Source organism: Leptinotarsa decemlineata, unplaced genomic scaffold (assembly GCF_025532065.1).
Source record: "Leptinotarsa decemlineata unplaced genomic scaffold, Ldec_3_MD MMD2_tig00000251_RagTag_RagTag, whole genome shotgun sequence".
NCBI lineage: Eukaryota > Metazoa > Arthropoda > Insecta > Coleoptera > Chrysomelidae > Leptinotarsa > Leptinotarsa decemlineata.
In genome coordinates, this window is record NW_027412547.1 from 8,176,703 (window position 1) to 8,248,791 (window position 72,089).

General features: G+C 35.6%; 1 protein-coding gene, 1 long non-coding RNA gene and 1 pseudogene across 2 annotated transcripts; 1 reads left to right on the top strand and 2 right to left on the bottom strand.

The window, feature by feature from the left end:
• Positions 1-22,839: 22,839 nt before the first annotated feature.
• LOC141481671 (uncharacterized) lies at positions 22,840-24,238 on the bottom strand. The gene is made up of 2 exons (XR_012465095.1): positions 24,041-24,238; positions 22,840-23,749 (listed from the first exon to the last, which is right to left on the bottom strand). It is a non-coding gene; the product is annotated as an uncharacterized lncRNA (long non-coding RNA).
• An 8,191-nt stretch (positions 24,239-32,429) lies between these two features.
• On the bottom strand, positions 32,430-34,130 carry LOC141481672 (ubiquitin carboxyl-terminal hydrolase 2 pseudogene; annotated as a pseudogene).
• Positions 34,131-69,539: 35,409 nt separating this feature from the next.
• On the top strand, positions 69,540-70,563 carry LOC141481673 (uncharacterized). Its single transcript, XM_074173645.1, has 2 exons — positions 69,540-69,638; positions 69,702-70,563. Exon 2 carries the CDS (start codon positions 69,703-69,705, stop codon positions 70,411-70,413), a length of 711 nt encoding a protein of 236 aa, XP_074029746.1. The 5' UTR covers positions 69,540-69,638; position 69,702; the 3' UTR covers positions 70,414-70,563.
• The last annotated feature ends 1,526 nt before the right edge of the window (positions 70,564-72,089 follow it).

Consider the following 72,089-nt stretch of genomic DNA (forward strand, 5'->3'; position numbering starts at 1 on the left):
CGAGAGAATGAAAATGAGAACAGAATTTCATTTAATAACCGTGGTGGATATACAGTGCATTCTATTTTAAACGAGCCACCCTGAATAACTTTTGGTACAATGATTTGCTGAAAAAGTAAAAAAACAGGTCAACAATTATAAAGGAAGCCACATTTTGAAATATTCGCCCTAGAAAAAAATATAAATCAGAAAAAGAGATTTTTTATCAATTCTTGAATCAACATCTGATGACTGGCAATGAGAAGAAAACAATTTTCAGTAGTGAATGTTCAAAAACGTTTCCACCAACTTCCATACAATGGTACAAACGAGCTTCCATTGCCGCCCTCACATGTTGAGAATCTCGGGAGTTATTTCTCTGCAATGCCCCATGATTTCTCTCCTAAATCTTCTTATGTTGTTGATTCTATTCCATACACTTTAGACTTCCAATGACCCCATAGAAAAAAATCTACAGAAGTAAGATCCGGAGACCTGGGTGGACATTCTATAGGACCTCTTCTGCCAATCCAGCGACCAGGAAAATTCGAACTCAACTAGGCGAAATAATACATTTTTGAAGTATACTCCACAAAACATCTATGAAACCTAGGTAAGTACCAATACATTACTAACTGCGTATTACTCACTATTTCACTCCCATTTAATGTATGGAACTCTCTTATGGGGACAATCTTCTCATGCTCAAAAGATTTTCCGTATGCAAAAAAAGCACTTAGAATAATAGCTGGAGCTTCATTCAACGAACCATGTCAACCTATCTTCATCTTTTACAAAATTCTGCCTTTGCCTTGTATATTTATTTTAAACACTTTGTTAGAGATCCATAAAAAGAAAAGTATATTCTCCACCCAATCAGACTATCATAATTATCCCACTAGAAATGCAGATAAACTGAGACAACCGCTGAATAAACTAGAAATGTCTACACGAAATTCACTGGACCTCAAGTTGTACAAACATTTACCAGCTCAGTACTCCATCATTCAAGAGGAGAGTTAAAACATTCCTTTTAAAAAACTGTTTTTACTCAACACAGGATTATATGAATAGTACTCACAGTTAAAGATTAACTCACTTAATATTACTTTTCTATATATATGTTGCTATGTGATGTTCTGTAGCACCAAGCACCAATATTTTATTCTACCTAGCAGTTAGGTTTTATTTCAAATGATCAACAATAATTGTATATTTTTTTTTTGGGAAAGAAAGTTTTTGGTTTTCTACTACTCCATTGTATATTATCTTTTAATTTTTGTACCCAGTACAGCGTGCATCTGCACTCTTTTTGACCTGTCATAAATGTATTTATTGTGTGCATAACATGATTAAATAAATTCTGCCTGTCTGTCATACATGGTTATTTTCACTATACAGTCATTCATTAATTATTATAAAAAGTAAATATAACAACTCGAACGTATTAATATATTTTACAATTTTTAATTGATAATGAACGTTAATACTCATGGCAGAAGTAGAACCTCTGGCGTGAAAACTATATATTGAATAAGTTTTTCTCTCACCAGAACAAAAATGCTGTCTCTCGACGCGCGTTTCGCTAACCAAGTTAGCATCATCAGGAGAGAACTATTTTAGTCATTTCCTAATGATGCTACAAAAACACATTCACCGATACTGAGTTTAATTTTTAACCCCTTCGATATTGTCATATCTTCTAGGAAGCTGTGTATTTTTCGAAACATAGTTATCACACTGGCTCATTGAACTATATATTTTTGAAGAGGTGTAAAAATGAATGTTACAGTAAATAAAAAAAATATTCAAATGGTCGTGGCTAGGATTTCTTCTAAAAACAATCATTACTCGTTGTAATCCTGAATAAACACCAACACTCACTTATATTGTTTTCTTTGTACAGACAAATGAAAAAAAATGGATCACAACTGCAATGTGAATTGGTTGAATTATTTTGTTCTCCTTGTAGACATGTTCTATACATGATTAGAGTTTATTACTCTCTGTCGAAATCAAACAGAATATAAGAGCCTTCACTGTATATTCACGGTTACCAATCGAAATCTGCAAGTTTCTGTACCACTACCCGCATTATGTTGCTTCCTTTTTGTCATGAAAAACGTGACTTGTTTTGTCGGTTATCTCCAGGAGAGATTTCGAAATAGTATCGTGATTCATGCTGGCTTGTCCTTTGCTTCTTGTTATCTATCCGTAACAGTGCTGTCTATAAAAATAATCTGATTGAAATCACTTTTAGTCAAAAAGAAATCTATGTTTTTGAATCAGTCTCTATCTTGTAATTGATTATTTTGAAGAAATTTAGGAATATTGTACCTAAAGAATTTTATTTGTGAAATTATGAAACAACAATAAAAATGAATTGGCGCTCCGGAGCGACTTCATTGATTCCAGTGGTGCATTTGCTTTTTCAACTGCAGGAAAACCCGGAAAAACCTGATGCAGCACCACATCATCTGAAGATCTTGATCTGCCAATGTTCTCTCCCTCATAAAACAAAATGTAGGGTGTCTCCAGAGGCTCCAATAAATTCAATACATCGCCAGAAGACTTCGTGACACGACTATCGTCAAACTTAAACCAGTCCGTTTCGTCTTTGACCAATGCGTAATAATGGCCAAACTCAACGCTAGAACCACAGTGAACAATGATTGCATAAATTTTATAATATTGGTCTGCTAGATAGTGTTCATCTATTTCGAATCTTCGAAAGAGTTTGGTGCTTACGTCAGAGGTTGAGTCTTGTTTAAAGATCATCAGTGTTATTATTAGATTGACTGGTGCCTCAACTAAACTTGTTTCCTTATAGCAGTCAGTTAGTTTGGCGCATGTTTGGAAATACAGTCGATCATCACTTGTTAAAAATTCCATTTTCAGATGCAATTTCTACTAAAATATTTCAATTCATCAATACGGTTTTGGTGGTGAACCTAATTAATATAGTTTCATAATTTTTCCAACACCCAACAGTGATATTGTGTGTTTTCGATTGAAACGAGTACGACGTATGTTCACAGAGCTCTGAAAATATTAAAAATTATATGGTCTACACGGCGATTCCGACAATAAAACGTATATTAATCTGTACCTAAGTCTATTTCCATAGTGATAAGAAGTTAGTTCTAGTGATTTTCAATCTGTAAGTACAGTAATTTATGATTGAACCATATTTCCAAGCTGATAGATTAACGAAAACATCGATACATCTTTATAATCAGCGGATGCCAAAATGTCAAATTGTGAAATTTGTGGGGAACGCCCGTCGGCAAAACTCAAAATAAACTGCAAGTGTTGCGCTAAGGTTGTTCATGCAAAATGTATTGAAATCCCGGAAAACCAAATAGCTTCTTATAGTTCTGGCGAAAAGATTTGGTTATGTGTTACATGCAATGATAAGGTTATTAGCAATAAACGTCCTAAAATTGCAGAGGCTGATACGGTAACAATGGCTGAAATTCGGGACACGTTGAAAATTATCCTGGATAAACAAAATATGTTTCTAGAAACCATCGATAATCACAATAAAGAAATCGAAAACTTGAAAAGTATAACTACGGAGCATAAGGCGGAGATAATAGGAAATACGGGAAAAATAGAAATACTAGAAAGGCAGATGAATGATGTGCTGCAAGAAAATAGTTATTTGAGGCAAAAATGTAATAGAATAGAACAGAATTCCAGAAACAATTGTTTGGTGGTCACTGGTGTTCCACAACCAAAAAATGAAAATGTTTTTTTAACAACCCAATTTATCAGTACAGCGCTAGGCATTCGACTGACTGAATCGGAGATAGTAAACATTTACCGTGTGCATAAAAATGGTGGAAATAGTCCCAATCTGATTATTTGTTTCGCAAAACAGAAGTACAAAGATGAATTTTTGAAGTGCCGTAAAATAAGGCGAGACTTTATAACGAATGATTTAGATATCTCTCTGAAATCTCTTGTTAATGAACCAAATACTGTATATGTGAATGAATATTTGACATCTTCAAATAAAAATTTATTCATGAAGGCAAAACAATATAAAATAGATAATAACATTAAATACCTGTGGATTAAGGGTGGTAACATTTATATGCGGAGGGTTGAAGGCACAAAGGCAGTTTTAATTAATTCTGAAAGTGATTTTCAGAAAACTTGATAGCTTGATTGGTTATTGTTCGTGCGCCTTACACTTTCTTATTTTTGCTATAATGTACATTTGTTTCTCCTCAAATACGATGATATCCTTTATTCCCAATGGCCCAATTAAATATTGGTGTTTTTAATATTAGATCACTTTCACATAAATTCTTGATTTTTGGCGAGTTTTTGAATGCTCAGAATTATGACATCATATTAATAACTGAAACCTGGCTTAATGCTGGTATTGATGATGCAATGGTGACGCTGGAGGGTTACAAAATGTATCGTCGCGATAGAGTCTTGGGGAGGGGAGGTGGCACCCTTATATATATTAAGTCATCTATTAAAAGTTCACAATTACATTTTCCAGAATTATTGAATGAATCAGAGCAAATATGGATATCTTTCTCAAACAACAATTCTACAAATTGTATTGGATGTGTGTACAGGGCACCACATGTGCCAATAACTAATTTTATCACTACCTTCGAAGAAATCTTGAGTATTGTTTCCCCAAAATTTGATAACGTTTTTTGTGGAGGAGATTTCAATATAGATTTTCTTAACACAGCCTCGAATAATTTCAATAGTCTAAACTCTTTATTTGACAGTTTTGGTTTATGTCAGGTTGTGAATGAACCTACCAGAATAGGTACAAATAGTGCTACTTTATTGGATTTATTTTTGAGTTCTGAACATGTGGAAATTCTGGAATGTAAGACCTTTGACCTTTTCAATATGTCTGACCATAGCTTTGTAAGTTGTATCATAAAATTGGACATCGGGAAAGCAGAACCACTATTATGCTCTTATAGAGATTTCAATAACATTAACAGGGAAGCATTCGAATCAGATTTAGAGATTATTGATTTCGATCAAATTCTTTACGAAAATGATGTCAACAAAAAAATCTCAATTTTTAATCATTTACTTCTGGAACTTTTTGATAAACATGCCCCCATAATAATTTCTAGAATAACAAAAAAATATGCACCTTGGCTTACTCCTAATTTGAAACAAATTATTAAGCAAAAGGAGAAGGTTTTATCTAAATTTAAAAAAACAAAAAATCCTCGAGATTGGCAGTATTATAAAGAAATGAGAAATTTTTGTAATTTATCGGTACAACAGCAAAAGAAATCATTTTTTTCCAATATTGTTAGGAATGATCACAGTAGCAAATCTGTCTGGAAAACTTTGAAAAATCTAAATATTAGGCCCCAAAAAAGTTATTTTGAATTGCCCAGAGAATTAAATGATGTCGATATTATCAACAGACATTTCGTACAATCTGCCCACGAAAATGATAAACCAAATGAAGATGCTTTGAAATTTTACAACAATAATATCAAGGCAGCTTCCGATACATTTTATTTCAGCACAGTCGATATTGATACAGTAAAAAAATATCTTTTCGAAATTAAATCTAATGCTACAGGAGCAGATTATATAAATTTGAAAATGATTCTACTTTGTTGTCCCCGCTTAATCTTATACATCACCCATCTTGTGGACTACTGTATTGAAAATTCTATATTTCCAGATTGTTGGAAAATCGCACACGTACTTCCCCTTCCGAAAATAAATAAGCCAAAACATTTGAAGGACTTGAGACCTATCAGTATATTGCCTACACTTTCAAAAATATTGGAAAAAAGTTTAAACGTACAAATAAGAGAATATCTAGAATACCATAATCTTCTACCAGATAATCAATCCGGATTTCGACCCAATCACAGTTGCACTTCAGCACTTCTTAAAGTTACAGATGACTTATTTACTGCTCTTGACAATAACAACTCGGCTACTCTTGTCTTACTGGATTATTCGAAGGCGTTTGATCGCATCAACCATCAACTACTATTAGCAATCTTACACTTTAATGGCTTCACCAATAGTGCAACAATGTTGATCAGAAGTTACTTAACAGATCGTATTCAGCTAGTTAAATCTGGGGATAAATGTTCTATACCACTAAGTCTCTCGAGCGGTGTCCCTCAAGGTTCCATTTTGGGACCTTTATTATTCATGATGTATACTGCAAATCTGTCAGCATGTCTATCTCATTGTCAATCTCATTACTATGCAGATGACACGCAAATTTATTACACATTTCATCCAGAAAACGTAAATGAGGCATGCTCTATTCTCAATGAAGACCTTAATAGGTTGAATAACATATCAAAGGATCACTGTCTGCTAATCAATCCTGTCAAGTCCAAGTTATTAATTTTTGGTAACAGGCATAACAAGAATAAACTTGATCAAATTAACATCAAAATTGGTACAGAAGACATTGAAGCCGTGAGCTCAACAAGAAACTTAGGTGTAGTTCTGGACACAGAGTTGAGGTTCAGTGAACATGTAACGAAATGCATCAAAAATGCATATTGTAACCTCAAACTGGTATCAAATTTTTCAAAAATTTTAGATGTTAAAACAAAAAAGATATTGTGTGAAACCTTAGTGTTGAGCCACTTTAACTTTGCAAATATGGTGTATTACTCTAGTTTAACCAATCACGATCAAAATCGTATTCAGATTGTTCAAAATGCATGTGCCCGGTTCATTTATGGAATAAGGAAACGTAATTCAATTTCTCATAAAATTAAAGAATCGAATTGGTTAACTATGAAACAAAGATGGTTACTACAGACAAGTTGTTTTATACATAAAGTAATTCAAACGAAAGTACCTATTTACTTATACAACAAACTTTTATTCAGACACGACGTTCACGCATTTCATACCAGATATCGATACCGCCTTACCCCTCCAATACACCATACTTCACTATACCAAAGATCGTTTCTTTATAATGTTACAAAGATCTATAATGCCATTCCTGACTCGTTAAAAACCATGAATAAATCTGTTTTCAAGTACTCACTGAGAAACATGTTATTTGAGGATAGACTTCAAATATAAGTGTTGTGCCACGAAAGCAAGAGTTAAAAGTCTGATCAATAATAATTGATGTGCTTTCTGCCTTCAAGCCTCTCTCTTTGTTTTCTTGTTTTGTTTTTATCACTCCCTTTGGAACCTTCATGATCTAATTACTGTTAGCACCCTAACATTAATCTGATTCTCATTCACGCAGTTAAAAACATTTATATTACTATTATTTTTGATTTGTAAATAATATATATTTTTTCGTGACTTCAAGTTACACTTGTAAAGCCTGTGAACCTCTAGATTTAGATTTGTTTTCTCTTCTCTTATTTTTTTTTCTCTCTTTTCTCGTTCTCTTTAGTTTTGTTTTAAGGGTTGAATGGAAGAGCAGTCACCAGTATCCTTGGATAGGGGCGACTGAATTCCGCCCTTACACACTATTATGGGATATAGTATTGTAGTATCGTATTATAATTAAGTGTGAATAAAGACATATTATTATTATTATTATTATTATTATATAACTATGGTTCTTACCTCGACGGAAATTGAATTACATTCTGCAGACAATATTACTGCTGTTTCTTTCCCAACCCCAAACCGTTATTTTAACACGTCGACACGTGTTTCGATCACCAAGTGATCATCTTCAAGAGAAAGATCAAACTAGTTTGATTCTCCTCTTGAGTAATATTCATTACTACACCAAAAGTTCCAAACAGGACATCACAAATCCCGCAAACAATTTTATAGATGTATCACTCCCCACTAGGGTGAGTTTAGACCAAGCAAGTAGTTGTCTTGAGTCCTTCGAATATTTATCGACACGCAACCTTTGTCTGAGCATAAAATCGAGCAACTACCATGAAGCTTCATCTCGTGAACAAAGCTCAAAACAGAATATAACCATCCCATATATACTTCTTTCTGAGGCATAGTTCTTGAAATTATATTAATAGAAGAAGAATCGAGCTGTCTGCTGATATTTCATAGGAAGATACTCATACTATCTAGTAACTGACGCAGTCTAGTTGTAACATGTAAATAACAGGTTGACTAACAGGTTTTTATACTGAATAAGCAGGCGTTGAACTTCTCTGAAATCTCCAATTTACTATTGTCATAACGTTTGTTCAATGAGCAGTAAATAGTACTAGTCAGATTTTGAATGTTGAAAGTTCGGACGTCTATGAAGTGTTTTAGTAGATTGAAATCGGTGAGAAAAAATAATCACTCACATCAGTCATTACCCGAAGACAATCGTGACGTTTATCCTTGTGCAGCAGCTTTCGGTTAAGAATATTCTTCTTACTCTTTCTCTGAATTGATTTCTATTATTTATATTCAATTCAAATTTTTATATTTTGTAGTTTGTGAAAGACCTCTTTAATCCGCAACTCAAAAGTGTTTCAACTTTTGAGGGTTGGCGTTCGTAAAGGAACGATAACTGATTTAGCAAAACGACATTATCGACAATTTACCCGTTATCTGCAGGTTTTTATGCCTGCAGTTTCGTCTACTACTGCTCGAGATGTTGTTCCCGTTATCCCGAACGCTGAATATATATATATATATATATATATATATATATATATATATATATATATATATATATATAAACAGAAGTTAATATCGGACATAGCACTCATAAAAGTGGCAAACCATAGACACGTGTTTCGGGCTTTTGGCCCATCATCAGTATGGTGCAGCCAAGTGTAAGGATGGGCAACACTTGGTTACCAAAAGATAGAAATACAAATGCACGGAGCCACCAACAGGAGCCAACCGCACACTTGTGGTTTCAGTTGATAGATCTCGTGTTCACAAGAAAACTATCAAAATCACCACGGAGGCAGCTATAGCTACCTGCGTGACATCCGGGTCCAGGAATTTATACAAATATGAAAGTTATTGAGTGTCTTGATATATAAACAGAAGTTAATATCGGACATAGCACTCATAAAAGTGGCAAACCATAGACACGTGTTTCGGGCTTTTGGCCCATCATCAGTATGGTGTTCTTGTGAACACGAGATCTATCAACTGAAACCACAAGTGTGCGGTTGGCTCCTGTTGGTGGCTCCGTGCATTTGTATTTCTATCTTTTGGTAACCAAGTGTTGCCCATCCTTACACTTGGCTGCACCATACTGATGATGGGCCAAAAGCCCGAAACACGTGTCTATGGTTTGCCACTTTTATGAGTGCTATGTCCGATATTAACTTCTGTTTATATATCAAGACACTCAATAACTTTCATATTTGTATATATATATATATATATATATATATATATATATATTCATATTACTTTTTTAATCTTTTTCTACAAGTCTTCTTCGGTAATATTATATACCTCTTTAATTAGCTTCTATTACCTTCTTATCAAATTTTGGAAAATTATTTTCAATTGTTTCAATTTTTCCCAAATCAAATCGATGGGATTGAAAACACAAAAATAGGGGGAAGTCTGAGTATGGTGTGTCCATAATTGTCAGCAATACTCTCAAGGTCATACACTTTCTCAAGTGTTTTTATCTGTAAAACCTCAAGTAGTTGGTTTTTGGTATAGCAATCGTCGAAATACAACTTGTTATCCATTAAAATACTTTGTATTTCATCTTTCCTCGAAACTTCATTCGGTACTTTGATGAGCTGTCGCGAATGATAGGAAGCTTTGTCAAGAACTATTACATTATTCGCATCCAAATTTGAGATCAATGTGTTTTCAAACCATTCCCCGAAAATATTAGCTTCCATGTTCTTATGATAATTAACATTGCAGTCCTCAAGTTTTTTCCACATAATTTCAAAGAATTCGGAACCCATCCTTAACTTCCTTCGCTATGCAAAATAATTAGTCGCGATCCCTTGTTTGCAGGAATGTTGGGCGTACATATTCTCGAACCATCAGTCCACCCTTTCGTAACTGTGTCGTGAGTGTCATTCCAAGTTTCGTCCAAATAGAAAATTTGCCGTTGTTATTGTCTATATTTACTCATTTGTTCCAAGTATTAGTTATGCAATTCCACTATTCTTCTGCTTCCCATAACTGCTTGACGTTTGTTTATTATCAAATCCTAGTTTCTTTATCCAAGTCTGAAGAGTTTTGTCACAGCAGCTCACGTTATGGCCGAAAGTATTCAAATTTCTTACTTGTGATTTCAGTTGTAGGAATCACATTACTTCTATAACAGTCGTCAGATCTGATGTTGATTGTAATAGTTTGTTTCCCTTGAAACCAAACTTGAGATGTAGATTCTTATATACATTGAAAAACACTCTCTGTGTTTCAATATTCAACTGCATCCGAATCTTATTCACTGGTATTTTTTTTCGCATTGTTCACCATCGCTATTTGAATCACTACACTGGAAAAAGTCTGCATTGTTATCACACTCGTTATTACTATTAGTACTTGTCCAAGGACGCCACATTTTAAACAAATAACAAAAATTTTAAGTAATTTTAACTTCACCAATATCGAATTTCAACACTCAAATCGCGATCAGTTCCTGAACTGAACATTGACAACACGACGATGATAACCATCCCCGCATTCTATTGGTCACCGTAACATGACTTCAAATTTAATTTCATGACTCTTGACTAATCATAAAACTCTGTTAGTGAAAATTATCCAATACGAACCGCCAATTCTTCAGTTCACGTGGACTAGTTTGCAGCCGGCTCATTTCTATGTATCGGTTTTTTTTGGCCTTTGAGATTGTCGCCAACTTCAAATGTACACAATATCGTTAACTTCGGCTATACCTATATTTTTCTTCGTGGTTCCAATGTAGACCGACCTGCAGCTTCAATGAATACGGTATACGGTTGCTTAAGGTTCTCTGGGATTCTTAGTTGACCTTAAATTTTATCTGATAGTGTTTAATGACCTAAATATTGGTTCCACATCGTGAAACCATCTGAAATCAATTTTATCTCATTAACAGTGCATTTATTTCTAAGAATTTTTCTGAAAATGAGAATGAAACGTTTAAAAAAATCACATCAGTATAGCCTATGCCTTCAACTTTAAAACAATGTTAATTAACAAAAGGACAATAGAGAGTAAAATTACGATAAAATATTTTTCAAACATTACATTTTTTCATTTCAATTAAAACTATACATATTGATGATATAGTTCAGGGACTTTTTTGTTCTTTGAGGTCCTTTTTTTGAAAATTAAATATCTGCAATGATTTTTGAGGTATTTCCAAAAAGAAAACACTTCACTTTTTGTTAAACTAAATTGTTCATAACTTTTAAACCACTTGTTTGCGCAACTTGACTCAAATCGTAAATTTCTCTTTGTGAACTCACGAATCTAATGACACATCTCAATCATAATTATCTATGAATGCGAACTGAAATAATATGAAATAGTACTTGTGAACTAGACTTACTAGACTAGTCTGTGACAAGTGAAATCTAGCATCTATTGATAATTACTACGCTTGGAAATAAAAATATAAAATACTTATGCAAATGCTGCAGCAACTGCCACAATTTAATGTAGTGTTGTTATTCACTTATCAACATGAAACTTACAATATTTATTGTTGAACTTTTGTATCAATTGCAATTGATACAACGACTTAATATTCATGAGTACAGCCATTCATTTCAGAATGCATAATATTAAAATAGTTTACGTATACAGAGTGTACTAGAAAAGTAAGTGAAGTTGGCTCAAAGTTTTCAGATCATGAAATCTCAAGGTTCTATTAATTGAAAAAAAACAATCATTAGCGGTTCGACAACTATTTCCATCAGTGTCACTCAAAGTTCAGTATCACCCTTACACAAAGAAAAGAAGAGAAACTTCCTAATAAAAGTGGCGGTTAATTCAAAACCTTTTTTGAACTTTTTAGCAAAACTCAAAAAGTTGTATAATTATGTTTTACAGAAAATTTCCTCGGGGCGATTCCCTAAGTCTCATCCTCTTCTGCATCTCACTATTGCTATTGCCATTATCCGTTGCGGTCAGAAATATCTACTCGAGGGTATAACTGTATAACTATAGATAGTGATCTCCGATTTGATTCCCATGTGAACAAATTAATCCAAAAAGCTTACCTTTCACTCAAGCTGATTTACGAAAAGTCCTCTCTAAAAACACAAAAATCCTTTTGATTCTGACATTGAAACCCTGGCTCCAGAAGCCCAAATGGATATTATTGATTTACGGTGCATTGATATGCTTAAGAACAAATATCAAAATTCATCTTTGTTGGCATTTTATAAGAGTCTTCCACTGGAACAATTTGATAATTTGCATAAATTTGCTCGTGAGTTGTTTTCTGTTTTTGGTACTACCTACTTGTGTGAGAAAACGTTTTCCAAGATGAAGTACACAAAGAATGTTTACAGATCTCAATTAACCGATGAGCATCTTAAATCTCTTTTGATAATGGGTACAAGTAAAATTGATCCACAACTACAAAGTATTGTCGGTGGAAAATCACAATTACATAAATCTCATTAGTGTTTTTGTTTTACTGTGATTCATTTCAATTATTTGTTAGTTATTAATATGCTTAAACTTAGATACTTAAGTTAAGTTTTCTTTGTCATCATTTCTGTCGTTAAGTTTTACCTTGCAAGTAAATAAAACCGAGTAATTATCTTGATTCTTCAACTTATCACAGCAATAGTAACAACAAGTAGGTAATCATTGGCTGTCGCGGCCAGATTGATGACAGTAAATCATTGGCTGTCGCGGGCCGGATTGATGACACTGGCGGGCCGGATTGATGACACTGGCGGGCCGGATTGATGACACTGGCGGGCCGGATTTGGCCCGCGCGCCGTAGTTTGGAGACCCCTGGTCTAGAGCAAAAAGAGCATATGTGACTTATGAGCAATGTCGGAGAACAGTGGTTCGCGCATGGGGTCTTTCACCCCGTATATCTGGATCTGCACTGCAATAATAAGACCTATGTTAACGTACGGAGCCATTGTATGGGGACCGAAAGTTCTACAAGCAACGGCCATCCAAAAATTATATCAAGTTCAGCGATTGACTTGTTTAAATATCACAGGAGTCATGAGAACAACACCAACCGCGGCAATAGAATTAATTACTGGTCTGACCCCTCTGGACCTGTGTGTTAAGGAGATTGCGTTAATGGCTATGTTACGATTGCGCACGGCTGGTGTAAACTCCGAAGTAGGAATGGGTCAATTGAGGCTGAGCCTATGGCAAAAACCGCTTACTGCGCAACCTCTGCTGCAAGCAACCAGTGGAATCAATTGAACCCAGGTTTGTGTTTAGTAAACCTTACAAAATACAAATAAAACAGAACACACGGTCAGTTGCTACAAATGCAATACGCATATATACAGACGGCTCAAAAACCAAAAAAGGCTCACGATGTGGAGTGTACTCCAGATAACCAAGCCTAAGGATTAAGTGGGGATGGGAAAAAATACCAGCGTGGTTCAAACGTCACAAAAAAAAATAACCAGGAAAGGAATTTCTGGCAAAAACATAACAATCTGCACTGATAGCAGAAAAGCCGTATTGTCTTGAACATACAACGTATTACCTCAGGGATAGCACTAGAGTGCCACCATGATTAGCCAAAGTCTCGGTAGATAATAACATTATCCTGTGGTGATTTAAAGGAAACGACAGGAGTAAAGGTAGTCGCATTGCCGACTCTCTAGCCAAGGAAGCGGCTGGACTAAGAATTTTAGGACCCAGTGGCACCTACGGCCTGATAACTTCAACAAATGCGGAACTAGCCAGACGTCACACATATGCTCAGTCCCTAAGGAGGTGGTATGACATCAAAGGATGCAATCTTGCCAGGATCATCCTTGGCGACACTGGGAAGCTGGCGCCGAAGAAATTCTGGCGATGACCAGGAAAAATCTGGGCTTTACAGTAGGATTTCTGACTGACCACTGTCAACTAAGGAAACACCTCCACAATATGGGGCTAGTGGACACACCTCTATGCAGGATGTGTGAACAGGAAGATGAAACTGGAAAATAAAGCATTTTTTGCAATAAAGCAGATGAAAAACTATGTAGATCAGAAAAGTCTGATTAGCATCTATTATGCAATGGCTTTTTCACATATTTCCCTGAACATCATGTCTTGGGGGTGCGGTTCGGATTTCAATAGGGTATTTATAGGACAGAAACGTATTCTGAGACTAATTTTTGACATGGAATATCGTGAAAGTTGTAAACCACTGTTCATGAGAATGAAATTGCTGTCTGTCCCAGCACTGTATGTTTTTAAATGTGTAGTTTTTATTAGAAAAAATCTTACAACTCTCACAACTAATGGATCCTCTCACAATTTTTATACACGTCACGCTGATCAATTGAGAATACCCCTTCACAAGACAGCTAAATTTCAAAAATCACCCTTATATAATGGGATCATCCTGTATAATAAATTGCCATCCTCGATTGAAAATCTGAAATCCGAAAATGTATTCTATAACCGTGTTAAATCCTTGCTCATTGAAAAGTGTTACTATAGTCGTCAGGAATACGTAAATGATAATTTAATGTAGTTATTTTATGGATAAGTGTAATATGAATGTTATAAATGTTATTTATTAGTGTTATAGTATGCTTTTTGTTTTTAATTAACCTGTTATATGTACATATGTACATATTGTACCTATTGACGAAAATAAATCAGTATTAATTTTATTATTATAATATAAGATATATCTTACTGACAATTGCTTTTGTAAATGTTTATATTTTTATTCTTTTGTGGTTTTACTACATATCGTTTTTGTTGGTTCACATTTATATATATATATATATATATATATATATATATATATATATATATATATATATATATATATATATATATATATATATATGGTAAAATGGATTAACAGGGTCTCTCAGTCAAAAAATCAAAAATCAAACTCTGCTTTACTTTGCCAAGCTTTCGCTTCTAATGGGAAGCTTCTTCAGGGCCTATAATTTAATGATTTTTGAATATTTTCGCCTTTGAATAATATTACAAATCATACTTACAGTAAAAATGAGTGAAAAACAATAAATTGAAGATAGAATTGACATAAAAGTTAACATGTATACGATTTTTTTTGTGGGTTTGACAAATGTCATACCTTCACATAAATGTCATTTTTCAATGGGTATGATGATTTGATAATTTTTTACTGTAATGAAAGAGTTATTGATTGATACATCTTTCATTATTATTATGTTTTTGATGTAGTTCTAGTAAATTACTATATATACTGCTGAGATTATCAATGTCAGTTTTCTTATTCATACAATCAGAAGACTTATTAATTTCCACCATTTCAAGAAAAAGGCGTTTGGAAATATTTTTTTCTGTATGTAAAACTTTGATATTAGAGAAATTTGGTTTATTATATTTTATTTATTATATTATAATTTTATATTATTACAATTCACTATCGAAATAGAAAATAATCAGACCCTTCCTTTTCTTGATACAAGAGTTATTCGTAAAACTGATAATTCCTTGATTACAGATTGGTATGTCAAACCTACTAATTCAGGAAGATATATCAATTACTATTCCTTTCACAAAAAATCAGTTAAAATTAATTTAATACTCTGTTTGAAAAAAAGAATAGAAAAATTAGTACACCCTTCCCTCAAGCAAAAAAATCTCAGACTTCTTAGAGACATACTGATCGATAATTCTTATCCCAGAAAACTTCTTAATAAAATAATTTTCAATACTGGCAGTAATACAAATTCTGATGTAATCAACAGAAATGTATGTAATGATAGTTCACCTATCAATATTTCTTATAAATCTATACCTAACCTTGGAAATTTATCTTCAAATATCATAAAACTTTTTCATAATGAACAAAATATCAAAATATGCCAAAAAAATATTAAAACTATAAAGAATTTGAATACTAAATTGAAAGATAAAACTGATACAACAAAAAAGTCAAATGTGATTTATAACATTCCTTGTAATAATTGTAACTTGAATTATATTGGAACAACATCTAGAATTCTTAATGATAGAATAACTTCACACAAAAGTGATATAAAGCTCAATAAAAAATCATGTGCATTAGCACAACACTCTATAGAAACAGGTCATAAACCAAATTTCTCTAATATCAAAGTTTTACATACAGAAAAAAATATTTCCAAACGCCTTTTTCTTGAAATGGTGGAAATTAATAAGTCTTCTGATTGTATGAATAAGAAAACTGACATTGATAATCTCAGCAGTATATATAGTAATTTACTAGAACTACATCAAAAACATAATAATAATGAAAGATGTATCAATCAATAACTCTTTCATTACAGTAAAAAATTATCAAATCATCATACCCATTGAAAAATGACATTTATGTGAAGGTATGACATTTGTCAAACCCACAAAAAAAATCGTATACATGTTAACTTTTATGTCAATTCTATCTTCAATTTATTGTTTTTCACTCATTTTTACTGTAAGTATGATTTGTAATATTATTCAAAGGCGAAAATATTCAAAAATCATTAAATTATAGGCCCTGAAGAAGCTTCCCATTAGAAGCGAAAGCTTGGCAAAGTAAAGCAGAGTTTGATTTTTGATTTTTTGACTGAGAGACCCTGTTAATCCATTTTACCATACATTTCTCCAGTCGCTAACATTATCCAATTTATATATATATATATATATATATATATATATATATATATATATATATATATATATATATATATATATATATATATATATATATATATATATATATTATACCACAGTGGTTTAATACATTATTATTATTATTATTATCATGTCCTATGCGAATGTCCGGAGTTATCGTCAATAAGACAGTGTGTTTGAAAGTGGTTGACAATGTTTCGTGGTTTATTTCATCAGTTTGGACTTCCATTGTCTAATATAATATAAATTGATTTGAAATCCCTGAAAGAAATTAAAAAGATTAACAGAAAAATAACAATGTTATTAAACAAAAAACTGAAATTACAAAGAAATAACATACAAGCAACAACCAAAAAAATAAAAAAATTGAAAATTTAATACAAGCTGAAAATAATAATAATAAGAAATGAAACTAGAAATTATAAGATTCCAAACCAAGTTACGTCACGACGTTTCGATTGTTACTATCCACATTCCTCTTCAGGTGATAACCCAAAGACGATTGTGGGTACTAATTTTCAGCTTGTATTAACTCTTCAATTTTTTTTAATTTTTTTGGTTGTTGCTTGTATGTTATTTCTTTATAATTTCAGTTTTTTGTTTAATAAAATTGTTATTTCAAATCAATTTATATTATATTAGACAATGAAAGTCCGAACTGATGAAATACAAGAGAGTGTGTGTTCAGCGAGTCTTGGCCTACACCTGCCGATATAGAGGAGATGTTTCTCAGAGACCTGTCCACCTTCCTGGAAAGGACAGAATGGACGATGACCTAGGAGGACAACTCCTTGGGGGATGTACAATGGGTCACATGTGGCCTAAGTGTTGTGGGCCTACACTCACCTCCCCTACTCTACAGATAAAGATGTCTCTATGGAAGAGAAATATTCCAGTTCACTTGAATTCTTCTACAATATTTGATTGCGTGAGGGTCATAGAAAACGCTATATGAATTATCGTAAATCATCACTTTTTGCAGATTATGTGGGCAATTCAGTGAATTCTTTTTAAAATGCTTTAGGTATAACAAGAATCCTTTTTTCCTCATCCACCCGCTCGTGTTACCTGCTCTAATGGATCTTACAGAAGCATTCCTGATAAAATGATCATGATACCTTAAGCGATGATCAGAATTCACTATTACCGATTGCGTTTATAGCTACAAAAACAGTTCTCCTTTCTCCAGAAGTTGGTACTCCAACTTCTCTTGTTTCTTTTTGAGCAACCACTTGAGCTCTGTTTTCTTCTTTCACCATTCACAGAAGGGACCTTTACTTAACATTTTAAAAATACCACAAAATCACGCACAGGGTTGAAACAGTTCAAATTACTTGGGGTACAAAGGATTGTAGGAAATAAAACTGCAGACTATTTGTCATTAGCATAACAGTGTTTCAATCCCTAAGAAACTTGTCCCGCAGAATGTGGTGGAAGTCAATATTCAGTATGAAGATTACCATCATATCAATTTCTTCTCGTTGTCAGCTGAAAATTTGGTGGAATGAAATTATTTGGCATAAAAGTCAAAATTTCTTCTTCTCAAAATAATGGTTTTATAATTTGAAATTCTACTTAGATGTAGTTCGAAGATGTAGGAAATTGCGACATTTCCAAGTGAACAAAAGTTCTTCAAAAACCTCTCTCATTATTTTCAATATGGTTTTCTTGAGAGATATCGATAATTATTTCTAAGATATTCCCGTTTGTATTGTTTCTGTTTACTCCAGTGGATTCATATTTCTCCTCAGCAGTGAATGAAGTAAATCTTATCGAAACCAATAAAACAATAACTTTCTCTTGAAGAAATGCACAAGCACTGAGGATTTTACATCCAAGTTTGATACATTGCTGCTGTATCACTCTGTATATACCTATTGACCGGTCAGTGTGCTTTTGTAAGCTTTCACTTCCTCTGTTGAGGGAATTACGTTTATTAACATATTCGTCATAGTCATAGACTACCTAACATAGCGTTCAAGATGACGCAATAAGGAGATTCGATCGGAATCGTTATGGGACTTCACTTTGAATTCGTATTTTCTATTAAGGCTTTGAAGTGACTTCGTAGTTCAAGGTAGCCAGATTCTCTATGTCAAAATGTTGAGGAATATGCTAGTTTTTCTGAATGTTAAAAAACAAAAGGTGTATTTTGAAATCAAAATCTTTCATAAATATGTATTCTATCGATCTAGCGAAGATAAATCTCATGCGTAGAAGTTCATCTGATGTAAATTATTTCAAACCAGCAGCAGCTGACTGACGATTGTTCGGTTGCGATAATTATACAGGGCTTTTCATGATGAGCGTTAATTAGCCGTTTCTGGCAAACTATTCAACGGATCAACCTGAAAATTCCACAGTATGCATAAGTCAATATGACTTACACGCCTAAAATATTTTAGACGAAGCGGCGTTGTCGCTTCTACTATAAACTAGCGACTTCTTTGATTTTTCATATGGAACACCCCGTATAAAATATCATATTATGATTCATTATCACTTTATCAACAAATTCATATACTATTTCCCTATACCTATCTATTACCGTTCAGAAGATATAAATTAATTTCGATATTTTTTTTACCAAACATAAACTTTTATAAATGCTGATAATCTTGAACTCTTTTGCACTAAAACGATAAAATTTTAAATGGAGTGGAGTGATACTATGAGGATCTTCACTCCGAGTCATATTTTCATTTACCTCATACAGGGTCTTCAAAAAATGCAGATACTTTGATCTCATGAAAAAATGAGTGGAACTCAATTTTTTCAAATGGAACACCCTGTATATTTCAACATTTTTGAGCTCTACATCCAATTTTAGATTAACTTTGTTCAGATAATACTATTTCTATTTTGAACCGTTTTCGAGATAAACTGCTTCAAACGGAAATTGACATGGTTTTCTTGTTCATCACTCATTTTTGTAAAACAGATTTCGTTTGATGTTTCTCAATTAGTCACAGATAATATAATGAAAAGATAATCATTAAAATACTCCTCAACCATCGAATGAAACTTCTCTTCAAACAATAGTTTCATTAACGCTGAAACACGAACTGAAAATAATAAATCCATAAATTAATGAGTTAATTTAATCGTCAGTGTATTTCATAATATGTTCAAACACATCTCCACCTCTACTTAAACAAACATGTAATATCTTCAAAAGATTGTCATGTGTAGCGCTTCTGATCAAGTCTGGAGTCAAACTATTGAAAGCAGTTGTAACTCTCGATTTCATATCTTCCATTGTTGTTATTGGAGTAGAGTAAACCATATTTTTAATGAAACCCCACACGAAATAATCTAATGGATTGCCATCTGGTGTTCTAGGAGGCCAACGAAAAGGTCCATTTTTACCAATTCATCTGTCTTCGAAGATTTCGGTTAAAGCTTTGCTGACTGAATGAGAATTATGGGGTGGAGCACCATCCATTTGGTACCATACACGTTCTCTTCCTGGTCTATTATTTAAAATCATTTGAATTCCATTCTTCAGTAAATCTTCATATTTTGATGCATTCAAATTATCATCATAAAACTCGATATAAAAAATTGACTCATTCTTTATGGCACAAAATACATTGAATTGCCATCTTTCTTGAAAACCCCTTTGGCGGACAACATGGGGATTTTCTGGCGCCCAATAATGACTGTTGTGTCTATTGAAAACTTCATTTTTTGTGAACTTGGCCTCATCTGTCCATATGATATTGTCAAGGAAATGTTCATCCTCTCGAGTCTTGACAAGTAACCATTCAAAGAATTCCACTCTACGAAGTAAATCAGTCTTTCTCAAATGTTGGACACAGTAGAACTTATAGGGATGCCATTTATGCTTATTAAGAATTCGACAAATTGTCACGTAGGGTATACCTATCTCCCTTTCAGCCTCGTGCAGAGAAGCATTTGGAAATGCATGAAAGTATCCCAAAACTGTTATACCATTGTCATCATCATCCACTTTAGTCTTCTTACGAATGATTTTTGGACGGAAGGTTCCATTCAACCCACAGTATTTTAGTAGTCGATTTATCACATTATTATTCGGCTTCGGAAGTTGTGGATATCTTTCATGAAATACTCGGCATGTTCTACTTGCAATTCTATTGCACTCACCATAAATTATTAATAAATTCAAGAAATCTTCATTACTGTAACCTAATCTTGACATTTTTCTATTATAATTGGTAGCTATCACAATCAGTCAAAACCACCAACGAAAGTCTGACGTTAAATAATTGGTTTATTTATTTTTCCAAAGCACACTATTGAAAAATATTAATGTGTACTGTTGTACGTTAGAGACCAATACCTCAATGTATACAAATTGTAACTTTTTCTGAGGTAGGTACATACCAATTTCGAATTGACTGATCTGAGACAATTAAAAAACTGGATCAAAAAGAAATATTACTAAGTATAAAAAAAAATGTTGAATATTCAAAATAAGTGATGAATTCAAAAAAACGAGCAAGAAAACCACGTCAGTTTCCGTTTGAAATAATTTGTCTCTCGATAAAAGCCATCTCCTCAGATGGCTTTTATCCTACCTTCACAATCGTAGTCATCAACTAGTGAGCGTAAATGGATACAGATCTACTCCATTTGTGGTAACCTCGGGAGTTCCTCAAAGTTCACATCTGGATCCATTAATGTTTCTAGTATTTATAAGTGATTTGAAAGATTGCTTCAAGCATTTACAAGTACTATTATATGCTGATGACTTGAAAATCTTCGGAAAAGTAAGGACGATTAAAGATTGTTCAAAGATTCAGGAAGACTTCAATGCTTTTTTAGAATACTGTTACCTCAATATATTAAAACTTAATAATAATAATGTATATATTTTTGCAGAAATAACATACCGATACATTTTCAATATTCCCTGGGAAATAATATTATTAACAGAGTAGACCAAATTAAAGATCTTGGAATCTATTTTGATACAAAAATTACTTTCAATCCCCATTTGGATTATGTAATAAATTCCTGCAGCAAAACCTTGGGATAGATACTTTGCTGAATATGCCAAAGACTTCAACAACGAGGCAGCAATCAAATATATTCACTATGCATTTGTTTATAGTAAACTGAATTTCGGAAGTGTCATATGGAGGCCATATAAATACACATAAATTACGATTAGAAAGACTCCAGAACATATTTGTAAGGTTCTTGCATTTCAAAATAACGCTTGGCATTAGTGAAATTCGATCTCACTAATGAGAACAACGAAGAGTAATAACCGACTTAGTTTTTATTTATAAAATTATAACAAACTGTTATGACTCACCCAATCTAGTATCAGTGATTTTCTATCACGTTCCTCATAGGAACACGAGAAACAGAAAATTAATTGCCAGTCCGAATTTCAACAAAAATTTGGGCAAAAACTCCCCAATTACTAGAATGTTACATTCTTTCAACAAACATTGTAGTATCGTAAATGTTTTCTCTACCACGTTGAATTGCTTTAAAATAACTATGAAAAGAATATTCAACTCATAGCGAAAATAATGAATCATAGGTTAGTATGAACGAAATTTATTAATTCATTAATTTTTATTTTCTCTTGTATCTGTTGACACCGTGTATCACTTTTTGCTTTCACTCATATATTTTGGTTAAAAATTGACCTATATCTGTGAACTTTACATCAGTCAAAGCTTGTTCTATTCTCTATTAGAATCAAAAATAAAAATACACAAAACTAATAAGTTTCCCGAGATAATGGATTAAAACCAAAGCGACAACCCGTGTCACAACTCTCCTAATACCAAGGTAAGTTGTGACAGTGCTCGAGGTGAGTTGTGACACTTCAGTGTTTGGAATTTATCGGCACTTTTTGTATTAATATCTGTATTAACAGGCCATGTTCCTGTTGCAGCAAAACCAGCGCTGATATTTTTTGCAGTGATCGCCACATCAAAGGCAGTTTTTGTTATGGAAGGGATATCATAGATAGACATAACTTTGCCAGCATTTGACCGCATCCAATTATCACAAGCTGTGTTAATGGCCTTTTTAAGAGGACCAAAAATTGCAATATCCATTGGTTGCAGCTTGTGTGTGCAGTGTGGAGGGAACGTGAGCAAAATTATGCCGTTTTCCCTGCAAAACTCTATATTTTTCAAAGCCATGTGGGATGAATGGTTATCCAGAAGTAACAAAGCTTTTTGCTCTTTTGTTGGCCTCACGTGGTTTGTAAAATGTTCAAGAAAAAAGTGAAAGTCGTCTTCCTGCATCCACCCGGATCCATTTGCTGTTCCTACTGAACCTGTTGGGCCATCCCGAATAAAATGTTCTTGAAATCGCTTCCGAGGGAATATAAACATAGGTGGTATATAATTACCCAAGGCGTTCCCAGCAAAAGCCAGCGTTACTAAGGTTCCTCTTTCCGCAGAAGTCATCGCACTGACTTGTTTTTCTCCACGTCGTGCGATTACTCTATCAGGTTTTTGGACTGTAGTAATCCCGGTCTCGTCGACGTTCCATACATCTTTACCGCTGAGAGTATGCTTGGCCAAGACTCCTGTATAGTTTTCAAAAAAGGCAGCGACATTTGTCCTATTAAAGCTCGTGGCGCGAGCGATGCTTGTAGCTTGAGGTAGCCTAAGAGATAAATTTGAATGTCTCTTCATGAATAGCTTTAACCACACTTCTCCAGCCATTTCGTTTTTTTTCCCATGATTCAGGAACTTTTTTATTGTGTTTTTTTGCTAATAAATAGGCTAAACTCCTTGTCTCTTTTGTAGTCAGTCCATAATTAGACGCGGCACAAGTCAACAAATAATCGCTCAATATCTTTTCTTCGTCCTTCGTAAAAACTGTTGGGCTGATATAGCCTACAGATGGAGCCTCGTCTGATAATTGTTGTTGATGTGCCTTTTTCTTTTTAATGTATCTTTGTAAAGACATATAATTTAGATTATATGAAGATGCTGCACTTCGAAGGCTTTGGCCTCTAACCGTCACCTCTTCAAAGGCCAGATCGTAAATTTCGATACTAGCCATTCCTCTCTCTGTTTTACGAACATATGTATTAGGCATTCTGAAACAATAAAAAAGCAATGCAGCAATCGAATGCATACAAAATAGCCATATCACTTGTTAGTAAATAAAATAGGAGAGTTGTGACAGCCTGTCACAACTCTCCTAGGTGCGCAAAATCGTGAGTGTGCCAGAATAATAATGTATAACCTCCAAACAGTAAGAGATCTCAATAAAATTATGAATGGCTTTGAATCTTGAAGGCCCGATGCAAATTAGAAAAAATATTACACTAATGCTCCCGTAATACATAGCAAAAGACAGAATAAGAAAGTTATGATCAAAAACTTACTTTTGGTCGTTTTTTAGATGACAGCGTCACAGTAACTCAGCCGCTCCTCGTGGGCCGTTGGCGCGTACTAAATCCAATAAGCAGTCTAGAAAACAATAAATGTGCGACGTTGACAGCTCGCTAACGGTCACAGATACAGCGAAATCGCGCGTGTCACAACTCTCCTCTGTCACAACCCTCCTCGGTCTCCCCTACCCCGTATATTGGAAAATATGTAAAAAGTCAAGTCCAGAATTTTCAAACAAAACATTTTCATGGATGGCTTGATGTGATTGACGCACACTGTAGTTTTTACTTCAATAAAAGTGAGCATAATGAAGGTATGGATTTTTTCAATTGAACATTCATTATTTGAATTATCTGAACTCTTACCCTTTTTCATATTTCTACGTTTCTCATCGGTGTCTGCATCCTGAAAAGGAAAAAGAATATTGAAAGAAATGAGAAATTTATCTCAACGTGTTTTTAATGTGAAAATGTAATGTTTCATCCAACCAATAGGAAATATGCATATGTCTGTGTTAAAAATATTTTGATTTTTACGAGTGTATTACCTCCAGTAAGCGGTAAAAATTGCTTGTTTTTTTCAAGGTCAAAACACAAGCACTACAGAAAAATTCTTGAAGCGCTCTCAGAGCGGTGCCTGTGCGAAAGTAGTGATTCGCATTGGATTTAAATCGCTGGAGATTAAATCCATTTGAAAAAAAGTTCTCAGGAAGTTTATTCCATATAAACGAAGTTCTCCAGATGAAAGAGTTCTTAAACAGTGAAGTTTGAGGTGTACAGAGTTGAACCTCAAAACGATGAGTAGCCACAGTCCGTCGCGTATTTCTGATATGAACCGCTCTTGGTGGAATCAAATGTGCCAAGTCACTTGAACACTTCTCGTGGAAGTATCTATAGAAAAGAGACAAATCTCCAACCCTCCTTCGATGTTCCAGGCTGTCAAGGTTGAACATGATGTTCGCGTCTCCAATCAGTTGGATGGCTCTTTTCTGGATGGAATCCAGAAATTTCATGGTATGTTTGGAGGCAGAGCTTCATACATGAGAACATATTTCGAAGAAGGTCTTATCTGAGCTTAATAAAGGATCAAAAGTTGCTGACGTGTGTAGTGTTTTCTGGTTCAGAACAATATTCCAAGCTTTTGAGAAGCAGCCTTTGCAATTCCAGCGACATGATTGTGCCAATACATATTGGTGTCCATTTTAACCCCCCACAAACGTATCGAAGCAGAAAGTGGAATTGTCTGACCTGACATTATCACATCCGGTTCGGAGATATTCATTTTCTTGTAAAAAACCGATGACTGGGTTTTTGTGGCAATGAATTGAACCTGGTTACTTTCATCCCAATTCGAAATCACTTCTAGATCCTCATTGAGATATGCAACCTCCTGCTGCCGGTAGAATGACGAGACAAGTGTGCTGTCGTCAGCAAAGCAATATATTGGATTCTTGTTTTTTTCAATAAGTCGTTGATATACAATAAAAAGAGGGTTGGAAAAAATATGGATTCCTGGAAAACACCAGCGTTGATGATAAAAGTATCGGAGAGATATCCATCGACGGCTACTTGCAGGGAACGTTCTTTCAGGAAGCTGAAGAGCCATATAGAAAAATGATCCGATAAGCCATAGTATCGAAGTTTGGCCAGCAAACCCTTATGCCACAAACGGTCAAAGGCCTTAGAAATATCAAGCGCAACAGCTCTTGATTCTCCATGTTTCCGATTGCGACATACGATAGACATACGATAGAAGGTGTTGATCTTTGTTTCCGAAAGCCATATTGATGGTCGCTCAAGATGTTGAAGCTTTCCAAATATTTGAGGTTATGACGGTTCACGACTATCCTCATGATTTTTCATATCATTGATAGCAAAGCAAAGTTATTTGAAAGATTTTTCTTTCTGGGAATAGGCTGAACGCGAGCAATCTTCCAACAAGAAGGAAAAACCTCTTTCTTGTAAGACAGGTTGAAAAGTCTGTAAAATACTGGTGCGAATTCATTTGCGCATTTTTCTAATAATTTCTTCATATAAGAAATCGAAATTGCCGAATTTTCAGACCTACCCAAGAACGTACCCCTGGTTGATCTGATGGACAAATGGGTTTTTATTCAGCTCAGTTTCAATCTGTCACAGATAGAGGGTTTTTGTTGTCAAAATTAAATAATCCTGTGCTTTCTAGGAATTGTTATTATTATTGTTGATCGGGAGGTAGAAATGGTCCTAATATTGATAATTTATCATGACATGAAATTGTCACATTTCGAGATCTGTTCTTCTTTGCTTTCGCGCGACCAAAACACTGTAACTAGGCCAAATCATTACAGCAGAGTGCTATTGTGAGGAAGTCGACGAAATATACCGAAAAATGCATCAGCAGCAGCCGACACTGGTCAACAAAAAAGGTATGATCCTACTCCACGACAACGCTAGTCCGCCCGTTTCACAAATCACCGTCCGAGAATTAAACGAATGGAGCGTCGAAGTTCTGTCTCACCCACTATACTCCCCAGACCTCTCGTCAACCGACTACTATCGCCAATAAGGATCAAGAAAAAAAGGCCTTCGTCGACTTCATCGAACTTTGAGCGCCCTATTCTTAGGCTGAAAGAATTAATTGACTTGTATTACGTTGGCAAAGGTGCACTGATTCACATGCCGCTTATGTCGAATAAATCGAATGATTATTACAGTTTAAAGTAGACTCATAAAAACGGACAAAACTTTTGAAAAAACCTAATATTCCATAAATAACAGAATTACTTCTGTCAAGATCGAGTTACATAGTAGGTTTATTCTGGTTCTACGAAATTCAGGTGTAGGACGTCTGGATCATGCGCAGTTGATAAGGAGCGTTCTGGTTTATTGAGGATAAGTTCGGTTCGATGAATCCTCTGTTCTGGTTTCGACTGCGAAATGATCCTAAACTGTCTTGAACCGTCCCAAATCGTTCTTGCTCTCGAGACAGAACTGTTGAAAACTATTCCCGTTGCTCATACGCATTCATGTGGAAATTTGTTTGACCTAATTTCTAGGATGTTTTTTTATTTATTTGATTTGAATGATTGATAATTGAGGTTAGATAACATTCGAACTGGCTACAAGGATACGCTATATAACAAAATGAACATGATCAACAGTATTTTCTCGTCTTCATTTCTTCATATACAGAGTGATTCAAAAGTACTTTGACAAACTTCAGGAGGTGATTCCTCACAATATTCTAATATGAATTGTCCAAATAAATAAATGTCCGAAAACGCTTCGTTTCCAAGATACAGCATGTTGAAGTTTTATTTTTATTTTCATTTTTTCAAATAACGTTTGAAATACTGAGCTTAATTAAACGAAACTTGGTAATAGGAGGTTTTTGAGGTGTCGAATTCGAACCTGATGTTCTTATTGCTCTTACTCGTAGGGGGCGCCACCTACAGGTCTTTTTCTTCATAACTTTTTTGGGCGTACTTCTAGCACATTTTTCAGTAAAAAAATCGATTCCTCTATCATATGTACGTAAATAAGCTACCCTTCTTACTAGTCGCTGTAAGCAACCGTTTTCTAAATATTTGGACTTGAAAACTTCAAGTCGATTATTTGATAATCGATGCATGTTGAAGTTATTACGAATATTTTGTTTTTTCACAAGAATGCTTTGGAAACAAATTTGACGTTTGTAAGTAGTTTTGGTAATTACATATTTTGTGACAGTTAGACGTTTTGTTGAAGTTTCCGTAAGAAGAAGTAGAAAACACTTTTGAAAAAATGGATTATTTAAACAATAATGCTCATTTAGCCGATATGCATTTCGTTTATGGCCTTGCTGGCAATGCGCGCGAAGCAAGACGTATTTACCAGGAGCGATTTCCTAATCGAGTACTGCCTTCAGCTCCATTTGCTAGTCTCCACCGTCGTATGGCAGAAACAGGTAGCTTTAAGAGGGCAGCTGATATTATTGGAAAACCACGAGCAGTCTGAACCCCAGAATTGGAAGAAGCTGTTTTGAACGCTCTCGAGGAGAATCCAGAAACAAGCACAAGAGTAATTGCTGAAGCTGTCAATTCTACTCAGTCCACAGTTTGGAGAATTATCCACGATCAACAGTTTTATCCATACCATATTCAAAGAGTACAATCTCTTTTACCACGAGACTTTCCCCAACGCATTACTATGTGTCAATGGTTTTTGAGAAAATTGACTGAAAATCCTCAATATTTAAGATATGTGCTCTTCACGGACGAGGCAAACTTCTCCCGAAATGCTATCACAAACTTTCATAACAACCATGTTTGGGCTCTCGAAAATCCGCACGCAGTTAGTGAAAGGCATTATCAGTATCAATTTTCTGTAAATGTTTGGGCGGCAATAATTAATAATTACTTGATAGGTCTTTTCTTTCTTCCGCTCCGACTGAATGGCGCAACTTACAGACACTTTTTAGCAAATGAATTGCCGGGACTACTTCAGAATGTACCATTAGAAATTCGTATCCGCATGTGGTTTATGCATGATGGGGCTCCGGCCCATTTTAGCGTTGTAGCCAGGGAATTCCTCAACACAGTCTATCCAAATCGATGGATCGTTGGGGTGTAGAAGAACCTAACCAAGGTCCCTAGATATAAACCCGATAGATTTTTATTTTTGGGGACATTTGGAGTCACTAGTTTATCAGACTCCAGTAGTGAACGAGGAAGATCTAAGAAACCGAATAGTAGACGCCTGTGAAACAATAAGAAACACACCAATAATTTTTGAGCGGGTACGAGATTCAATGACTAGACGACTGACTGCCTGTATCTTCGCTGAAGGTGGACACTTCCAACAATTTATTTGAATACAATTTAGTTTCGTTTATTTTAGTTTATTCTACATATTCAAAATTTCCTGAAATAAAATGTTGACATTACTTGCAAATTTTATTAAAACAAATACTGATTATGCACCCTTGATACAAAAATAACTATTTCGCTTAAGGATGTCATAAAGGAACTTAGCCAACAGTAATGACCTCTTCAAACGAGTAAAACGTAAAATTCATTTCCAAAGCATTCTTGTGAAAAAAGCAAAATATTCGTAATAACTTCAACATGCATGGATTATCAAATAATCGGCTTGAAGTTTTCAAGTCCAAATATTTAGAAAACGGTTGCTTACAGCGACTAGTAACAAGGGTAGCTTATTTACGTAGATATGATAGAGGAATCGATTTTTTTACTGAAAAATGTGCTAGAAGTACGCCTAAAAAAGTTATGAAGAAAAAGACGTGTAGGTGGCGCCCCCTACGCGCAAGAGCAATAAGAACATCAAGTTCGAATTCGACACCTCAAAAACCTCCATTACCAAGTTTCGTTTAATTAAGCTCAGTATTTCAAACGTTATTTGAAAAAAACGAAAATAAAAATAAAACTTCAACATCCTGTATCTTGGAAACGAAGCGTTTCCAGACATTTATTTATTTGGACAATTCATATTAGAATATTGTGAGGAATCACCTCCTGAAGTTTGTCAAAGTACTTGTGAATCACCCTGTATACGATTGTTTGAGATTTATTGTTTGTACGCATGTCTTGTGTAGTTTCCAAACAGTTTCGGATGTTAGATGTTAGAACCAGAACAAACCTATTGTCTTCTTGTTTCTGCACAGGTAAATTTCGCGACAAGATTTCATAACGTAAAAATTGTGTAATACAAACAATTGCTGAATTTGATTTGAATCAATTCAAAGTTTATTTTTATTTTCTTGCCATCTGAAAAAAAACAATACATTTTTTTCTATTTATCCTGTTCATTTAATTCAATGCGTGGCCATTTGCCTATTAATTCAGTACATGCTAGTCTCCTTATTGGTCGCTTGACCAGTAGCGAAGAGTTTTGAGCCTGAATAGATGACGAATTACATTTTTTATCGGCAACAGTCGACACTCGTCGGCACCTAAAACATTTGTCCGAGCACCGTCAAACCATCCCCAATCTTAGCCGACTTTTCAAAATTGGTATGGCGGTCATTTAGTTTTCCGCCATTTTGGATTTCGATATAATAGGGTGGCATACAAAAACAGTCCACCATTATTGGTGGTTCGCTATATTGAATTTAGGACGATATGATAAACACTTAACCTATTATTGTTGTGAGACTGACGGTTTCTCATACCTCTCTTTATGCAGTATCGCCTGAGAGAGTGACTTGCCTTTCTTGGGTTCAACGTACGCGTTTGTGTTCTAACAAGTTCATTTCTATTAGTCATCTTTTTTTATCATTACGAAACTTTCAAGTAAGCGAGTTTGATACGATGGCAAATTAGTATGTTTCCATCACTTTATACTCATAATCTACAATACGAATAAAATGATAACTATTTATTAGTGAACGTGACATTTTCGTGTGATTTAAATCGTGAAATGAGGTCAAGTTTGTTTGTCGTTAATTTTATCTCCAGTGCTACATCCATTCCATAAAAAATATCAAAGGTTTATTTGAATTTGTATTGTAAATCTTCATTGGAAATTACGTTATCACATTTGCAGTGGAAACAATAATATGGCTATGCAAGTTATTCACAGATTGTACCAAAATAGAAGTACCTAAATGTTTTGAATTTATAGGCTTCACTGATAATACACTACTATATTGCAAAATCATTTCAAGTTGCGATCTGATTCATGAAAACAAATGAATATTATTTTTTGAGAGACGTACTTTTTTATTTGAATTGAAGGGGTTATATTTTTAGGAGTGATTTAGTTTTGGGAAAGAAAGTTTTTGGCTTTCTACTACTCCATCTTGATACAAAAAAGGGGTGAGGGAATCTTCCAAAGAAAGGAAGGAAATAATCAATTTGAAAATAAGTAGGTAACTCTTTACATGGATGTGTAGGTAGATCATGCAAAGAAGTAACTTTCAGACACAAACTGAAAGAAAGTCCTCCTGAAACAACTACTTTCATATAAAAATTACACGAAAGAAAAAAATTCTTTCGAAACAAATACTTCTATATGAACACTGAATTATACAGAAAATACTTTTCTCTACTAAGTTTGTATTTCAAACATTCGTTGTGGAATAAAAATCAGATATCATTTACATGAGTTCTACTTTGAATGAATGGTAATAAATTGCACTTACATGGGACACTGTCACTCTCACTGATATACAACGATGTTTCGCCTTAAGACAACATTAATGTTGTCAATAATGTTATCCAACATTATAATGTTATAACATTAAAATGTTATCCAATTTGGTACTGAAGAGCCTTAGGACAAGTGTCTTAAGGCGAAACATCGTTGTATACCAGTGAGGGTGACAGTGTCCCATGTAAGTGCAATTTATTACCATTCATCCAAAGTAGAACTCATGTAAATGATATCTGATTTTTATTCCACAACGAATGTTTGAAATACAAACTTAGTAGAGAAAAGTATTTTCTGTATAATTCAGTGTTCATATAGAAGTATTTGTTTCGAAAAAAATTTTTTCTTTCGTGTAATTCAATGTTTATATGAAAGTAGCTGTTTCAGGAGGACTTTCTTTCAATTTGTGTCTGAAAGTTACTTCTTTGCATGATCTACACATCCATGTATAGAGTTACTTATTTTAAAATTGATAACTTCCTTCCTTTCCTTGGAAGATTCCCTCATCCTTGTTTTTTGTATCAAGATGGAGTAGTAGAAAGCCAAAAACTTTCTTTCCCAATCCTTTTTTTTGTTGAAAAATGAGGATTGAAAATTTCTATGTTTTTTACCACTTTTATTTGTAACTTACGTTACTGCAGTTTTGTTCTATAAGGATCTTTTCAAACTTATACATTAAACTAAAAATGATTACATTGTCCCTTGTATAATACCACTGTAGGTGAGGTAATTCGCTTAATTGAGTATCTGAATTTTGTTTACTTGTGAGAATGTGGATACGCTAATTCGAAATCCGGTGAGTAAACTAGATGGACTTGATCATTTAACAGGTTGCACCCGCAATGTTTATGCTTATGATTTTCTTAGGATTCCAAATAATTGAATTTGCAACTCTTCCTTGCATAGTGCAAAATTTCCGTATCGTTTAGATTCGGGATCTTGTGGTTGTATGCCAAGGAATGGTTTGAAAACGTCGAATCATTTTTACCTAGTCTGAAGGACCTTACATGTTCAGCATATCATTTTTGTAAATTTCGACCACATTGTCTTACATAAACACTATTACACTTTTTTTTTAACGAATTAATATATATATATATATATATATATATATATATATATATATATATATATATATATATATATATATATATATATATATATATATTGTGCCACAACTACAATTCAATTCAAAGAACTAAGATTATTAAGAAAAAAGGAAAGAAGAAAAAAAAAGGAAAGGAGAAAAAAAAAACACACATCAAAGGTGCTGCTTCGTTCCCTCCTGTTCATAAAAGAGGACATATGCCTCATTGCTCACAATTGATTTTGGCGAAATTGGGAACACCTGTGAATCGTTGTATTCATGCCATGTGCCACTATATGGGAGTCTGCAATATGATGTGTAATGTCTGTTGTGAGTAGTCCCACTGTGATTTGAAAGTGCATATAGATTATAATGACAAGGAGCCACATTCTCTGCTGCATAACTGCTCATATCTAATCCATCTGAAGAAAAGTCAATGGAAACATTCAATTTGCCACTGAAACTTTCCGTCGGAGAGAATATTTTCAAATGAATTACTAAAATACGGGGAAACTTATAGATTGATAAGGACTTTGTACATTTTCTCCTTTGCTTACACCTCGAACACATTGGTTTTTCATCTCCATCCAGAGTTTCCTCTCTTGTGAAAGAATCCAAGCAATGTGACAAACTCACTTGGCCAGATCTTTGTGGTATGGGAAGGGACAAATCCCAGAAAGGATCAAAGATTACTGATGAGTGTCCACAGTGTGTACACTTCATAGTGGATTTTAATTGACCAACGAAATTGTCTACAATCTTGGAGTTGTTCATATTCAAATATCTCTGCCAGGACTCTTGTGCTTTTCCGTTATCGCTCAATTTTTCGTCAATCTCAGTTAAGATTGATTCAGGTTTCTCAGTAATTTTGTTGAGGTCCTCATGTAAACCTTCTAAAAGATATCGAAGGAATTCGTGGGCGTCTTGATGGGCAGAACCCATGTATCGAGGGGCAAATCTTTGAATCTGATTTTTGAAGTAGACTGTGTTAATTACTCTATCAGATGAATCTTCTGACCATAATTCCTTGATAACTTCCGCGAACGATTTGATTAAAACACCTTTCATACTAGAAATACTAGTATTGATATCTTCCATGTATGCATCCTTTTTTAGGTATTCCAGCAACCATCCCGTGTTTGATAAACATTGGATTATACTCTTCATGAAACAGGTGTTTCCAAGATTTTTTAAACCATTGAACCCAAGAGTTTTGATTGAAGAATGTATCACCGATCTATTGCTGCAACTACGTTTGCCACTACTATCTTCTTCTGAGTAAACACGGATAGGATGATTCACCCCTTCATTGGACTGGTAGGATAAAGAATTCGAAGCAAAACTGCTCAAAACTGAATTAGATATTAGTTCGTTTGAGGGCTCAGCCAGAGGACCAAACTCAGCCTCTTTTAGAGTTCCCACTTCCTTTTCTGTCAAAGTTTGACGGTTTTGCTGCGAGTCTTCTACCAAACTGCACAACTCCAGTTCTTGCACTGTCTGTACATGCCGATACATTTTGTTCATGGGAAACATTGATAATTCACTTGGGGTTTTTGATTGAGGAATTGTACCTAAACATGAAGCTGCATTTCCTCTTTGAATCAGAATGCTAATTTTTTTAATCAAGAAAGAGGTAGCTCTTGGGTCATTCGTTTCTTTGGATATCCTATTGCCGATTTCACGAATGAACTCCAATGCTTGGGGGCCTAAGGTACCAAATGTTTCAATTCCTATTGCATAAAAAATGAAATTATCTCCCAAATAATTGTATTTCCGTGTTTTTGACAATTCCGCTGATGAAGCTGCTGCACCGCTGGATACAGAAGTCGAAGGAACGTGACAAGGAGCCAAAGTATCGACGCATGTGAAATCTGCTTGTATATATATATATATATATATATATATATATATATATATATATATATATATATATATATATATATATATATATATATATATATATATATATTTTATATATATATATATATATATATATATATATATATATATATATATATATATATATCTGCTTATAAACTCCATATTTCTCCAACTTGTCCACTTTGTCTTTAGCATTGAAAAGGAAATCAGTTATGTGGTCTGAATGTCACTTCCACATTGTTTTTTCTGATGAAACCCGCAATTATCTTTGTTCTTTTGACAAAATTAGTTATAGTTACCCATTTCTTAATTTCTGATTGTTTGATTTGGGGGTATATTAATCTGTAAGTAAATTTACGGCTTCGTTTTCAGACTAACTTCTGGATTGTGTCTGCGTTGAAACCATTATTATGGCCTATCTGTGTAATTATATCCATTTCCCTAGCTAGATTGTTAGCAGACAAAGGCAGTGAAAATGCAACATTGAATTGTAGGCTGGTAATTGATGACAGTCTGGATGGAAAGTATCACTCGGTCTGTATAGCTAGGTTTTCCGAATACATTGAACTCAAATTTATTCTGATTGTGTGTAATGGTCAGGTCTGAGAAATGTATCTGTTTCAAGTATGAAGTGAATGTTTCTATTGAGAATATTCATGAATGTCATAAATTGTTTCAGCTGTCGTGTAGTACCTCTGAAACAGGCGAGAATATCGTCTACATATCTGTACCAAACATGAATATGTTTTTTACCCAAGTCGGAATTTACTATAATAGTTTCCAAGCTGTTCATAAATATGTCTTCTAAAAGTGGACTAAGGGGTAAGCCCATTGGTAAATCTGAATCCTGTTTATAAAATTTGTTGGTAAACTGATTACTCTGATTTAGGCACACATCGAAAACTGTTGAAATTTTAATAGAAGTGATATGTTCTACTTTGGCTTGATCTAATATATCTAAAATGAGGGGCTTACATTGGTTGTACGGTATGTTGGAGAACATACTCTTTACATCGAATGAAATTAAAATTGAAATATGTGATGGCGTGGTTTGGTTCCTTATGTTTTCCACTGAATTCAGTGAATTTTCAATGGTGTAAGGTGGGACGAAATTGGTAATATTTCTGAACAACTTGTTAACACGTATTCCTTGTTCTCTTACCGAATTTCAGACCTGCTACAACAAGAATTACCATTCTCTAGTCACATACAAGACATTGTTCAATAAATTGAACAATATTGACCTGTTATATACATGATTCATTCTGTCGGAATATATTTCATAATTTTCTTATCAGTCAGTGGGTTATGCTTGAAGACTGGCAGTAAACAAATCTAAAGAAATGAATTTTAAACGTTCAAGCCAGTCTCGAATATCTACACAGTAGCTAGAATGGACTGACGCCTATCATAAAACAACTACCCCCATGGCTAATACCACGAAGGGCGTTGGATTATATCCGACAGGCGTCAGTGCAGGAATCTTCACAGAAAATTTCCTGCATATGCAATTGGCAATACAACTGGCCACTATCTTGCACTGATAAGTGGCAAATAAGCCCGAAATCGGTCTGCAAGTGTACCCGTTCCAAAATTGAAGGTCGACTCTTTCAGTTGTATTGCCAATAGCATATGCAGGAAATTTTCTGTGAAGATGCCTGCACTTACGCCTGTCGGATATAATCCAACGCCCTTCGTGGTATTAGCCAGGGGAGCAGTTGTTTTCTGATAGGCGTCAGTCCATTCAACCTACTGTGTAGGTATATTCGCGACTGGCTTGAACGTTTAAAGTTCATTTCTTTAGATATATTTCATAATGCAATTTTTGGAAAATTTTTGAAGTATTTCTAAATTAAAAATACTCTGACCCGTTACTTGAAGAACATTAATAACACTATCTATAATAATACTTATATAATTTTCGCTACACGGTAGCTTCATCAGTTACTGTTACAATTACCAGTAACGTATGAAGCTACCTTGTAGCCTGATGAAGCTACCGTGTAGCGAAACGCTTTTTGAATAAAATTCATTGTGAAAATTCTTTAATCATCATCAGGGATAATTTCTAAATTGCTCTACAATTTTTCTCTTTCATCATAGCATATTTTTAAAAGTTACATTGTACATTCAGTAAATTTCTGAAAATATCCCTGCTAGAAGTAAATACAGAATAATTTAACGCAAGATTTTATTACACTGTATATGTATTTGTGCCAATGATGTAATTAAAACCAAATAGCAATAACCAACTGAAACGTTTACTTGGGATTTGCCAACTACGCAGAAATAGTTCGCTATTTGATCGTCATTTATTATAGTAACAGAAAGGAATATGTTTGTTGTCAAATTGAAAAATCAACAATGAACCCAAGTTTTGATTGAATTAAGCGATAACCGTTTGGAAATGGTAATCACTTAATGATAGATATATTGACGTTCACAAATGATTATACAAATATTGAGTTATTTAATGCGTTGTGACAATTTTATTATCAAGTTTTTCAGTCATAATAATACACAGTTATCGCAAAACCACATATCGCCATAAATTGAGACGCAGTATTGAGTAGCTAAAAAAAGAAAAATATTATCTCGAGAGAAATGTAGAGTATGTTGTTGTTTCTCATAAATAAGAAAACAAGTGGCCTTGAACAGGAGATAATAGGATTTACGTGGCGGAATTATCCAGTTTTCGATGTTTTCTTAATAGTTCAGTCAATGACCATTTTCCGTAAAATTTTGCCGAAGTTCATAAAAATTTGGGTTTGGATCCTGTACCGGGGGTCGCTTTCACCCTGTAGTGGATGCCACTTCTATTTGAAAGTGAAAAATTTTTCATTGAAAATAAGTTGGTGATGGATTGACCGAATGATTGTAGGCAACTTTTGTTTCATGAAGATTTTTCTGAAAGTTATACTTTTCGATTTATTTATTTATTTATTCATGTCATTGCCTTTTTATACAAAATAATCTTTCCACAGACTTTTTGAATGGTTCCAAAGAAAAATTAAAAAATTTTGAATCCACATTGTGAGTAGCGAGTCTCAAAATTCTTCCTATAGACTCATTCTGGCCATAGTTAGTATGATGAAAGGGTACTGTGAAGATTTCTGTATTTCTTGTTCTCTTTGGATTCACATTTCAACAAGTTCCGGGTAAATGCTACTGTTAATTATTTTGTGAATTGGCGTGAGATCTGATTTTAATCATCTATGTGGTAGAGTATTCATTTTTTCTTTTTCAAAAATTACACCTCACGATTTGATATCCACAATTAGAAATAGTTCTCGGCCGAAATCTCAGAACAGAATGGATGAATGCCTCGTTTAAAAATTGTATTCCAAGTAACTTTCGAATAATCATTACTGACAATATGGCCAGGGTCATAAATATAGTCAAGAAGGGTCAACCACTTGTGTCTTAATTCTGTGTCTAACTCCATGAAAGTGTTAACAATGAGTGGGGGTGGAAATTCCTGATTCCCTTTCATAACGTTTATATACACTATATAAATAATCTTCCTGCATATTTCAAGATTCTAGGTTCAGTAGCATCAGCTGTACGAGTGTCAATCAATCAATAGGTACCCCTAATATGTTTTACCGTAAAAATGGGGTGTTCCAGCGCGAGTGGCGGACAGTGTATATCACTTTGGCCAACCCCATTCAGGTGGTAGGTGCATTTTGAGTATTTCCATCAGTCCCGAGAGTTTCATCGTTCTACCTCGAATATTACGGAAGATACACGATTACCCCACTAGACAAAACCATGAAATTCATCTTAGAAAATGTAATCTTTCGGAATACAAAAAATCGCCAAGATATGCCGGAGCAATGGCTTTCAACCACCTTCCAGGAAAAATTAAAGATATTCCCGATCACAAAAAGTTTAAAAAACGATTAAAGACATTTTTATTGGAAAACAATTTTTATTCACTTAGGGAATTTTTAAATCATAAAGAAAAGTGAGTTATGTTTTTTTTTGTTATATTACTTTTAAAATAAATGTGGCTGTATGTATCTTATATTTTTCTACAATTATCTTCGATTTTCAGCTTCTATGTTTTGTTTATATTGACCTACCTTATGTATACCATGTGTACCTAAAAAGATGAAATATATATCTTATCTTATCTTATACGGGGGTGTTTCCATAAGGTGTGAGACAAATTCGGATTTTTCAGGACTGACATTTTTTCAGAAAAAAAATAGTATTCGTAGTAAGTTGGTAGTCCTGACCACGAATCTCAGGAATTGTGAGCTTATTTTGCCCCCTAATATGCTTTACCGTAAAAATGGGGTGTTCCATCGCGAGTGGCGGACAGTGTATATCACTTTGGCCAACCCCATTCAGGTGGTAGGTGCATTTTGAGCATTTCCGTCAGTCCTGAGAGTTTCATCGTTCAACCTCGAATATTACGGAAAATACGGGGGTGTTTCCATGAGAAGTGAGACACACTGTATACATATACATATAAATATATATGTATACAAAATATACAAAACCTGTAACGTGTTATTTTGATGTATAAGCTGTATTTATATAAAGTTTCTTCTAAATCTGTTCAGTCGCTCAGGCGTAAAAGAGCCACGAACATACATGCACACATACATTCATTCATCCTCACAAATTTTCAAATGTGAATTTTGTCGCACAACAAACTCACAAACATGTCCATTCAAATACACAGTATATGAAATTTCCGTAGCTCAAAAATTGAAGAATATGGGTTTCGCAGTCTAATCCTCATTTATAGCGAGAGAACGTTCAGAAGCAGTCAAACTGAAGACGGGCAAAAATCTAGAAAAACGCCAATTCACACTACAACTATTTAGTTTAGAAACATTCCATTTCTTTATTGATTTTTATTTTGTATTATAAATTCTTGTTAGGAAATTAACTTTTCATAACTCTATTATCGAGCAGTCGTCCAGTTTTTTAGGTTAATTCTTTTATTTTAATTTTACTCAGCAGTTTTGTATTTTTTCATCGCATAACATTGAAATGCCCTCTTCGCTCGAAAAGAAAGTGTATTGCCGAAAAAACAGATGAATATTTAGAACAACAGAAACACTTGGGATGTTTCGAGTTGGTACTCATTGTTAAACACAGAATTCAGGCACAAGTGGTTGACCCTTCTTGACTATATTTATGACCCTGGCCATATTGTCAGTAATGATTATTCGAAAGTTACTTGGAATACAATTTTTTGCCGAGGCATTCATCCATTTTGTTCTGAGATTTCGGCCTAGAACTATTTCTAATTCAGGGGTTTCCGCCGAGAACTAAACTCGCTCTACAATCTTCTCGCTGATCAAGAATAGACTTAGCGTTAGTTCCTCGAGGTTGCCCTGTCATTTTCTTTTTTCGTGTCATGTTTGTCATTGTGTTTTGTGTCAATAAATTTTAACGTTGAGTACGCTGAATAATTCACCTATCACCAGCCCCAACAACTGTTTTTTGACAAGCTGAACATATATTTATGTGCTGATAAAAATCTGAATATTTTCCTCAACACTGGATGAGAGGGGGAAAACAATAACGTATGGTTTGAATACATAATACTTTGATATTCACCTCGTGATTTCTGTTATCCTCGTAAATTCCTCATAACCTACTGACTTCTCAAAAAAAAATATAGGTAAACACTGGTGAGTCATATAGTTAATGAGTGATAACGATGATAAACATTTCAGCGGTACGTGATACTTTATTGATATGCTTACCTGTTAATCAGTGAATTCCCAAATTAAATTCAAAATAGTGATTAATTTTCACCTAGTGACCGAAAGAGATATCAACACAAATGTTTTATTGACCTTGTTGATGTTCAAAAATATGCTTCATTATTAGGGATATTTCGTATATCCATTGTTAACTGGCTATGAGTGAGTCATATCTTATCTGTCTATGTTCTGTATCTGTATCTGTAGAGTAGGGAGGGTGAGTGTAAGCCCACGCACTTAGGCCACCTGTGATCCATTGTACATCCTCCCGAGGAGTTGTCCTCCTAGGTCGTCGTCCATCCTGTCCTTTCCAGGAAGGTGGACAGGTCGCTGGGAGACATCTCCTTTATATCGGCAGGTGTAGGCCAAGACTCGCCGAACACACACTCTCTTATTGACGATAACTCCGGGCACTCGCACAGGACATGCCTGACAGTCTCATCTTCCTGTTCACACATCCTGCATAGAGGTGTGTCCACTAGCCCCATATTATGTAGGTGTTTCCTTAGCTGACAGTGGCCAGTCAGAAATCCTACTGTAAGGCGAATATTTTTCCTGGTCATCGCCAGATATTTCTTCGGCGCCAGCTTCCCAGGGTCGCCCAAGGTGATCCTGGCAAGATTACATCCTTTGATTTCATCCCATCTCTTTAAAGATTGAGCATGGGTGTAACTTTTGACTAGTTCCGCAATTGTCGAAGTCATCAGGCCGTGGGTGCCACTTGGTCCTAAAATTCTTAGTCCAGCCGCTTCCTTGGCTAAAGAGTCGGCAATGCGATTACCTTTACTCCTGCCGTGCCCTTTAACCCACCTCAGGATAATGTTATTATCTACCGAGGCTTTGGCTAAATCTTGGTGGCACTCTAGTGCTAGCTCTGAAGTAACACGGTGTCTGTTCAAGGCTAATAGTGCTTGTCTGCTATCAGTGCAGATTGTTATGTTTTTGCCAGAAATTCTTTTCTTGGTTATTTCTTTTGTGGCGATTGAGATACCAGCCAGTTCTGTTTGGACCACGCTGGTATTTCTTCCTATTCCCCACTTAATCCTTAGGCTTAGTGATCTGAAGTACACTCCACATCCTGAGCCTTCTTTGGTTTTTGAGCCATCTGTCTATGTTAATATTAATATGAAAATTTGTGAGGATGGATGTATGTATGCATGTTTGTAGCTCTTTCACGCCTAAACGACTGAACGGATTCAAATAAAACTTTACATAAATAACTACATCAGAATACATATACATCGGAAAAACGTATATGTTACAGTTTGCAAAGGTTTTGTTTGGTCATAATATAACGTTGGAGTTACATGAAGACAATATACCGTGAGATTGTTTATCTTAAATAGTTCTAAATAAAAGTCCGTGATATCAAATTCTTATAAAAATTGATACAATTGTCGTTTTAAGTAATTAATATAGATAAACTTTGTGTTTTGCATTAAGTAATTTGGACCAATCGTTCAAAAGTTATCACAATAAGATTAACTTGACGCAACGCAGTAAGCCATTACGCGTCGCGTCTACTGTAAGCATTGAAGCGCCATCGCCGAGAACGCGACCCGAACGCAGACAGACGCGTGAGGGAAGACGTCGTTGACGGTTATTTTAGTTTTGTGGATTTTTTTATAGGTAACATAATTCGATTCTCGAAGCTACTCGTTACTTAGTGCAGATGGCATATTTTTTTATTAACTGTATTTTTAAAGTAAAAATATAAATTACTAGCTGTAACCCGTTTTTATATTGATGTACATCCGAAGCTACTGAACCCAGAATCTTGAAAAATGCAGGAAGGTTCTTTGTATAGCGTTAATAGGCATCAATGAAGCGAATCAGGAATTTCCACCCCCAAGGGAGAAATGGGGGTTCAAATATTGTATTGAATTTCGTCAGTTTTAAAGTTGAAAACCTAAAGTTTTGGAGTAATGAAAAATTTTTGTAACTATTTGTTCAAAATATTCTGTCACGAAACTTAATGTGACAAACCAAATTCTACACGAGCGAAGCCGCGGCAACAACTAGTATCTATATAAAAGATATGGAGAAATTAAATTTAATTGAATAATTTTATTTTAGTTACGCTTCATGTAGTTTTTCATTTGTTTTATTAATGAAATAAGTCGTACAATTATTTAAAAAAAAATTTATCGGGGAGATAGTTGCGAAAGCAATGGTCAAGCAATGGAATAAGGTAACTAGGAGTCACAAATTTAGGGAGAAGCTTTGTAAAGCTTCGATTTTGGTTCATTATTCAATGTTGGAAAATGGAAAGTCGGGGCTATATGAAAAGAGCTGTAAATACTGACAAAAATATATTGGTCAGACGAAGCGAGCTATTAAAACTCGTTTCAAAGAACACGCAGCATATATCTGATCTAGGAGACCAGAAAAATTTAGTATCGCTCAACCTGGCCTAGAATAAATGAAAACTGAGTGAAATTGCTTTCGATAGTCTTGAAATTGCGAAGTGTGGCATGAGAAATATGAACAGTGACAATGGTCACATTTCAAACAGGCCTTTGTTAACCTTTATATGAATCTCTCTGTTAAGAGTAGTGCCACAATACTGGGCTCATTCGTTTGGTGGTGGCATGTTTATATGTATATGTGGGTGGGTGGGTATGCAAAAACTTCCCTATTCTATACTCAGAATAACCGTCAGTATCCTCAGAGTCCCTACGACAATGAGGAATGTTATTTGGGCTGGTATACCAGAACATTTCAACAACGGCCATACGGAATTATGTCCAATGACTACAGAGATCTTGTGAAGTTTTTCCTTCACTCAGAACACGTTTTTTTTCATGACATTTCCTGGAGAAGGTATGACAGGTGAGACAGAAAGTCTTTAAGATACGTAAAATGAAAATATTTGTTATATTTGTTCTATGTTCTATAGGCGTTCAGCCTATTCCCCAAAAGGACGAGAAAAATCTTCCAAATAACTATAGACCAGTCGCTTTACTATCAGTGCTATCAAAAATCATGGAGAAGGCCGTGAACAACCATACCCTTAAATATCTGAAAGGTTTCAACATCTTGGGCGATCATCAATATGGCTTTCGGAAACGAAGATCAACGAGCGACCTTCTATGGCATATCACCCTTATTTGGAATAACGCAATAGAGAAACATGAAAAGTCGAGAACTTTTGCTCTTGGTATTTCCAAGGCCTTTGATGGTGTGTGACATGAGGGTTTGCTGGCCAAATTTCGATGCTATGGCTGATCGTATCATGGTTGTGAGTGGCCGTCGATGGATATCTTTTGAATACTTTTACCGTCAACGCTGGTGTTTCCAAGGAATTCATATTGTTGTCAAACGTCATTCCGTTTGGATTCCAGAACATCGGCTGCGGATGCACATCTTCTCAGGCAGCAGCAGGTTGCATATCTCAATGAGGATCTAGAAGTGATTTCGAATTGGGCCAAACTAATCAGGTTCAATTCAGTGCCACAAAAATCCAGGCATCGGTTTTCTCCAAAATAATAAATGTCTCCGAAACGGATATAATAATGTCAGGATAGACAATTTCGCTTTCTGCTTCGAAAAGTTTGTTGAGGGTTAAAATGGACAGCATTGAAAAAATATGTTTTTCCGTTAACCAGTTGTGGCTCCTCACGATCGACAACTCTCAAAAGTCGACACTTGGTCGAGCTTAGGACTAACGAGGTCTTTCCTTTCAACGTGTGATTCTTAACATAGGTTAGACGATAGGAAGTGAAAATCGATCGTCCGACCTTGCGGTTTGAACCACCTGTTCACACAGTGGTATGTCTTGGCACAATCATGTCGCTGGAATTGCAAAGGCTGCTTCTCAAAAGCTTGGAACACTGTTCCGAACCAGGAAACTGCTACCTCAACTTTTGATGCTTTATAAAGCTCGAATTAGACCTTCTTTGGAGTATTGTTCTCATGTATGGAGCTCCGCCCCTAAGCATACCCTGGAGCTGCTGGATTCCATCCAGCAAAGAGCCATCCGCCTGATCGGAGACGCATCCATCACTTGCAGCCTTGACAGTCTAGAACAGGAGTCTCCAAACTACGGCCCGCGGGCCAAATCCTGCCCGCCAGTGCCATCAAACCGGCCGGCGACAGCCAATGATTTACTGTCATCAATCTGGCCCGCGACAGCTAATGATTACCTATATATTGTTACTATTGTTGTGATAAGTTGAAGAAGAAAACACAGAAAGATTGTAGATGTGGATCAATTTTACTTGTACCAATTATCAAAAGACATTTAAGATGCTAATCGGTTAGTTGAGATCTGTAAACATTCTTTGTGTACTTCATCTTGGAAAACCTGAAAAACGAGTATCAAAATTTATCTTCAAAGCACTCAAAGTTTCGATTGCAAAATTGACGGGAAATTCAGTCTATGTAGTGTGGCTGAATATTTCACATGTTTCAAAATGTGTGAAATATTTTTTACGTAATTGCGATTGAAATAGTATTATTTTCTGCCTAAAGGATTTGATATTGGTGTATAAATCAGGGAGAAGCTGATTTTCTCCTTGCAATCTCAAATTCAGTTCGTTCATATGACTTGTCGACATAGAAGGCTAACTTCCACATCCATTCACTATTTTCTAAACCGGCAAAAGGGCGCTGCTTCTCATTTAAAAAAAAATCGATCTCTGCTCGAAGTTCAAAAAGCGCTTAAGGACTTTTCCGCAACTAAGCCAGCGTACGGCAGTATGATATGGTAAATCATTTTCTACAATCTGTTGAATAAACTCACGGAATTGTCGGTGATTCAGCCCAGTGGATCTGATGAAGTTAACAACTGATATGACTGGTTTTACAAATTCAGACATATCCAAACATTTTCCGCACAAGGACTGTTGATGAATGATACAAGACTAATGGTTTTGAACCACCATCATTTTCTACAGCCTTTGACACAAGTGCAACCACTCCTTTATTTTTACCATACATATTTTTGCCTCCATCAGTTGTTATAGATTTCAAATTTCTCCATCGAAGGTTCATTTTTTTATGGCATTTTCAACTCCCTTAAAAATATCTGCACCAGTTGTCGTGCCGTGAATACTATCAATATCAAGAAGTTCTTCATACACTACATAGCTTTTATCTACTTCGCGAATAAAAATCAACACCTGAGCAGTATCTGACACATCCGTTGACTCATCCAATGTTAGAGAAAACCACTCATAACGTTCATTTTTGTCAGACAGTTGAGATGATATATTTTCTGCGATGTCTTGCACCTTCCGAGCCACGGTGTTTGCTGACAAACTGACACTTTTAAATAAATTTACCGTTTTGGGGCATATTTCTTCGGCTACTGCAATCAATCATTCTTTTATCATTTCTCCATCGGTGAATGGTTTGCCACGTTTTCCGATTTCAAGAGCCACACGAAAGCTGGCGCGAGTTGCATACTCTTGTTCAGTATTCGCTTTGGTAAACAAAGATTGCTGCGATTTGAGTCCGCGTTTCAAAGCTTCAAATTTTTCCTTCCGCAAACTTCCTGTATACTTGGAGTAACTTTGAAGATGTTTCGATTCATAGTGTCGTTTAATGTTATAGTCTTTGAAAACAGCTATGGTTTCATTACAAATTAAACATAGCGCCTTATTACTGGACTCAATCACAAAATACTGAAAGTTCCATTTTTTTTGGAACGTTCTGCATTCACTGTCGATTTTTCGCTTCTTTTCCATACTAACAAATCACACATAAAAACAATAAGTCAAATCAAAATACTTTTATTGACGGCGCTTCCTTCGCCTTTCCTTCGCAGACTAACTCGCAGTTGCGCCGCTAGCCTTTGTATATGCAGTTATTACTGCCATCTCGAAGTGATCGGAATACACTAGCTAGAACCAGAACTTTCCCGAACCAACGCAGTAATTCCAAATATTCAATTAAGCCTAATGCCACCTAGCGGGTAGCTGAAAAATATAGTACATAGTACCACTACTCGCCACTAGATGTCGTTAAGTGTCACAATACACAATAATAATTGAAATGCAAAAAAAGCGTAAGTTTGCTTAGGTCACGCATTTTGCGACTATCCTAGTCTAGAAATATAGTTAAGCGCAGAAATTTGCCCTTGGAGCAAACTGAAAAAATCATTATGGCCCGAAGGCTTCAAAGTTTGGAGACCCCTGGTCTAGAACATCGAAAAAAGGTTGGGAATTTGTCCTTCTTTTATAGATACTTTCACGAGAAATGTTCAAGTGACTTGGAACATTTGATTCCACCAAGAGCGGTATATATCAGAAATGCGCGACGGACTGTGGCTGCTCATCGTTTTGGGTTTCAACTCAGTACACCTCGAACTTCACTGTTTGAGACCATTTTCATTGAAAGAACTGCGTTTATGTGGAACACGAACAGCGATTCAAATCCTACATAAATCGCTCTTAGAGCGCTTTAAGGATTGTGTTATCTAGTTTTTTCCTGCACCTTTCCAGCCTCAAATCTGTGTGTTTGAAAAATATGTTATTCCGTTAACCTGCTGTCACACCTCTACGAACGACAACTCTCAAAAGACGAAACATTGTGCGACCTAATAACTAACGAGGTCTTACCTTTTAACGTGTGATTCCTAACACGGGTTGGACGATAGCGAGTGAAAATTGATCGTTCAGCCTGGGGCTTGAACCACCGATCAACACGGCGGTCTATTTGACTGAGTGAACAAAACACCCACGTCGAACCGACCGGACGATTTATTAATTAATGTTTTAGAAGCCCACTCACCGGTCCTAAATATTCATACACAGCATTGAATTTTTTGAAAATATAAGATAGTATTTACAGGTTTCATCATGAAAAATCGAACAAAACCGCTCGATTTTCAATATGCATCTACTGTTGTTTGTTCATTGTTAGATGGTGAGCCCGCTCAAGTACCTCTCAACGAAAAATTCCAATAGAGAGTTGTTTTACTTCTAGAACTTTGGAAAATTTATCATAATTTCTGTTTAAAAATTGATTGTGGCAAACGAGCAGAATTGACTAAATATTGAAAAAGTTTTTTTCTTCATTTATTATACCTCCTACGAAATGTAGGCGATACAGGAGAGTTTTTGTAATACCCCCGATGCAAAATGGGAAATTACTCGATTTAGACATATTAGGATGCAAAGCTTAGATAATGAGAAGGAAAAAATGTTATATAATATATATCTTTTCATCGGTGGGGGAAGCGACTATAGATTTTTAAATATATAAAAAAATACTGTTGCATGGACATACTCGAGCGCGTCCGATATTGATAGTATCAATGTCCTACGTATTTTTAATAATGTTGGTATGTTAATCTGATCGTTTGCATAATGTGGGTGGTTGTACGTCAAAGTAAAAATTGAAAAGAAAAAAAATTAATCGAGCGTGTCAGATTTTCTAAGGGGGTGTTAAGTGCAACAAAAAAAGCTCTCATTAGATAATCTGACCATTTCGATCTGACACAAACTCGCGACCATTATTATAACGTGCAAAAAAAATTTGCCATTTTGAAATACTCAAGCGCGTCAGATTAAGATATATATGGTTCATATTTATGTTTTAGACGTGCCATCTCATGATCTGACGATTATCTAGAGGGATTCGCTTAATCTGACAAAAACATTATTATTTTTTAATTCATTGAACTTAATTAATTGAAAAGCTCAGGAAATATCATGCAAATGAATAAGTGTATGTTTTTTAAGTAGAATACTTGTATTTATTAAAAAAAAATAAAAAATACTCAAAAAATTTTAATTTTTATAATCAATTGATTGATTAATGAAAGGACATTTTCAAACTTATATATTATATAGTGTATAAGTTTGAAAATGTCCTTATATATTATATAGCTTTGAAAATGCAGTAACGAAACTGCAGTAACGTTAGTTACAATTAAAAGTGGTAAAAAACATAGAAAATTTAATTTCTCTCTTCTTCATTATGATTTCCTACCACGTAGTAACGGCTACATCCATCAATTAATTGATTGATTAATCATCATCTTCATCACGAACGAGTCTCTGTGATCAGTTGTGATGGCGTCATGGCAACAGAATTCAGAGAAAAGACGGAGTGAGAGAGTAATAGATAGAGAAAAAGTGAATAGAGAATAGAGGAATAGAAACTCGGAGAGGGAAATATAGGTATCACACAGCTGCACGCATTAAACTTTATCGACGAATTTTTGTAATTTCGGCTTGCGGAAATCGTCAGATTATATATTTTTCATTTTCTTTGAATTATTTCCTTCAAAATAAAAAAAAATTAGCTACGCTCGAGAATGTCGAAATTACCTTATTTTTTACAACTTTGCTGCCCTCCCTTTTCTTTACGTCACTCTCAAACTGTCAGATTACTGGAGTATACACTTTTCAGCAGGTAATTATCACCCTACCTTGATCTGACGCGCTCCAGAACTTCGATGATCAATTTTTTTTACTAATCTGATCCTTCATCCCTCATAGGCGGCCTTATATATGGGGCTCATATTAGGTGGAGGTACTTAACCGGGTACAAGGTATCCCCCTATATATTAATCTGCCGCGCTTTAGTAAATCCCGAAATATTCGCTTGGGTTCCTCTATTATAAATCCGATTCCAGATAGACATGATAGATATTCATTTGTGGTCAACTTGAGTAGAATATTGTTCCATAGGAAGTTTTTAAAAATGAAGTTTCAAAAACATTTTTGGATGTTTCCTCAATACCGATTTACCATACGTGTTTATTTGTTTCTCCATTACTTCATGTAGATTTCCGTCTTTCAATTCTATATACTAAACAAAATACCCATCATTCACAGCTCGTTTACATAATGGAATACCTCCTAAAAATAAACTAATCCAAACAGAACTGACCTGATTATACGAAGTGAAGGTACACAAGGGAAAAATTGTGTATGTCTATTGTCGTGATCTATTATAAATATTATTTTGTCTGGGGAACTTATCTACGTTAGATTTGCTTAGATACTTCATTTTGGGCTATAAACGAGTTATTTGTTACGAAATATTACAATGTAAATGTTTCTGAACAGTAATTCCATTATTATTCAGGTAACATGTTATGTATTTATCATTTTTGAAGTTATTGTCTTTAACACTTTCATATTTTCAAACTAGCTTGCATAACAGGTTATCTATATGCCAGATTAATATCAAGAAAGGACATTTGAAACTACGTCTTAGAATATATCACATAATCTTCAACAAATATGTAACTTTAACTATAGAGGGTGTTTCAAATTCGATCCTTACCATTGGGATTTCGCAAACTATGAGAGATACGAAGATGGTTAAATTGGGCCAAAGTTGCGCATTTACCTGACTAATAGTATGCCGTTGACAAAGTTCTGAAATTCCGAGTATATCCGGAGATATCCGGAAAAAACAGAAATTTCGGAAAATGGTTTTTAATTTTTTCTTTTCGAAGGATTCGAAAATAAATTTCAGTTCCACATTGCCACTTTTTCCCTGCTATATAATGATGTTTTCAGATTTGCTATCCAATATTTCGTCTTCCGGGCACATCATCAACTTTATTTTTTCTTATGGGCACTACTTTGGATTCTTTCTGTTTTTAACACAACCAGATTTTACCTTTTCAATGATGTATCATAAGTTATCATTCTTTTTCGAAAAATTGAAGATATTGAAAAACATTAATTCTTATCATAACATAACAATAACATAACAATGACATTTTGTTATTGTACAAGTCATTGAATTTTTGGCGAAAAATGGCTTTCACGAATGAAGAAAAAATAGATATGATACAAATTTATTACAAATACGATAGAAACAGTGTTAGGACATCGGAAATGTATTGAAACTAGTATCCCGAAAGATGACAACCACATCGAACTATGTTCAAGTTATTGGATCAAAATCTCGCCGAATTTGGTTCATTTGAAAAGCCGAGGAAAAAATACGGAGACAGAATGGACCAGAAAACTAAAGAAAATTTGATAAATGAATTATGTATGAGGTAAGTTAGACATTGTGTCCTTTTCAGTTAAAATTGAGCTTTGAACAAATAACAGTAATTAACCAAAATGTAAAGAAAAAAGTAAAACACAGCAAATTGTCAAAATACTGGCATTGTTCATGATAATACACATGTGCCCTTCTTCGAATATCAGCCACTGCACGGTTGATTTCCCTCCTCCTCAATCTTCCGAACTCTCAAACAATGATGTGTTGAAGGTCCTCAATAGTTTGATATTCCCTCTGACCATAAACACTATTTTTCGGTGTACCGCCATAAGAATGTATCAATAACACTTAAGTCTGAAGACCTTGCCGGCCACCTCATCGGCCCATTATTTCCTATCCATTTATCACCAAACCTTCGAGCCAGGGAATTAGATACTCATCTGGTAGTGTGCGGTGGAGCACCATCATGTTGAAACCAGATGTTGTTATAGTTATCCAAAGGTAGATCATCCAAATAGTTTTCGAAAATCGACATTGAAAATTGGTGATAGGTTTCTCCATTCAGAATTCCGTCAAATAAATGAGGACCCAAAATTCCATCTTTGTAAATTCCTGCCCACACGTTAATACTAAATCGCACTTGAGGTCGAATTTCTCGGAACTGCCTGGGGTTGTTATGCTCCAAATGTTTTCATTATTTTGGTTGAATATCCCACAATTCGTAAAAGTGATTTCATCTGTCCAAATTACATTTTCCAGGAAAACAGGAAAATCAGACTAGCCAATTACAAAATTCTAATCGCCTTTCGGAATCACCTGGATGCAATTTTTGAGATATGTGTGTTTTGTTGTAACATTTGAAACTGTTCATATTGAGATGTCTCCAATTACTTGTATGACACATATTCATTTCGGAGGAAATTTGGTGTGTAGATTTCTCCGGGTTCGTGTTTATCTGCAAATTATTAATTTTTATTGAAAAGGACTCAAAGTCTAACTTACGTCATATACAGGGCTTTTCATGATGAGCGTTAATTAGCCGTTTCTGGCAAACTATTCAACGGATCAACCTGAAAATTCCACAGTATGCATAAGTCAATATGACCTACACGCCTAAAATATTTTAGACGAAGCGGCGTTGTCGCTTCTACTATAAAGTAGCGGCTTCTTTAATTTTTCAAATGGAACACCCCGTATATAATATCATATTATGATTCATTATCACTTTGTCAACAAATTCATATACTATTTCCCTATACCTATCTATTTCCGTTTAGAAGATATAAATTAATTTAGATATTTTTTTTACCAAACATCAACTTTTATAAATGCTGATAATCTTGAACTCTCTTGCACTAAAACGATCAAATTCGAAAGGGAGTGGAGTGATACTATGAGGATCTTCACTCCAAGTCATATTTTTCATTTACCTCATACAGGGTCTTCAAAAAATACAGATACTTTGATCTCATGAAAAAATGAGTGGAACTCAATTTTTTCAAATGGAACACCCTGTATATTTCAACATTTTTGAGCTCTACATCCAATTTTAGATTAACTTTGTTTAGATAATACTATTTCTATTTTGAACCGTTTTCGAGATAAACTGTTTCAAACGGAAATTGATATGGTTTCCTTGTTCATCACTCATTTTTGTAAAACAGATTTCGTTTGATGTTTCTCAATTAGTCACAGATAATACAATGAAAAGATAATTATTAAAATACTCCCCAACCATCGAATGAAACTTCTCTTCAAACAATAGTTTTATTAACGTTGAAACACGAACTGAAAATAATAAACTCATAAATTAATGAGTTAATTCGATCATCAGTCTATTTCAGAATATGTTCAAACACATCTCCACCTCTACTTAAACAAACATGTAATATCTTCAAAAGATTGTCATGTGTAGCGCTTCTGATCAAGTCTGGAGTCAAACTATTGAAAGCAGTTGTAACTCTCAATTTCATATCTTCCATTGTTGTTATTGGAGTAGAGTAAACCATATTTTTGATGAAACCCCACACGAAATAATCTAATGGATTGCCATCTGGTGTTCTAGGAGGCCAACGAAAAGGTCCATTATTACCAATCCATCTGTCTCCGAAGATTTCGGTTAAAGCTTCGCTGATTGAATGAGAATTATAAGATGGAGCACCATCCATTTGGTACCATACACGTTTTCTTCCTGGTCTATTATTTAAAATCATTTGAATTCCATTCCTCCTTATTTGTAATTTTTTATCATATCTCTTTTTTTCTTCATTTGTGAAAACCATTTTTAGCCAAAAATTAAATGACTTGTACAATAAATGTCATTTAGTGTAAAAAATTGAAAGTCAAATTTAGAAACAACAAAATCAAAGCCTATTATGATAATTTTTTTTTCAATATCTCTAATTTTTCGAAAAAGAATGATAACTAATGATACATCTTTGAAAAGGTAAAATCTGGTTCTATGCAAAACAGAAAGAATCCAATGTAGCACCCTTAAGAAAAAATAAATTTGATGATGGTAGCCGGAAGACGAAACGTCGGATAGCAAATCTGAAATCACCATTATGTAGCAGCAAAGAAGGGGCAATGTGAAAGTGCAATTTCGAATCTTTAGAAAAATGAAGCTAGAAAAAAATTAAAACCATTTTCCGAAATTTCTGTTTTTTCCAGATATCTCCACATATACTTGGAATTTCAGAACTTTCCCAACGGATGCGAATGCGCAACTTTGCCCAATTTCACCATCTCTATATCTCTCATAGTTTCCGAGATCCCAATGGTGAGAATCGAATTTGAAACACCCTGTATAGTACAGCTTCTTTGAAAGATATCAACGGTGAGAAATGGCGAAACTATTGGAAAAAATTATTTTCGATTCTTTGGACATTCCTACTTGAATCCATTTTGCTTTCACATTCAGTTTTCGCTAGAACTTTAGGAACTAAGGTTCAAACCGTTATTTTTTCTCGGGGTTGATTTTAAGGTTACCTTGTATCATAAATTATACTCACAAGGAAGTTATTTCTACCCATCTCTCCCAGTATAAAAATTGTGTTGTTTCAAATATTTTGTCCGTGTTTTGAGTTTACTCCAAACTGTAATATCTCAGTGAATACTCATTCAATTCAATTGAAATAAGCGCTATTTACACTTTTGCCAACGTAACATAAGTCGAATAATTACGTCAGCATGAAAATTGTGTTATAGGGATTCAATGAAGTCGACGAAAGCCGTTTTTGTCTGGTCCTGATTAGCGAAGGTACTGGTGAGAAAATTATCGAAGTGTTTGGTAGTCAGTTGATGAGCGGTCTGGGGAGTATGGTGGGTGAGGCAGAACTTCGAAGCACAATTAATTTAATTTTCGGGCGGTGATTCGTGAAACGTGCGGACGGGCGTTGTCGTGGAGCAGCATCAGACCTCTTCTCTACTAGTGTTCTGTTGACTGCTGCTGACCCAATTTTCGGTACAATTCGTCAATTTCTTCACGATAGGACTTTGCTGTAATGGTTTGGCCGGTTGCAGAAAGTTATAGTGAATCACACCGGCTGCTGACCACCATACAGTGAACATGATCTATTTTTGTTGGGTTTTTGTCATTGGGAAGTACCTGGGTGGCTCGTTAGTGTCCAGTGTTTGTTCTGAAAGCTCTTGTTGTTGTAAATAATCCACTTTTCATCACACGTGACGACCTGATCCAAAAAAGGATTGTTTTGGTTGCCCAAAAGCAAAGAAGAACAAACCTCGAAACGTGCCAATTTCTGACGATCGATCGAATCGTGGGACACCCAATTTTCAAGTACCTTGACCTTTCCATCAAAAACTGCATGGGAGCTGACGCCCAGTTATTTCGCCATCTCACTCGAATTCTCGTTTTGGATTACTGTTGGTTGACCACTTAGGGGCTCATCTTTGAGACTGAAATCTCCGGAACGAAATTTGAGGAAAGTTGGCCAAAAATCGTCTTACGTGATCATATAGTAATGAGCTGAAAAGAGGCAAAAGTCTATACGAGGCTAAGAAACAACGACAGATATCTTCAATACAGAAATAGGTTATATTGTGTTTAGCACGAAGTAAATTTATCATAGATCTTCGTCAAGTAGGGGCCAATTCTGTCATAATAAGTTAGTCTTCAATGGACTGAAGACTAACTTATTGAAAATACTTTTCCCATAGCAGAACAGTAATAGTGTCTTACGTGTGCATTCAATATAGTATCCATTTTACGCTAGAGGTTCTATTTCTACCTATCGAGTAGAGGTGAACTGATAATTTTTTTCAGAATTTTTCTAGCGCTCTGTTATAGAAAAATCCATACAGCTGCATGCTCCCAGAGAAATCCATAGTTAGTAAAATAGTAAATGAGATCTCATTATTTCCGCTACATGAGATAATTGAAAGAAAATACTTTGCTGACAAAAAAAAACCCAAAGGGACAGTTATGATCCAAATGACACGCTCGTATTCCAAAACCGTCTATGACATTGAAAATGTCGGCGCTTCGCTTCTACGGTATAAGAAGCACAAAATTATTCGAATAAAACTGAAATAGTGACTCAAGAATTCGTTTAATAAAGCTGCAATAGTCCAGTCAAAGTTCACACTGGACGAGTTGAAGATTGGTTCAGTACAAATTATAATGTATTATATTCTTGAATATTAGTAACCCTTTGCTTATCTTCTTCAGTTTTCACGACCAAAAATTATAAAAATGAACCTTCTGTACAAAATCCCTAATATTTTGTTGGCATTTTCCTAGTGATGAACTCATGTTTCTACAAATAAAAAGTAAATTAATGGATGAAAGTGAGAAAATTAATTTTATAATTTCTTCTCTGGCCACCGAAATCGTGCGATTTGACCCCGTTAGACTTTCTCTTGTAGGGTTTTCTCAAGTCGCAGGTGTATGCGAATGAGCCAAAAACTACACCGGTCCTCTAAACTAACATAACACATGTCATCAGTCGAATTCCGTCTGATTAATGCGCTAAAGCCATGGGAAATTGGACGTTTCGGATGCTCTCCACTCAGAGAAGCCGTGGCGGACATTTGAATCACGTTATATTCCAGACATTATGGCATCAATAGGTCAAAAATGAATAAAAATTGTCTATGATACATACCTTGCTTTTGTTAAAGTTCAAGATAGGCAACGCTTAATAAAAGACCCTATACATTGATGTTGCAAAAAATTATATCTCTGTTAGTTAGAAAATATTTGAAACAGCGAGGTGAATTCATGTTGAAAGCGGATTTCAAATATTAGTGTACAAACACATGAGTTTTTAGATTCTGAAAAAAAATATTTTGATATTTTTCAAGGATGATTTTTTATTTTTACATATCATTATTGTTCTCGATTCATAAGTGGTTTATTTTTGAATTTGAATCGTTTCTCAAAACGTAATGTGATTATGAGATATAAGTGTCCAGCCTATTTACACTACCAAATTTTACTACGTAGTTCAGAATAACATTCTGCGTACCTATGTTTGTTTGTCGATTGATAAAAAAACCGCACGTGTATCCTTTTTAGAATAAAATTAATATAAATGTCTCCGTTGTTTACTACTTATGTGGCTTCAACCCAAGAAAATGAGAACAATTTTACGATTTCTATCACTATTTGTAGTTGAACAGAACGGTTAATTTTACTTTAATTGTTATTACTGTTTTACAGGAGTTACGAGGGAAATAAGATTGATAACGGTTTATTTTCTACTGAACTACATTATGATAAAAACGTCTATGGCACTTTTCCTCAATGAAATAGTATCTACTTTGTGCAATTGGAATTGAAGTTATGTTATGAATGGATAACATGTACATTCAAATTGTCTAGGGTGCGGCAACTTGACCATTTGATACGTAAGGTAATATTTTATCTGAGACTTTTGTAAGATTCGAAAATCTCAGAAACTTTTGAATAAACTTCAACATTCTTTTCTAACGATTTTCATGTTTCTTTCATTCTATTTGTATTAGCAGGAGAGCCCACGATGCAAAATGGGGATTTACTCGAGCGTCATAGAGACATATTAGGTTGCAAAGCTTAGATGATAAGAAGGAAAAAATGTTATATAATATATACCTTTTCATCGGTGTGGGAAGCGGCTATAGATTTTCAAATATGTAAAAAAATACTGTTGCATGGACATACTCGAGCGCGTCAGATATTGATAACATCAATGCCCTACGTATTTTTAATAATGTTCGTATGTTAATCTGATCGTTTGCATGATGCGGGTGGTTGTACGTAAGGGTTAGAAGTGCAACAAAAAAAAGCTCTCATTCAATAATCTGGCGATTTCGGTCTGGCGCAAACTCGCGGCCATTATTATAATGTGCAAAAAAAATTCGCTATTTTGAAATACTCAAGCGCATCAGATTAAGATATATATCGTTCATCTTTATGTTCTAGACGTGCTGTCTCATAATCTGACGATTATCTAAAGGGATTCGCCTAATCTGACAAAAAATTTTTTTTTAATTTGATTTAATCATTGAACTTAATTTATTGAAAAGCTCAGGAAATAGCATGCAAATAAATAAGTACATGTTTTTTAATTAGAATACTTGTATTTATATAAAAATAATTTTAAAAAATGCTCAAGAAAATTTGATTTTTATAATCAATGATTGATTAATCATCATCTTCATCACAAACGAATCTCTGTGATCAGCTGTGATAGCGTCATGAAAACAGAATTCAGAGTGAGGACGGAGTGAGAGAGTAATAGAGAAGAAGTGAAAGAGGAATAGAAACTTGGAGAGGGAAATATAGGTATCACACAGCTGCACGCATTAAACTTTATCGATGAATTTTTGTTATTTCGGCTTGCGGAAATCGTCAGATTATATATTTTCTGTTATCCTTGAATAATTATTTCCTTCAAAATAAAAAAAAATTAGCTTCGCTCGAAAATGTCGGAATGACGTTATTTTTTTACAACTTTGCTGCCCTCCCCTTTCTTTACGTCACTCTCAAACTGTCAGATTACTGGAATATACACTTTTCAGCGTGTAATTAACTCACCCTACCTTAATCTGACGCGCTCGAGAAATTCTGATGATCAATTTTTTTTACTAATCTGATCCTTCATCCTTCACGGGCGGCCTTATATGTATATGGGGCTCATATTTGGTGGAGGTACTCAACCGTATATTAATCTGCCGCGCTTTAGTAAATCCCGAATTTCCCGCTTGGGCTCCCCTATTATATATTATACTTCAAAAACGTACTGTAAGTATCAGAGAAAGAACTTTTTGCAAAAACCTAATAACAGCCCAAGTATGTTGACTGGGGTGTAAGTTTTGAAGTAAAAGCAGAAAGGGTTTTTGCTTCCCTAACTATTTCTGATTCGTTTTGAATATCTGTTCACCCGTTTGAAAACTACAGGGCTTTGAAATGTCAATAATACCCAACTCAAGTGTTTTGGATTTTTGCGAAAAGTTTTTTCTCTGACTGTTATACCCTGCGGTACGTTTTCAATGAGTCTCCCTGTATATCTACTACGAATTGGAAAAAAAATCATACAAAACATTTACTATGAATCCCGTGGGTTGGGCTACCTATCGGGCGCGTCCCCAGGTGGTGGATAGGGGAACGGCCAGGGGAGTGGGAGCCCTGTCCGGGAAGCCATGTGGCCTTACGGACGGGGTCGCCGGACTCCTGGTCAGTGGCAGACCAGGAGTCCTCACCAGAGGGTGAGGGAACACACATTAATGAAACAAACACAAACACAGACACAGAAAAAAAAAACAATCCCGAGGCTGGACACAAATGCTCACCTCAATCTATAGCGGTGGTTGGGGATGAACAGAAATGTCCACCCCAATCTACCGCTCGGAATGAGGCTGCACCTAGCAGATCACCTTGTGATATAAAACAAAGGCCAAAACGTAAGCGCGTTTACGGCGCCGAAGCCAAAAGGAGAAAGAGAGCAATAGAGGCAGGAGTGGCAGCAACTATAAGTGCACCCTCCTCCTACCTCACTCCACCTCCAACAGCAAAGGCACTTCCTGCGGCGGGCGCCAAGAGCTCCGCCTTGAATAAAGGCAAGGAACCGGCTGCCCCTGCAGGAAAGCGCCCTTACTTAAGCATCTCCACGGAGGGAATCCCAGGAAGGTTGATGAAGCCGCGCAACGAGAGTAATGTCGCTGCACCTTCCGAAACCTTCACGAAGGCCACCGTGAGACACCTCAAGGTAGCCAAAGAGAGTGCGTGTTCAGCACTTCACCTGCCCATATAAAGGAGATGTCTCCTAGTGGCCTGTCCACCTTCCTGGAAAGGACTGAATGTACGATGACCTGGGAGAACAACTCCTCTGGAGGATGTACAATGGGTCACATGCGGCCTAAGTGCTATGGGTCTACATTCACCCTGTCGAATATTGGCAACACCGAAGAACCGGGCGCTAAACACCCAGCGCCTACCCCTCCATGCAACGGTACCTGCTGAGAGGTCGTTTTCATCTCAACACCCCAAGACACAGACACTTGCAATAGACACAGTGAACACTTTTCGTATTTTAGATTTGATAGTTTTCGCAATAAAGCGTTAGTAATGAATGTGGTTCCATTTTATTCGATTACAGTCCACAAAAAACTCAAAACCACATATAACACACCCTCCCTACTCTACAGACACAGAACTACTAAGAATCAAGAAATTTGAACAACACGGAAATCACTTTTTCTGATTTTTCAAACACTCGTAATGTATTAGCTTGTTTCAAAACTTTTGTGCTATCTCAGTGAATACTCATTCAATTTATTCGAAATAAGCGCCATTTGAATCATTACACTTTGGCAACGTAACACAAGGCGGATGACTTCGTCAGCATAAAAAATGTGTGCTCGCGATTCAATAGAGTCGACGAAGGCCATTTTTGCCTGGTTCTAATTGGCTAAGGTTCTACAGGTGAGTGCTTGACAAGATTGTAGTCAATTGGCGATAGATCTGGACGGTGATTTGTGAAACGTGCGAACGGGCATTGTGATGGAGCAGGATCAGACATCTTCTGACCGGTGCCGGCTGCTGATGACACAATCGTCATTGAATATCTAGAAAATAATGATATTTTACCAACATATCAGTCAGGTTTCAGAAAATACCATTCATGTGAATCTGCATTTCAAGTCACAATATCAAAATGGAAAGAATCGATAGATAAGGGACATTATATTATTGCCGTATTTTTAGATCTTAAAAGAGCTTTTGAGAAAATTGATCGCCACATATTACTTAATAAACTGCAAAGTATAGGTATCAGGGAAACTGTTTCATTATGGCTGAGTGATTATTCATCACAACCCAAACAGGTAACCAAAATAAAGGATTCAGTGTCATCATCTCGCGATGTCATTTTCGGGGTACCTCAGGGGAGTGTTTTGGGACCTACATTATTTTCAATCTACCTGAATGACATAGCCATCCATGATTGTGATTTCATGAATCTTTTTGCAGACGACACTTTGTTATCAATTTCAGGAGATAATATAGAAACAGTAGCTGATCAAATGAATAATGAACTAAGAAGTAGTTGATGTTTTCAACTACATAAATAGCAATAAATTAAAACTCAACACCTCCAAAACAAAATATATGATCTTATCAACTGGTTATAAGCTATCACTCATCAACAATCTCAACATAAGATTACAAATTGCAGGTGATGTAATATAGTTCGTAAGTGAGTTCAAATACTTAGGTTTCATGGTGGATAATTGTTTATCTCTTCATGCTCATTTTGATTATATATATATATATATATATATATATATATATATATATATATATATATATATATATATATATATATACGGGAACGTGTGGCGTGTGGCAGATACCCAACGGAAAATCAACTAACCCAACTAATGCCGCGCAGAGGCACAGGTGCCTATCAGGCACCTGTGCAACGTCTTCGAACTGGAAGATTCGTCGCAAGTTATTTCCCATTATGTTTGGTCGTGATTCTCAGACGGTTCACACCAGGACACACCTAACTTTTCCAGGACAAATTTAGATATTCTAATTTCTACTATGAAAGTGTCAATAAAATAACGCCTCGAAATAAGATGAAACTTTATAAGATTTCTTGTGAACTGAGTTTCCGCTTTCATATTGGAATTATCTCGTTTATACTTTGATTCCCATATACCTGATCATTCCGTGCAAACTTTTAATTAAGTTTTATTCAACAGAAGTTGGATGTTTCTTGTTTCAGAGCATTTCTTCGAGTTTACTTTTTAATTCAGCTGTTTAATGTAACCATTTCCACCAAGATATATTTCTAATAATTTGATAATTAACAAAGATAATATGATCTTGAACAACTCAAAAACAAAAATAGAAAAAAGTGCACCTCATCGATTAGAATAGTAGGATGAATCATACTGTTGACAGAAAAAGATAGAAAAAATAAGAAAATTCATTGAATAATCGATACAAGATATTATATTTTGGTCATTCAGTTGAAACCAAAAAACTATAGTCTATACTGAATAAGAGAATGTTGAAGAGCTTGTCTTTTTTACAATTGTTATAGTCTGTATCGTCTTTATAGTCTATAGTCAGCAGTCTTCATACTCTATTTTGAATCTCTAATGAAATCTCGAGAATATTAAGTACAACCACCATGTGCAAGTGAAAATTTGTTTGTTTGTCCTTTGAATTAACATGATTTCTTTCATTTATTCAACTCATTGTTGGAGTAGCGGAAAGTGTATGCAAAACGTTTCATTAGTAGGTATAACTGGATTCATGTTCCAAATAATTATTTATAGGACTATATTTTGTTAATAATTTCAAATCTCAATAAACGTGCAATGTTCGTTTGAAGGTGATGGACTATGTTTCATGATGAATTTCATTAGTTAGGACTTCCATTATCTAATATTATATAAAATGATTTATGTTATTTATGGGTTGATGAGGGAAGTTAATATGAACAACCGCTACCATAAACTATTTATTACTCTAATGTGAATAAAATTCATACATTCCCTGCGAGAATATTCTTCTCTTATCTTTGTACAGGATAGAATATAAAAAAGGAAGTACCATAAAAAACTACATAAAACAAAACAGGGGAAAGAATCCAATTTGCAAACACTTTTACAGTATGATACATAGCAATTTAAAATCCCTAAAAGAACCAATACAAATGAGAAATTAGAAACAAGTGTTGTATTGCTTCTATTAGGGATTTCAAATCATTTTATTCAATAATAATAACCCATTTGTTTTATATGGATGATCTTAAACTTTATGCCTCTGGAGAGAAGGATCTCTATCAGTCTTTGAGAGTGGTGGAATGCTATCGGTATGAAATTCGGGATAGACAAATGTGCAATGGTCCATCTCAAGAGAGGACGATGCGGGGACTACGGAGACGATGTGCATCTCGTAGATGGAAGCATCCTACACCATCTGGATGGCGGAGAGACGTATACTTACCTCGGGGTGGAACAACGCCACTCACAAGAGGTAATAGCAGTGAAAAACTCTCTCCGCGGCAAGTATCAGCACAAACTACGACAGATCTGGTCATCGGAACTGTCGAAGAAGAACAAAGTTGCTGCAACAAATATGCTTGCCGTTCCAATCTTACTCTACTCGTTTGGAATAGTGAAATGGACACGGGAGGAGCTGTATCAACTCGACGTAAAGACCCGAAAAAGATGCACCTCTATAGGAGTTTGCATCTCAAATCGTATGTTCCACGGTTGTACTTCCCTCGACAACAGGGAGGCCGTGAACTTTTGAGTTTGGAGTGTCTACATGACAGAATTGTACTGGATACAGCCTGTAAAGTCGTCAGGAGTTCGGATTCCCTGCTCTATCATGGTTCGTAACCATGATAGAGCAGGAATTGAAGCATTTCTCTTTAGGGCAGCTGCCCCAGCAGCTGATAAACTCTGTCACTGTGTTGGAACTCGTTCAGCAAAAAGCTCAGATAAAAGCCGCAGAGATCACCTTACTTCTGCGGAAACACAAGGATGAGCCAATGCATGGGGTCTTATTCAATAACAATGGAGACCTTGACTTATCAAAGCGCCTGCCGTTCGCTTTTCTCAGGTCGAGTGGGCTGGAGTCGGAAACTGAGGGGTTCATCATGGCTTGCCAGGATGGTGTCTTCAACACCTTAGTCAACCGCAGTCACGTGATGGGTATAGAGGTTCCTGACACAAGGTGCAGGGCCCTAATGCAATTGCTATCAGCATGTCCAGCATATGCGGTCTCGACCTATATCCATCGACATAACGCGGCCCTAAGAGTGCTATATAACCATCTACGGCACTCTCTACGCTCCGGGGGATATTGAATCCGTTGTGGGGAACAAGAAGTGCCGAATTTATTGGAACTATTCGTTCCCCACCCTCAGGCTCATACAAGCTAATAAGCCTGATGTAGTCCTTCTCGACCACCAGAGCAGAAAACTCGTGGAGTTTTCAGCTCCTAGCGAGACAAATATCGTCAGAAAAGAAGAGGAAAAAGAGATAAAATATCGAGATTTTCTCTTCGAACTCCGCAGACTCTATCCAGATCACTCTGACAAGATTGTTGTTCTGATTATTGGAGTCCTTGGTGGAATGATGTCCTCACTATTCTCGAATCTTAAAATCATACCGGCTTGCTGCACCAAGGCAGAAATCTTAGCCGCACATATGCAGAAAGCTGTCATTCTTGGCTCCCTGCGCTTGCTCAGGGCACATGATTCTTGGTCCCAATGATCACTTACCCCACGGTGAGAGGAGTGGTCATTGATTGATAATGCTGGCGCGCCCTCCCGAATGTATCGGGGCTTCGGGGGATAGGGCCTGACCAGCGCACACTACGGTTGATAATAATAATAATAATAATAATATTCACTCAATATAGATGAAAGGTATAAATAATTCTCAAATGCAAAAAGGAGTAAATAAACAACGGCATCACAGAAGGAGCATCGCCGAAGGGGTCTCAAGTAAGATGTATTTGTCTGTCCAATCGTTTTCTCACAACGAGGGGCGATCACACAAGTATTCCTGTTTCTTGTATGGTAGGTGTGTTCAGCTAGGGTTATCTTTTTGAATATTATTTAGATTACTTATACAGAATAATTGCCTTATGTCACGGACCTGCGTATCTCTGAAAACACTGTCACTTGGGTATGTTCGGCCTTTGTGAAGTATTATTTTTAAAATCCACTTTTGAATTGTATCAAGATTTACCAAATAACAATCTTCAGCTTCTTCCCATCCAATTATCCCGTACGACAATTGAGACTGAACAAGTGCAGAATATAAGGTTTTCAAGTGTTTCATGCCTAGGAAGTTTCTGAGATATTGGAATTTAGAAAGTGTACCTCTCATCTTTCTTACTGTTTCTTTTATGTGTAACTCCCAACGAAGGTGTGTATCAATTGTTACCCCTAGATACCTAATTGAGTCACTTTCAGTTATATAGTAATTATTGTTGAGTTGTCCAATATCAGGCAATATATTGGAGTATGATGTGAATGGTAAGTAATTCGTTTCATCCAAGTTAATTGTGAGTCTGTTCTGTCGAAACCAACTTTCGATTGCTAGAAAATCTTCTTCTACACATAACTTGAGTTTTTCCCACGTAGATCCTGTGTATAGGATGGCAGTGTCATCCGCAAAGCTCAAGACCCTACCTCTTGTATCAAGAAGGAGCAGTTAATTCAAGTAAATTGTGAAAAGAACAGGGTCTAGCACAGTTCCTTGAGGTATCCCAAAGCCCACAGTTTCCGGGTCACTCATTGTAGTAGTTGTTTACAGCTGATTCTCGGCCTCCCCCCACCACTATGACGTATTAATTGCTTTTTTTATTGGTTGTTGTTTGGTGAAGTTTTTTTGTTGTGCAGTGAAGTCAAGGCGTTGTGACCTTGAAGTGTCTGGTGCATGGATCGTTCAGATTTTTTTTTCATATGAGATTTTGTGTGTTTATGTGTGTGTGTGTGTGTAGGAGAATGCACGGTACAGGGTTTCATCATGTGCTTGTTTGTCTATGTACAAACATACGTCTGCATACTTCGAAGATCCTCCAAGTAATAAATGCTCCATCGGTGTTAGGGCACCAAGTTAGTAGTGGAGTGACGTCACAGCAATAACCGTTCAACGGCTAGAGAGCGACATGTTCACTCCACGACGTGTGGCAGAGTAATGCATATTCATCGGTCTGCCCTCACCTCTCCCGAAGCGATGAAGGTTCGCTCTAGCCCCGCTATCGATGGTGACACAACGGCAGCCGAGGACCGTTTGCCTAGCGTCTACCCTCTCCGAGACCGCAACGACCACTGCTTGCTCGTATATCGACATCTGTTATCGCATTCAGTTGGGAGGTAATCTTGGCGCATGTAGTTGAGAAGTGGGGTTGGCTATGACGTCTTGACGGGTCCTATCAGAGTGTATTTAAGAAGCGTACGAGTGTTGGCTATGTCAGTTTACATCAAGTGAGTTAGTGAGAACTATTATATAAAATGTATTCCTGTGACTGTGGTAAATCTTTCACTCGTAGTGATAATCTTCGTCGGCATCAGCTCCAGAGTTGCCAAGGAGGGCCTGCAGTGAAACGGGTGAGAGTGGATAATGCAACACCTATGTATACGTGCAATTGTTGTAATGTGACAATTCCTATGACCCAAGTGAATTCTCACCGAAGAACCATGAGTCATAAAAATAATGCATGTGTTCAATTGTCTGACGGTGTTCAAATTATAACGAATGCATTCAATTGCCGCATTGCTACATACAGGGTGGAGAGTTCGATTGTAACCAGTGACTACATGTCATTTTTCAATAAGATTAGGCAGAAGGTCATTGAATTACTGGAATCAGCCATCAGGATCCATAAAAGCATCAAGGTGAATATGGAAGTTTTTGGAATTATATTCTTCAGACTGATGATTCGAGGGACACGAAGTCATTTAATTCCCAAAATAAAATAGTGGACCAATCTTCAGATTTGAATGCTGTTTTTGATGGATTCCGTGATGTAATTGTGGCTCAAACGACTGAGTTCCAGGATCGTGACTCAGGTATTTATTTTTAAAAATTTCAATAAGATTGAATAGTAATATTTTTTTTTTATAATTCAGGTTGGACTTGTGAAAAAATATTGTTTCTCGAGGTCAACATTAATAAATACAGTCCGCTGGAAGGACGTTCATATGTGAAGCTGCCTCAATGTATTCAATGGAAGAAAGCTGTTGTGAATGTTCGTAATGAAGATCAATATTGTTTTGCTTGGGCTATAACATCAGCATTATATCCTGCAGATAGTCGAGTGTCCGAACTTACGTCATATCCACATTTTTCCACTGTTTTAGATGTCACAGGTATGGATTTTCCGGTTAAAGTTAATAATAAGAGTATCGAAATATTCGAAGATAGGAATGATATTTCAATTAATGTTTACGGTTTAGAGAGTACATTTGAGAAGGGTAAAATGAAGTATGAAGTGATTGGTCCATTGCGATACTCACAGAGAAGACTCCGGAGGCATGTCAATTTGTTGTTTATAACTGATGACTCCGGTAATGGTCACTATTGTTGGATCAAAGATCTTTCAAGATTAGTTTCTAATCAACTATCAGCTCATAGACAGAAAAAATATTTTTGTGACGGATGTTTGATATATTTTTCTGATGAGAGATTGCTTTTACGTCATAATATGTATGATTGTAATCACATTAGTACCACAACACCAACTACTAATTTAAAGATCAATAAATATGGTAGAATGGTTGCGGAAAATAAACTAATGTTTGAAAACTTTGAGAGGCAAATGAGGGTGCCATTTGTAGTGTATGCTGATTTTGAATCAGTGCTTAAACCGATTCATGTGAATGAGCCAAATCCTGGAAGTTCATACACGATTAAAACATTCAAACATGCCCCATATTCATTTGCTTATTTGATAAAGTGTTCATATAATGATGATTTGACAAAATTTGTTACATATAGGGGTGTAGATGCAGCTCAGAAATTTGTGAGTAGCATTGAAGATGATTTGAAAGAGATACATGAAAATCATCTCAGAAACCCTAAACCAATGGATACACAAACTGTCGAAGAAGAAGAACAGTTTGTTGCAGCCAGAACTTGTGGTATATGTAATAAAGCATTTACTGATGGTGACGTCAAAGTAAGAGATCATTGTCATGTCACAGGAAAGAAAAGATCACATGCCGCTCACTCGAAATGTAATTTAAATTTCAAAATACCAAACTTCATACCTATCATTTTTCATAATTTAAGTGGTTATGATTGTCATTTATTCATAAAAGAATTGTATAGGAATAAAGAGAAAGTTGATGTTATCCCGCAAACTAAAGAGAAATATATATCTTTCACGAAGCATCTCTTTACACACAGCTATACCGATAAAGATGGTGTGGTTAGGAAGAATTATCTCAAAATGAGATTTATCGATAGTTATAAATTTATGACTAATTCGTTGGAGAAGTTGGGTGCAAACTTGACCTCCGATCAATGTTTGGAGATGCACAAACATTTCCCACAAATTGAGAAATTCAATTTGATGATACAGAAAGGTGTATTTCCATATAGTTTTGTTGATGACATTGACAAATTGAATTATCCATTACTTCCGACAAAAAATCAGTTTTATGACACACTCAATTGTGAACATATATCGGAAACTGATTATGATAGGGCTAGAAATGTTTGGAATTTATTCGAGTGTCAGAATTTGGGGGAATACTCTGATTTGTATTTGAAGTCGGATGTATTGCTACTATGTGATATTTTTGAAAACTTCCGCACCACAAGTTTAGAGATATATAACTTAGATCCGGCACAATATTACACTGCACCTGGATTATCATGGGATGCCATGTTGAAGTTCACTAATGTTGAATTGGAATTACTAACTGACATTGATATGATTCACTTTTTTCAAAAAGGTATACGAGGTGGAATTAGTCAATGTAGCGAGAGGAAACATATAGCAAATAATAGATTTTTACCCAATTATAATCCCAACGAACCTTCCACATTCATTACATATTTAGATGCAACAAATCTATACGGTCACAGTATGTCACAACCTCTACCAACAAGTGAATTTACATGGTTGACACCAAATGAAATTCTTAATCTCGATGTGATGGATGTGAGTACTGATAGTCCGTATGGGTATGTATTTGAAGTGGACATTCATTATCCACAAGAGTTGCATGATAAACATTCTGACCTTCCATTTTTAGTCGAAAAAATAATACCACCTCGTACACAATCGAAAATTCCCAAATTAATTCCAAATTTGAATGATAAAAGAAAATATATTGTTCATTATAGGAATCTACAGCAAGCTGTCAAAAATGGATTGATTGTAATGAATACACATAGAGTATTGAAATTCAAACAATCATGCTGGATGAAACCCTATATAGATCTTAATACTGAAATGCGTAATAGGTCTAACAACAAATCTGTTAAAGATTTCTATAAACTAATGAATAATGCGGTGTATGGAAAGACAATGGAGAATGTAGATAATCGAATTGATGTTAGACTCGTTACACATTGGGAAAATATAAAGAAAAATATAGGTGCCAGCACTCTCATAGCCAAACCAAATTTCAAAAATTGTTCAATTTTCACTGATAATTTCGTTGCCATTCAATTGGGTAGAGTGAAGGTTCATTACGATAAACCATTATATTTGGGATTTTCCATATTAGAATTATCTAAAACAGTCATGTATGACTTTTTCTATGGATGCATCAAACAACACTTTGATGAAAATGTCTCTTTACTTTACACAGATACCGACTCGCTCATTCTTAAAGTAAACACAGAAAATTTTTATGAATTCATAAAAACTAACATAAGTAGATTTGATACATCCAATTACAGTATAGTTAACCAATTCAATATTCCAGTAACAAGTTCAGTCTTGGGTAACTTCAAAGATGAATTTCCAAATGATCCAATCATGAGTTTTTATGGTACAGGTGCTAAAGCATATTATGTGAAATCTGTTGATGGTGAATTTAAGAAAGCCAAAGGGGTTAAACGATCTGTAATAAAGAATGAATTGACATGCGAAGATTATCAAAAAATCGTCGAACAAGGTGGTATGATATTCAGAAAGATGAATTCATTTAGAAGCGTGTTACATGATATGTATACTGAATTAAAAAATAAAGTTGCATTATCATATCACGACGATAAACGATTTATCATTCCGAATACTACCCACACTCTTCCTTGGGGTCATAATGATATTGAATTTTATGAAAACGATCCAAATGAGAACATTCGTTGGATAAGTAATATTATTCAACAATCACAATCTCAGGAGACTCCATTGGATCAATTGATTAATTTATTATCTGCCGAGATCAATGATTGAAATATCATTCAATATCTTCAAAACCGGAAAATTCAATATTGATATTTATGTAGCCATTTATAATTAATAATATATGATAGAAGTAATGTGATATTAATGTATTATGTATGTATGTATATGTATTACTGTAATGAATATAAAATGATTAAAATTTTATTTGTATTATTTCTATTTCCCTAATCAATTACTGCAATATATAGTATAATGTAAATGACAGAAATATCAGTTTGAAGAGAATCATCGTAGAGAGCACAATGTCTAAAACAATCGATAAGTTTGGTAGAAAAAGAAAATGGGGTGGTAATGTCATTCGAGGTCCTCCTGGGAATGGTTTTAAATTAACAAAAGATGGTCATTATGACATGCAAAGGAAAATATTGAAAAATACAAGTGAACCAATTGACAAGAGTGATTGTGTAACTGTATCATATCTTGAGGGGGAAATTAATGGAGCAAAGGAAGTTATACTTCTAGCCCTACAAGCTGCAATACAATCCACAATAGGCAATATTGCTCGGGACGCCCGGCAAGCATTTGACGATAAAATTGCAGAGGCTCGGATAACTTTCACTCGTAAATTTGACAAACTTACAAGTGATGTAGACATATAAAAATGTCTGACATAACAGCGTCTACAAATAAAAAATTTGATGCTATGTCAAACATAACAGGGACTACAATGAAAAAGTATGATGTACTGGAACAGAGAGTTGAAGTATTGGAGAAAAACCATAAAGAAGTTTTGGAGAGAAACTATAAAGTCAGGCCATCATCATCAGGTGGACTGGGATATCCAGGACTGAACATTAATCCAAATCATAGAATAATACAACCAAAACCAAAACCAACTGATGATGTATTAATGGAACCAACATGGTGAATGTATTCCCTCGTTAGGTTAGGTTAATAGTTACGTTAGGTTAGCTGCATAGTTACGTTAGGTTAGGTGTTAGGTTAGTATTCCCTCGTTAGGTTAGGTTAGGTTAATAGTTACTGTAGGTTAGGTTAGGTTAGGTTAGGTTAGGTTAGGTTAGGTTAGGTTAGGTGTTCGGTTGCATAGCGGTAGGTTAGCGTACTAGGTTAGGTTACGTTAATACATACGATAGGTTAGGTGTTCGGTTGCATAGCGGTAGGTTAGCGTACTAGGTTAGGTTACGTTAATACGTTAATACGTTAGGTTAGGTGTTCGGTTGCATATTATGTTACGAACGCGCGCGCGAAGAGGGCGTAGATGTCTCTCCAGATGTCCCGCCTACCTGGGGCCGGAGGCCCCACCCACCTGGGCGGAGCCCAGGCAGTGGGCGTGGCCCGTTAGGGCCACGCCCCCCCCCCCCCCGTCGCCCCCCCCCCTCCGGAGAGCACTCCACAACATTCAGTTCGAGAAGTCATCTCATCGAGAGCAGTCCACTCCACAACAAGGCAGTACGTTCCAACGACCAACTTGATATTTGAGTAAGTACATTAGGAATGTTATTTTTTATATCAACTAACTTTGTATTATTTCTTCTTTTTCAGAATGGCAACCAATACACAGGAGGTGAATAATGCTGTGGCGTCTATTCTGCCGGTGTCCGCTGACCAGGAGGAGGCAGCATCTTCGAGAGCGGTGACGGTTGACCAGCCAACCACTTCGCGTTCGCGAGTTAGGTGCAGATCTTCTAGCCCTGACTTATTCGAGGAGGAGGAGGAAGTCAGGGCTGTGAAGAAGGTTTGCCAACGACCTGCAGCAGAGGTTGGTCCTATTTCAAAGTACCGAGCTACTTGCAATAGGACTAATCCTTATGCAGGTAGTTTTTCGACCTCTCGTAAGAGGGCCTCCACACCAGCAGCAGCACCAGCAGCAGTGGAAATTCCGAGGAGTCCTTCTCCGGAGTTGGTGATATTGTCGCCGTTGGTGACGCGACTACCACCGCTGCCAGCGACACCGGCGGATCCTGAGGTGTTGGTGCCACAGCCTATCGGAGAGGTTAGTGAAAAGATGAGTGTTTTTCTGCAGAGATGCAAGAAAGCAGAACGAGCTGCCCGATCTAGCGAGGCCACGTTGGTTACCATGAAGCGACAAATGGCTGAAATGGATAACCGACGGAGGGAACTCCAAAAGGAAATGGCCGAAATAGATCGGAAGTATGCATCTCTGCAGGAAAGGTGTAAAGCAGAGACCTCTTCGATAAAGCTGTACAAAAAAATAGTGACAGTTATGGACACTCTTTTTGTAGATGAAGTGTAAATATAAGATTAGTTTTAGGTTAGTTAGGAGTATTTAATTATGGTAGTTTTAAGTTTATATTTGTTAAGTTTATATTGAATAAAGGAAAAGGAAGTGAAATAAAGGGTGTACACTGTTTTTTGGTTTGGTACACATTGAACAATGCGATGGTTGGAGCATTTTTCTTCACTTCCTCTTATTATTATTATTATTTTTTTTATTTCAATTCCAAGTTCTTCTAGACAAATACCTCACATCAATTTTTGTGTTCTCTAATCACTTGTAAATAATTTCATGTGAAGAAAATTTAAAAAATAAAAAATAGACATGTTTCATAGTGAAATCGACAAGTATATTTCATTTGTATTTTATCCATTCAAGTATCTCTTTCATTGAATATGTCTTATGTCACTTTGCAATTTACCCCTACTCATTGAATATGTCTTATGTCACACTACAATTTACCCCTACTCAATGTTCCACTCCTCTCCCACTCCCTCTCGAAAGTATAAAAGTAGAAATCATCTGATGAAACATTCAGTTGATCAGCTAGCATCGAGATGGAACCCGATTCAACCTCCGAACCCTATAGCTGCCCGGATCAGGGGTACAACTTCAATTACTGGGATAACAGCCAGGTACAGGTTGTCTCTTCCACCACGGAACCCCACAGTCCGCCATACGAATACCGGGATCACGACATCAGGATGCAAGTTCAACATGTCACTGGCAGTGACGAAGGACACTTGGATGACTCGGAATATCCAGATCCTGACGGATGGTGGGACCCTGCTTATGATGACATTGTCCCAATGAGTAGCGACGACGACGATGATGACGACGACGACTCTGGTGATGATGCTGATGACGAGCTTGACGTTAGACGTCCTCCACCATCCCCTATCCTCATCGATGATGATGTCCTCAATTCCGATGATGACATATAATCATCTACTCGTCCATCATTTCCTTTCCTTTCCTTCCACGGAGTACACACTTTTTGGTTGGTGTACACGAGGCACTGCGAGGCTGGGGCAGTGTCTTCCTCCCTTCCTCCCCCTCTTATTAGTTTTTTTTTCCATAATAATCACTAGAATTTCTCCTAATAATCGCTCAGAGTTTCATTCTTGATGTTTTCGAATCTCAAACACTGTTCTACATTTCACCCCCTCCATTTCATTTCTTCCAATATAAATATAGCAACAATCCCAGTTCTATATCATTCTTCCACAATGTCGAGTACAGGACCCATCCAAGTACATGAAATAGATTCAACGTCTGATCATTTGAGTACAACCTTCGCTCAATTTCTGCAGCGAATCTATGATCTTCCTGATGATTTCGCAGAACGAGTGGAACAAGGTATTCAGGACGACATAGATGCTGTTGACGATAATAATGCGGATGATGTGATTAGTATATCATCTGATTCAGCTGATTATGACGACGACGACATCATGAGTATATCATCTGATTCAGATGACTACTATGAGGATGATATCATTAGTATATCATCTGATTCAGATGACGATACCATAATTATTGTTTCTGATGATGAGGAGCGTTAGTCCATATCATTGCATGGATTAATAAAAAAATAACAGCCCTTTTCAGGGCTACAATTAAAGACTGAAACAATAAAAAAAATAGCTCTTTTCAGAGCTACCATTATACTTTCAAACAGAAACAGATTCATA

What these genes read in the sequence shown, in the direction of transcription:
- LOC141481673 (XM_074173645.1), top strand. Translation starts at nt 69,703, where the DNA reads ATGGCAACCAATACACAGGAGGTGAATAATGCTGTGGCGTCTATTCTG.